Source organism: Nycticebus coucang, chromosome 3, assembly GCF_027406575.1.
Source record: "Nycticebus coucang isolate mNycCou1 chromosome 3, mNycCou1.pri, whole genome shotgun sequence".
Taxonomy (NCBI): Eukaryota; Metazoa; Chordata; class Mammalia; order Primates; family Lorisidae; genus Nycticebus; species Nycticebus coucang.
Window position 1 is genome coordinate 33,038,933 of NC_069782.1, and position 72,089 is coordinate 33,111,021.

Below are 72,089 nucleotides of genomic sequence, written 5' to 3' on the forward strand. Positions count from 1 at the left end.
TCCTTATCTATGCCAGTCCACTGGAATCAGAGACCTATTACGGGCCCTTATGTCCCTGTATGATTCTATTCTGATTGTCTTAGAGAAAACATCGTAGGAAATACTTGTATTTTGCACAGCTACTCTCTGAGTTCACCTTCTTGTCACCTTGGATCTTAAGAACTTCAAGAAACTCATTCACTCATTATTCACATATTTAATGATAATTGGGGCCGAAGATATAATATGAAAACAACACAGTTCTTGGCTTAATGGAAATTTACATTTTAGTTGTGTAGGAAGCCAAGTAAACAAGTAATTCTACTTCATAGTGATCAGGGTCATAGAGTCCTAAGTCGTCCCTCCTGGCTCAAATTTATCTACCAAATTCATAAAACACCAATACTCCATCAACAAGATGCATAGCCTCGGAGTCCCATGTTGCTTAGAAATTTCCTATAGAACAGATACTGAAGTTTTGTTTGTATTCGAGAAAGGCCGTAGTACTCTGTTGTTAAATTGCAGAGAGGTCAGGGCAGTGTGTGTTTGTCTGCTGCAGACTATCAGGGCCACCTGGAGTAAGTGGGAAGATAAAATATATAATTGCTCATATAATCTGACTACTTTGTCTCTGCTTCCTCTTTCAGGATGAAATTGCTAATAAAACATAAAAGATAGGCAAACCTCTGGGCAATCAGAGGAACTGAAATTCTCAAAAGCTTTCAAGTTAAATCTACTTCTGTCTCAATTTATTTTGACTGCTCCCAGGGATTTCTTCTCAAGTTCTGACTCTGTACAACAATCCTTTCTGCTTTCTGTCCCATGTTACCCCTCTTCCCTGTACTGGGCCCGTTGGAGTTAGTCTCCTAGAGCCAAACACTTCTGAAGGTTTATGAAAGGATCACTGGCTATCCCCACATATCCTCTTTTAACAGAAGCACTAGCGCAGCCTCTACCAACCCCCCTTTTCATGTTCCTTAGGAAGGAGCTGGAGAATGTTTTCCATCTTATTTACAGTAGGCATGCAGAGGTGATGGTAGGAATACATCCTTAGAAAACCATTAATATAATTTATCCCAGTTCAGACTTTAGCCAACAGTGTATCCCAACACCATGGTCCACACCATGGGAATTAAAGGCTAAATCAATATATCTAAATGTCAGCATGAGCGTAACCCAGTATGTTCATCTTCCCCACCAACCAGGCAGTACAAGTTCACTAACAAGTCCACTTTCTTAGGAATTAGAGTGCTTTTCAGGAGGACATGATTAAAATATATCAATTATCAAAATACAATCTTAAGTACATTTTTCTAATAAAATAATTTAATTTTATGTACATATATCTATGTAAGATGTGTTATAAGATGTATTTCTACAACTGTATCTACTAATTTATAGGAGGTTTTGATCAGCTTCTTTCTTTTGCCTTTTTAGCCAGAAAGTACCATCACTGTGGAATGGCTGCCACTTTAAAAGAGAAGAGGGACGTCCTAGCTCAGAAAGGCTGGACATCCTCTGTAAAGCAAGAGCTTCAGTTGTGGGTCGTCTTGCAGCTTTCAGCAGAGGCAGACTCCTGCAGCTGCTGCTTCCCGCCCTGCATGGGCCGCCTCTGAGCCCTGGTGCTCCAGCTCGCCTGAGATAGTCTTGCCCCTGTTTGCTTTCAAGTCATCCTCTCTTTTATTTCTCCCTTTTCAGAGCCAGTGTGGGAGTAAGGAATCAGAAAATGCACCCTTTCCCTGGAGGCTTGGGGATGCTTTTGTTTAAACCTAACTAATCTATTCCAAACAGGTGGCCTTAGGCTTTCTCTCCCACATCCCTACCCTGCCCCGTCCTGCTTTGGCTTGTGTTTATTGCCACACATTTTGTCAGCCCCCTTTTTCCTTTGTTCCTCTATTTAAAAAGATATCCTGGACGTGGAAAATTCCTACTGTAGGCATCAAGGATACTGACAAAGTCTTGAATTATCTTCCGATTTGAGACTGACCAAAAAAGAGTGTAATTGTAAACATGGGAGAGATTTGCAACCACAAGAAGAACAAAATTCAGACAGAGGAGTGCGACTGAGCAGAGAAGGGAGACAGAGGCGGGAAGGGAGAAATACAGTGGAGACAAGGAGAGGGGAGACAGATGAGTCTGGGGTTTGCCACGCAAGTTGTTCCTGCTGGCAGGATGGGGGTGGGGGAAGACTGCTTGTTGCTCCGTATTGATTTTCAGGACAAGTCAACAAAAAGGAATAAGGAATGCAATGAAGAAACAAAGGTCAAGGTTGTTCCCCAGAGACAAACCGAGGAGAAAGCCATCCATCCTCTTTATCCTCTTTGGCTATAATCACTTCCAGAAGTTGTTAGTGTCTTTCCCTCCCCCACCCCCACCCCCAACCCCATTTTCCAGTTTTTTTTTTCAAGCTATCTGCAACAAACTAACGTACAGAGGAGATACAATTTCATGGTGTGTCTCCATCTCTGAATATGATTTAGGATAGAGGAAGGGGGAGCATAGGAACCCCACAATCTAGCTTTCTTTGTACAACCAGGGAGTACATTTTCTTTCTTTTTGTGTCACAGGAAAGAAGCACGGTGGCATTTTCTGTTGCTCAGTTTGTAGGCTGTCTGTGCCCAGGAAATGAGAGAGGGAGGCTATGATTTAGAGATGATTTTTGTAACCGTAGTATCTAGGACATGACCTTCCCTTCTGGCTGGGCCCTTCAGGAGAGTTGAGGTGGGAAACCGCCAGCTGGCAGTTACTGCAGCTGGGCCTGGGAATAGTGGGTGCGTCCCAGGAGATTCCCAGAGGAAGGGAGAAATAGTAGCTTTTGCTAAGAGCTACTCCGCTGCTTTTGTTAGTGACAGCTTTATCTTGCTCTCCCCCACACCCTGCATACGACCGCCTCCTTCCCTGGTTACACAGGGTTCATTAAAGGTGCCAGAGGAGAGAGGCAAAGAGCATGTCACTGCCTCACCATATTTAATCCTCACAACTGTTCTGGCTGGGTAGCTAGCATAGCTTTCTCCACATTTATTGATAAGGAAATTAAGCTCTGAGAGTTGAATGCTGGGTGACCTGGGGTAACCCAGGCAGCAGTCCGTAAGTCTCAGTATTCTGACTTCAATTCCAGAAGCTTCCTCTATGTACGGCCTGGCTACTCCAGTTTTCTGCATACTATTTTACTGAGTTTCTTTCCAGTCTAGCCCCCAGTGTGGTGGTTGTTCTTTTGTGCTATTATTTTTCAAATAGCTCCAAGGAAAGTTTCAAAAAAATGAGGACAAATTTAAAAGGGTAAAAGAACTAAAGCCTACTGATTCTCCTGCGTTCATTATGATCATCAAACAGAGCAAACATGGGGCTTGTCATTCATGTGGGTCAAATCACAAACTGGGGCTGAACTTTTTTTTTGTGGAAGACAGAGTCTCTGTTGCCCTGGGTAGAGTGCCATGGCATCATAGCTCCCAGCAACCCCAAACTCTTGGGCTTGAGCAATCCTCTTGCCTTCTTAGTACCTGGGACTTTCAGGTGAGCACTACTATGCCAAGTTAGTTTTTCTATTTTTAGTAGGGACAGGGTCTCACTCTTGCTCAGGCTGGTCTCAAATGCCTGAGCTCAAGCCATCCTCTCTCCTCAGCTTCCTAGAGTTGTAGGATTACAGACATGAGCCACTGTACCTGGCCTGGGGTTACAACTTAAAAAGAAAGGAATGTAACAGAGAAGATACAAGGTGAAAAAAAAAAAAAAAAAGGAATGGGATGGGGTGGGGAGAACATGGAAATTTGGGAGTTCTGGTTCTGGAATCACATTTCTCAGGCTCCAATCCCAGCCTCATTGCTGTCTAGCTGTGTGGACTTCAGCACACATAGCTCACCTCTGCACGCCTCAGTGTCCTCATCTGTAAAATGTGATAATAATTGTCTTTATCTCATGTGCAATAGATGAAATAATTCTCTGTATTAATGGTAGCCATTATTATGACTTCAATATAGAGGTGCAGGCAGGGTCTTGCCCTCTTTTCCATGTGGGATACATTTGGGGTTCTATACTCAAGTTCTAGGGGCTTCCTTTCCAGATTTGGGGAGGAAGTCACAGTGGAAGCAATTTTGTGGCCTTTAATGGAAATAGTTTTAAAAAGGAAGAAACTAGATGGACATATATCTCTGACTTTTCTGTTTCTAAACAGGGGGTGCACCAGGACCTATAAAAAATTGCGGAATGACTAATGGCTGACAGATATGAACAAATGCTCAAAGTCACTAATCTTCAGAGAAATGCAAATTAAAACCACAAGGAGACACCACCTAACCCCTGTGAGAATGGCTTTTATCAAAAAGTTCCAATGCAAATGATGCTAGCGTGGATGTGGAGAGAGAGGAACACTCATTCACTGCTGGTGGGACTGAAAACCAGTACAACTTCCATGGAAAGTAGTACGGAGAGTCCTCAAAAACCAAAAGTAGACCTATCATTTGATCCAGCAATCCTACTGTGAGGTACTTACCAAAGGGGGTGAAAAAGTCATTTTATCAAAACGGTACTTGTGCTAGAATGTTTAGTGTAGTACAAGTCACAATCACAAAAATGTGAAATTAACTCAAGTGCCCATCAATTCATGAGTGGATTAATAAAATGTGGTCTGTGTATACCATGGAGTACTACTCAGCCTTAAAAACAAACGAATTAATACCTTTTGCAACAATCTGGATGGAACTGGAGACCATTCTAAATGAAGCACTGCAAGAATGGAAAACAGACACCACGTGTATAACTATTAAATTAGAACTAACCGAGCAGCACTCATATGCACAGATGGGAGTAAAACTCATCAGAAAGCACGCAGTGGAGGGGGAAGGAGAGAATGGGTGATCACACCTAAGGGGTACAATGCATGCTATCTGGATGATATACTCAAGCAGTACGAAGCTATCTATGTAACCAAACCTTTATATCCCACCCCGGAAATATTTTGAAATTAAAAAAAAAAATCACAGATGCAAAGTTCTTTTGGCATTGCCTCCCAACCCCTCACAGCTACACTTGGAGAAAGGAAACTTCTGGCTGCCGCTGTGACTGGCTGGAACCTCTGGGTCAAGGCAGTTGTAGCAGCCTGTGGAGCCCAGGCTGGCAGCCCTTTGCATATGATTCATTGAGAAGAGTCCTTGCCTCCCATAGCCTCACTTCTGTTCCACTGCTCAGGTATCTGGGGAGGGCAGAGGGTTACACATAACTTCCCTGCACCAGGGTGAGTTGAGTATTGAGAGATAACTCCAGGTTCAGGCTTAATCCAGTGGGGTGACCCACACTTTCCCCGACTTGCTTGCTTCAAGGCACCTCTATCCCAGCCAAACAGCTGTACCCCAGCATTGCAACGTGGGGGAGGGAGACTGAATCAATCACCATGTTACTTTTTCTTGTACTTCAGATCAGCAGAAGGCACCCAAGTAAGCTGATGAATTGATTAATTTAAGTCTAATGGGTCTGTCAGGAGGGAGTGTTGCTGAGATGCAATTAAGTGGTGTTTTAATTTGAGAAATATTTATTGGGGTATAGCCTAAGATGTCCTTCATGTCTTTGTGAACAACTTCTTGATAGAAATAGGGAGAGGAAACCCCAAAGTGGCTTGCAAGAAAAAAAGCTGTCCTCCACCTCTGCTGACCCCTGCCTGGCATCCGAATGCCTAGGATCGATCTTGAGTGAGACCTTTAAGAAACCCTTATTGAGGATTAACTCTGACATAGTAAGCACCTTTTGCACATCTATCATTAGATACACTTCCAACCTAACAGTTCCATCTAAATCTCTTCCACGGGGCATCACACTAGGCCATTATGTTGATAGTATGCTGATTATACCTGGTGAGCATGAAATAGCAATTACTGTAACCACATTCGTTAGACATTTGCCTGCCAGAGATGAGAAACAAATCCCATGAAAATTCAGGGGCCTTCCTTACCGTCTTGTTGAAATTTCTGTGTGTCCAGTGGTCTGAGACATGTTAAGATATTCTAAGGTAAAGGATAAGTTGTTGCACCTGGGCATGCCCACATCCAAAAATGATACTCAACATTCTGGATTTTAAGGAAACATATACCTCATTTCAGTATGCTGCGCCACCAGAGGAAAGAAAGTCCTGCAACAGGTCGGGACTGCTTTGTAAGCCACTCTATCACTCTGTCTGAAACTAGAAAAAAAATTCCATTTTGTCTATCTGTAGCTGTATTCTCAGGGCTTTGAACGTTACCCAGCACAAAGGAAGCACTCAAAAACATATTTGTTGAATGCATGAACACCCTTTGAGATGGCGGTTATTATTATTCCCACTTTAGTGACAGAGAGATGGACATTCGGAGCGGCCGAGTTGCTCAAGATCACATAGGGTGAATGACAGAACCCCGAGCCAAATCCAGGTCAAGTGGGCGGCACAGACTTGTGTACCTCTGATCATTTGGTTTAGTTACCATTTTAGTTTACAGCAAAGAGATGCCCACACATCATTTAGTTTATTTACCCAGCTGAGGTTCCGTGCTCCTGTTTTCTGTGGCTCCCAGAACTGCAGTTTCTTGGATAAAAGGCACCACCTGGGCGGAAATCTGGGATTCCTTCATGAACGATCTTACCTGCAGAGGGCGCTCTAGGAGAAGCTGGGAGGTCGATGACGTCACCCGGGAAATTTAGCTCCTCCCTAGAACTGCCTCCTTTCTTTTATGCCTGGGGCTCCTTTTCTTATGTTACATTGCTTGGTTCTTAACACAGGAGTTTTCTCTGTTGGATGGCTTTTTCAGAATCTGTTAACTTTTATTGAATATTCTTCATGGGCTTGGTACACCACCAGGTGTTTCTCTTGTATTTTCTTATTTAATCCAGGATGGTCCAGATAGGTCCTAGGACCCAATATTGGGGGGACTTGCAGTATTTTCCAAACCATGGTATGATAAGTAGTATTAAACCAGGGCTCTGCTGTGGTGGAAGAATCTGGGTATTAGGGAAACTCATGATAATTCATCCATCTGTCACCTAGACCCAGTTTATAGTCAAATGAAGAGTGAAGACACGATGGTTACTTGCTGGTAAAGGATAACTTTGTCTCAATCTCTCTTACCTTTTGAGTGCCATTTTTTTTATTATAAAACGCAGGTATGTGGCACAGGTACCAGTGGTGATTATTTATGTATACCATCAAGCTCCTTAGAGGGCTTAATTTTCTCCTCATTTTTCCTGTGTGGTTACTGTAATGATCTTGAAATTTTCTAGCTTGTGATAATATAGAGTTGCATTTTAATATTCTTCTTTTTTTTTTTTTTTTAGAGGAGAGGAAATTTCCCTTTATTTAATTTTTCATTTCTTAGACATTCCAATTTGCATTATTCCTAAATGGCTACAGATCAATCCTAAGTGATTAAGAGAGAATTATTTTTCTTTTTTTTTTTTTATTAAATCATAACCCAAATGCCCATCAATCCATGAATGGATTAATAAATTGTGGTATATGTATACCATGGAATACTATGCAGCCTTGAAGAAAGATGGAGACTTTACCTCTTTCATGTTTACATGGATGGAGCTGGAACATATTCTTCTCAGTAAAGTATCTCGAGAATGGAAGAAAAAGTATCCAATGTACTCACCCCTGCTATGAAACTAATTTAGGACCTTCACATGAAAGCTATAACCCAGTTACAACCTAAGAATAGGGGGAAGGGGGAAAGGGTGGGGAGGGAGTGGGGAGGTGGGTAGAGGGAGGGGCATTGAAAGGATCACACCTGTGGTGCATCTTACAAGGGTATATGTGAGGCTTGGTAAATGTGGAATGTAAATGTCTTAGCATTTTAATATTCTTTATGGGAAAGCTCAAAACTTGATTTTCCCTAAAAAAACCTTACCTATTCCTCACAAACAATTTCTTCTGAGCATCACTTAATGCATACATGCTTAACAACAATAAAAATATTAATGAAGAAAGCCCTTATTTAATACCAGGCACCTTTTTAAGTACATTGCACATGCTAAGTTATTCAGTACATTCAGCATCTCTCTTACTGTGGTGCTTATGAGCACTAGGCCATCAAAGAGGAAACCAAGTCAGAGATTAAGCAGCAAAGCCATCCTTTCAGCCCAGATGATCAGGTTCCAAATTCTGAGTTCTTAACATTTCTGCTATAAAATAGCGTTTTTTTCTAAATAGGGAAATATTTATTAACTGCCTACTATATTCTGTGCATGTGAAACTTGGTGAATATAGTAAGGGATTCCATTATTGCTTATTGATACCATATCAGGAGAGAATGATTATTGATGCAGTTCCTATGAGCATTGCAGATATTTTTTATTTCTAATAAATTCTTGTGTATGTGAAAAGTGTTTACATATGTTAGTGCTAATTCTCAACTAGTTAAAGAAAAAGCATGTCTCTACCTATTTGATAGGTGAGTGAACAGACTCAGAGGCCTTTTGTTACTTACCCCAAAGCATTCAGCTATTTATGGGCAGAGGGAGGATGTGCATTCATGTCAGACTGAGTCCAAAGCTTATATTCATTTCATTATACTTTATTGCTGCAGAGCTCCACGTTGGTACAAAGATGAATTTATTGTACACATATGAAAAAAAAGTTGAATGGATTATGGAATTTTTCAAACTTTAATGTCCATCAGAATTATCTGAAGAGTCAGTTAAAAGTTCAGTTATGTTGACTTCGCCTCTAAAAATTCTTCAATATGTTTAAAGTGATTCCTGGACCTCCTAGGTAATTCTCACACATGCTGAAAAACCTTCAGTTCCTAAGAGTTTGTTATGAAATTATTTTTCAAGGACCTGGAGTGTCACTTCCCAGTCCCGATTGATTAGATATGGCTGGATCCATTAATATGGTTAAATACAATACGCTTCTTTCCTCAATTTGTTATAGGAATGGTGAGGGGAGGGGAGATCAAGATACAGAGACTTGGAAGTTTTCTGAGAAGGTGGGATTTTAGACCTGTGTTTTCCTGCTGCTAACAGGTTCTTAACCCCCATGGATCTCTCTTTTCTCTGAAAATCTACACCACAGGTCTTCAAAATGCTTGCAGAACAGCAACTTGAGAATCGCCTAGAAACTTACAAGAAGTAGCAAGTCTCCAACCCTGCCCCAGAAATACTGAATTAGAACTAATAATGGGGCAGCTATCTAGGTTTTCAGAAGCTTCCCAGGTGACTTGAAATCATGCTAAAGATATAGAACCATTGACTTGCATTATTTGCTACCCAGTTACTCATTTGGTACGGTGTAAGTTTTCTAGGAACACACAAGTTGGGTGAAGTAAAAAACAGAATTTTATTGCCTTGCAGTTCTTCATGCTGAAAGTCCAAGATCAAGGTGTTATCCAGGTTGGTGTCTTCTGAGAGCTGTGAGCTTCTCATCTAGCTTCTGGCAGTGTGCCAGGCATTTCTGGCGCTCCTCTCCATCCTCCAGATGTCTGCCTTCATCCTCACTAGGCATTCTCTGTATGTGTGTGTCTGTGTCCCAGTTTCCCCTTTTCGTAAGAACCATCAGGCATATTGTATTACTCGCCTAACCTACTCCAGTAGGATCTTGGCTTAACCTGATTGTTTAAATCTGCAACAATTCTATTTCCAATTAAGGCCCCCTTGAGGTTAGGATTTCACCCTATAAATTTTGAAGGTACACAATTCGACCTGTAACAACCACTTTTATTGATAAACATCATGTTTGATTGACACAACCAGCTATTCTCGCTCCTGGCAAAGGTTTGTAATTTAGGCTTCCTGCTTGAGGCCCCATTGCACTATACCTGAATCATTTATCTTTATAGATTGCTAATTTTCACTGTAAATATGTTGAACCTTTTCAAACTAAATTGTGTTTTGATTATAAAATGTTTCAAAAGCAAATAATTCTAAAATTATTATAGGAGTGAGCCACCACACCCGACCCTGCAGACAGTTTAAAAACGACTACTTTAAGTCTTTACTACTGGTCTGTGAACCAGCTGCACCACCATCATTTGGAATCTTCTTAGGCATGCAGAATCTCAGTGTTAAGGTGGAAAAGATCAGAGATCATGCAGTTGAACAAGAACTCAGAGTGACTAGTATGCACATTAAAGTTCACTCTGAGGTACTATTTAGAACCTTCTTGGAACATATCTACCCAATCCTAAATAATCAAACCTAAGACTTTGACCTCCTAAGTAGGACAAACATGCTCACTAGCTGTCAAACATTGCTGGTGTACCAGTTTTAGAATGTTGGTGACAATGATAATAGATAACCGTATTGAGAGCTTGTTATGATTTAATAGTAAAAATAAGTATATTAAGTGCTTTATGTGCATGATGCCATTTTTTCCTTATAACAATTTTCTGAAGCTATTATATAAACTTATAAATGAGAACACAGAGACTTCAGCCGCACAAATAGCTTGCACAGACTCATACAACTGTCCAAGAGCATTTCTAAGAGACCAAGTTCGTCCATTAACTGTCTAATAACCTCTGCACAACACAGCCCCTGGAGATAGAATAGCAGCATAAAAACTGACCTTTACTATAATGTTCTGTGGCTGAAAAAACTTGTGTGGCTGTGTGATGGCTTGCTTGAGGTAGGTTGACCCTGTGTTGTTAATTGGAGTGTCAAGAGAACAGACTGTCTACCTAGTTAAAAACATAGCTCCTTGGAGGCAATATAACCTCTCATTGATGCAGAATTAAATCTTCAAAAGAGCACCCTAACTGTTGGGGATATGGTAGAACATATTAAATGAGTGACATAGATTGCAAGAGAAATGTCACGGTTCTTTTGTGCCAGTGTAAAAAATTCATTAATACAGCTAAAGACAATCAAAAAATGAGAGACGTTCATGTCAGATTATGCAAGAGATCTACCCTCCTCTAAATTCTATCTCCATCTACCTCTCTGCCTCTGCTTTGATTGACGATTGAGTTAACACAATCCTCTTCTCCACTTCACTAAATGCAGAAACACTTTCATGTTCTCCAGTGAGATTCCAGCAACATTACTCAAGACTCTGATTATGTACTAAAGAGATTTATTTATGAAATTCTTGTCTCTGGGGCTTTCCCCAAGGATGTTTTGGTGAACTTTCCTACAGTTGGGTAAATTTCTGATGCTAGTGAGCATGTTTGTCCCATTTAGGAGGTCAAAGTCTTAGGTTTGATTATTTAGGATTGGGTAGATATGTTCCAAGAAGGTTCTAAATAGTACCTCAGAATGAACTTTAATGTGCATACCAGTCACTCTGAGTTCTTGTTCAACTGCATGATCTCTGATCTTTTCCACCTTAACGCTGAGATTCTGCATGCCTAAGAAGATTCCAAATGATGGTGGTGCAGCTGGTTCACAGACCAGTAGTAAAGACTTAAAGCAGTTGTTTTTAAACTGTCTGCAGGGTCGGGTGTGGTGGCTCACTCCTATAATTCTAGCACTCTGGGACACCAAGGCCAGTGGATTGTTTGAGCTCACAAGTTGGAGACCAGCCTGAGCAAGAGTGAGACCCCTATCTCTAAAAAATAGCTGGGGCGTTGTGGCAGGTGCCTGTAGTCCAAGCTATGTGGGACGCTGAGGCAAGAGGATCGCTTGAGCCCAAGAGTTTGAGGTTGCTGTGAGCTGTGACACCACAGAACTCTACCCAGGGTGACAAAGTGAGATTCCGTCTTGAAGAAAAAAATAAATAAATAAAATATAAACTGTTTTTGTGTCACAATCACCTGAGTAGCTTTTGTTTTTTTGTAATATAAAATTTTTCGTGTGATATAATTCATATACCACACATTTTATTTTTTTACATTGTAGAATTCAGTTAATGTCTTTAGTGCATTCACTGAGTTGTGCAACCATCACCACACCAATTTTGTAATTTTTGACTCACCTCCCCAAAACAAAACCCCTCTTATCTAGTAGTTACAGGAGTAACTACAGGAGTGAGTCACCATACCCGACCCTGCAGACAAGTTTAAAAACGACTGCTTTAAGTCTTTACTACTGGTCTGTGAACCAGCCGCACCACCATCATTTGGAATCTTCTTAGGCATGCAGAATCTCAGTGTTAAGGTGGGAAAGATCAGAGATCATGCAGTTGAACAAGAACTCAGAGTGACTGGTATGCACATTAAAGTTCACTCTGAGGTACTATTTAGAACCTTCTTGGAGCATATCTACCCAATCCTAAAATCCACACAAGTACATTTGTCCACTCCTCCAGCCTCTCTCTCTCCCCTTCCCACCAGCGAGTTTTGGTAAGCACTAATCTACTTTCTGTCTTCATAGATTCACCCAATCTGATCACTTTATGAGAATGAAATCATACACTATATGCTGACTGGCTTTTTTCACTCAGCACAAACGATGTTTTCAAGGTTTATCTGTTTCAGTATGCAGCAGTATTCTGTTGCTTTTTATGGGCAAATGCTATTTTATTATAAGTATTGACCACATTTTATTTATCCATTTATCGGCTGATGAACATTTGCATTGTTTCTACTTTTTAGCTATTGTGAATAATGTTACTAACAATATCGGTAAACGAGATTTTTCCTGGATATATGTTTGTAATTTTCTTGTGTATATGCCTGGGACAGATGGTGACAAGGTCTTACTATGTTGCCCTCGGTAGAGTGCTGTGGCATCACAGCTCAGCGCAACCTCAAACTCTTGGGCTTAAGCGATTCTCTTGCCTCAGCCTCCTGAGTAGCTGGGACTACAGGCGCTTGCCACCACACCTGGCTATTTTTGGTTGCAGTTGTCATTGTTGGTTAGCTGGCCTGGGCCAGGTTCGAACCCACCAACTTCAGTGTATATGTCTGGAGCCATAACCACTGTGCTACAGGTGCCAAGCCCAGATGGTAACTTTTTGTGTAACCTTTTGAGGAACTGAAAGATTGTTCTCCAAAGCTGCTGTACCATTTTACATTCCAGTTTAACAGTGTACGAGAATTCAAGTTTCTCCACATCCTTGCCAACACTTGCATTTTTGATCACAGCTATTTTAGTGGGTGTGATTCTGTAGCTCATTGTGACTTTGATTTGCAATTCCCTGGTTGGTAACAGACAGCTCTTTAAAGATATTTATTTTTAGACTTTGCCCTGGACCTGCTGGATTAGAATCTCTGAGAATTCAGTGATAGGGAAATGAGTACATTTACTAAACTCTTCAGGTGCTTTTAATAATTAGCCATCAAAGCTGCTTCCCCGGTCTAGCAATTACCTTGAAGGCATCATTTTAGCTTTAAGGAGAGGGGATCTCTGTGTTGCAAATTGCAGAATTCCTTATGTTCTGTGACTCAACGGAATAGATTAGAGAGGATACTCTTTTAAGACACACATATTAACAGATTATAGATTTCTCACATGAAAGTAGCTCTTAAGGCCAGCCTGACAATTTTCCTACTAGCAATAGATTTCCCAGTGTTCTTAGCAGAAATTTGATCTAGTTGTCTTCTGAACCAAATGACATGACCTTCTAGTTTATTCATTTGAATGGCTAGTCTGAAGCAGCTGTGGTTTGGATGCCTACAGAATCCAGGAGAAATCAATCGGGTAGCAGTTTTAAAATCACATGCTATCCAAGACACTGGGTGATTTAGTAGATGTGTGCAGGGCACTGGGAAATGAGAATTCTTGTCTGGACTCTTAATTTATCTTGACTATTAAGCAAGTCACTTTCTCTTTTGTCTGACTTGCTTCACCGAGTGAGATAGAAATAAATTACAGAAAATAAAATGTTGACTTGAATAATTGTTTGTGGCTAGGTGCTCAATCTTAGAAGCTACCATTAAAACAGGTACCATTTATTTATTGAGAGTTTTCTATTTGCCAGACATTATGTTAAATGCTTCCTACGTTTTTTGTTTAATCTTTATACTTCCCTCCAAGATAAATATTATTACACACACATTATAGACAAGGAAATGGATACTCTTAGCAGCTAAGAAATTTGCTCAAGGATATATAATCATGGTATAGGGCTGGAATTAGGGCACAGATTATCTCTAGACCTGGCTTTAGATTCCTCAATTTTCCTCATAGAAAACAAAACAAAACAAAAAGCCCCAATAACCTAACAAAAATAGTTTCCAAAAATGTGTAAAGAAAAAAAAAATCTGTAGAATCCACCATCCAGAGAGGAGTGATGTTCACTTCTGGTTCCCTTTTTTTTGGTCTCTTGCAAGCCTATGTTGTTGAAAGACAAACTTCAGTGCTAATTTACATTTAGCAGCCATTAGGCAAGTGGAAAAAGTTGTAACTAAATGGAGATAGTGTACCATGGAGTCCCAATGGCCGACGTTTGACACCTGGCTCAGCATGTAATTTTGGGTAAATTCACTTCTTGTGGTTCATTTTCCTCATCTGTTAAATACTGCTCAAAATACTTAAAGACTTATCTAAATAATGGCTAAAACCCTTGTTGGAATAGCCATTATTATGTTGTATGTAGACACAACATAAAGTATTTGATAATTGAAAGATAATGTTTATCAACTGGATGTAATGGAAACATTGGTCCATCTGGGTCACATGACATTCAGTTACTTAGATAAAAAATCTGGGTGTTATTCTTAATGATTCTCCTTCTCTTATAAACTGTGTTCAATCCATTATCAAAAACTGCTGACACTACCCTGCAATCCCACTACTAGCATCAACCCAGAAGAAAAAGAAATCGTTTTATCATAAGGACATAGATTGTTTATCACAGCTCAATTTACAACTGCCAAGACAGTTGGAAACAACCTAAAGGCCCATCAACTCAGGAATATCGGATTAACAAATTGAGGTAAATGCACACCATGGAGTACTACTCAGCCGTAAAAAGATGGTGACTTCACATCTTTTGTAATACCCTGGGTGGAGTTGAAACATATTCTTCTTAGTAAAGTATCACAAGAATGGAAAAGCAATTATCCAATGTTAAATAAAACCCTTGTTATGGATTGATACTTATTGTGCTTGATACTAATATGAAGCCAGTAGATGATCTGATGCATGCCCACATAGGAGAAAAACTCATTTCAATTCATGTTGGGAGGAGGGATATTGAGAAAAGGGGGGTTTGGGTGTTCTCACTAAATGGGCATGGGGTGGGGGTATTGGCACACCTTTTGTGTGAGAGACATAACCACAAGAGGGACTCTATCTAACATAATCAAACTTTTTAACCTGATTGTTTATACCCTCACATTAACCTGAAATAAATTTACTTTAAAAAAAAATTGCTGACACTACCTACCATCAGGATATGTCTCCAGTTTGAGCACGTCTTCTCATCTTCCCAGCTATCTCTGTAGGAAAGCCTGTATCATGTTCAGCTGCAATCCTAACAGGTCAACTTCAGGCCTTTGGTCTTACCTTTCTACAGTCTTTTCTCTGCACTGCAAATGGGGAGATTTTTGAAAACCATAAACCAGCTATGTCACTTCTTATACTGAAGTCCTCCAAAGGTTTCCTACTGCACTTGGAAACCCAACTCCTCATCCTGCCGGCATGGATCCATGTCATCTCCCACAGCCCCTCTATCTCCTCATCCTCTCTGTCCTGAATCTGCTTTCTTATTTGGTCTTGAAACACCAGCTGGTCTCCTCTTGGGCCTCTTTCACTGGCCGTCTGGAATTTTCCGCATCCCCCCTTCTTAGCCTTTTGTGTGGCTGGCTGGATTGTTTTGTTCATTTCAAACATACTGTCCTCACAGATGTCTGTCCTGATCATCCATCCAAAATTTCACCCTTATCCTGTCTTCCTTCAACCATTAATATGTTTTGTGTTTTTCATACCACACATAGTATAGTTAAATTTGTTTACATATATTTGGGAAAACAATTACGTGTTTAGTACTGATAACTAGGAAGAAGAGCTTGAAGAGCCAATTGATTAGATGCAAGAGAGAGTACAATAGACTTCAGAGTAGTGGTTCTCAACCTACGGGTCGTGACCCACAGGAACTGTATTAAAGGGCCGCAGCATTAGGAAGGTTGAGAACCACTGCTTTAGAGGAAAGAGAACCCAGTGGTCTGAATTCCCAAGTGCATAAGGAGCCAAGTTCTTCACACGGATTAGATGCTCAATGGTCAGCGTAGGGAGACAGACCAAGAAAAGCCAGTGTGAGGGGCAATACTTTGATGTTGAATAATGGGGCAAGAAGCTGCTTGACACAACTTGAGAGGAGCAAGGTGGGTGTGAAGCCTAGAAAGGCAGATGGAGGCAGATGGTGGAGAGTCTCAAATGCTACTCGGAGGCATTTATGAGCATTCCAGTAGCAAAGGACCTTTATGTTCTCTATTTTCAGAGCTGGCTTCAGTTTTGTCATACTGAGCTTCTAACATGAAATCCCATAGGAGAACCTGTTGATTTAGAACTGCTTAAATGCCAGTGGTTTGCATTGATGATTTTTACCTTTGGTTAAATATGTGTTCCAACTGTCGGATAAAGATGAAGCTAGGTTGGGCTTCTCTCAGTTAGAAAATAACAAAAACAACTGAAAGGAAAAACCACAGGTGTGCTTGTCATGTTTGCTTTGGGACAGGCAGTGCCGTTCTGCAATTTAAGAAAGAGGAACTTCTCAGTCAGCTAAGGAGATTTGCAAACACACTTCACAAACACACTTCCATTAGTAACACGATTATCATGAAGAAGGCAAGAAGAAAGCTTTCTCTTTTCAGCAGTAAGCCAACTGTACTTTGCTATAGATTGCTCTGATTATTGGGGGATTATTTGTGGTGACAGGAAAATGTGAACATTTATAAATTCTTCCCTGGCTTTTTCTTTTTCTTTGGGGAGAGAAGTTTATCCTATCATGTCTCCTGGTGTCTTGTGGAATCAAACAAACTGTATGGAAATCAACATGTCATGGATGCAGTTTTTCAACCTTCATAGGCCAATTGCCCTTGGGCATGGAAGGAACTGCCTGCCACCCAGGTGGCCCTCCCCTTTGGTCCTGGGCCAGCAGGTGGGTCCTACTCTGTTCAGGGTATTCTAAGGGCATTTGGAAGCAGAAACAGATGTCTAACCAGAAGTGTTTCCTCCCATTGCGGGGAAGAATAAGGGAACAACGTGGGTTGTTGGACTTACGTATTTGGAGATGGAAGGATGTCAGGAGCCACTGCCAAGTCACTCCTTTCCTCGGGCACCTGTCTATAGCTGGCTGGATCAGCTTTGCATCCTGGCCTTTCAAGTCAAGGTTGTTTTGGCAACAACCACCCATCCAGCTGGAAACTTGCTTTGTGTTTTAATTTTCATTCTTTTGAGTTTTCTGGTTATGTTCTGACACTGTGAAATCAGAATCAATATGTGTTGGGAGGAGGGGAGGGCAATATTTTATATATAATATAAATACAGAAATAATAAATATGCAAATAAATATATAAAGTACATACATACCCCAAACACATAGTACTCGCATGTACATACACATATATGCATATACAGATATGTCCATGTGTGTAAGTATGTGTATATATATAGTATGTAAATATACATATTTATTATGCATATATCTGTATTACTGTATATGTGTGTGTACGTATATATATGTATATATATATGTATATAGTGTGTGTGTGTGTGTGTATAAAGGATCTTACACAACCCTTCTGTAGTTTTCCTTTTTCTCCTGTTTTCCTGCCAGCTCTGCCGAGGTTGTTTAAGTGGGAATTCTCTGACTCTTCCTTCTGACAGGATGAGGGGAAGAGATGACTGAGCCGTGGCTATTCTCATGGTAGCAGGAGACGCTGCGACCTACAGGAAGCTTCCTTGCTGGAGAAACACAACAAAGCTCTGTCTGAGGCACTTCCCAAGGGTGGGCTGACTGCCCACGAGGCTGGGAATGGCGGCTTTGGCTTGGCTTGAGTTCATGGACATTTTCCCCTGGTCACCTAGGGAAATTCTGCTTCCAGCTCAAATTTGTAAGTGAACTCCTCCCACTCTTATCCCAAACTCAAGAGGATGTAGTAGGTGGGGACTCCACATTTGGCCCCTCATTCACTCTCTTTACTTGTCTTCTTTACGCCTGGGCACTGACTGTCTCAGTTCATGGTACAGGCTGAAGGGAGAAAGGATCAATTCAAGCAAAGTATCTTCTTCCAGTAAAAGAAAAATTATTTAGGAGAGGAGGAGGAGACAGTGGAAATTGTTAGCTAAATTCAGCATTTGGGTTTTACGTGGATTACACATTGCCAGATGAACAACTAGTTGAAAGTTGCCTGAATTTCAAATCCAACTTCAGCTATTGATTTGCAAGTTAGGAATGACTGAAATAGGCAATAAGAATGACCTGTGGAAGAGCAGAAAAAAATCAACTTTTGATATCTCCATTAATTAGAAATTTATTTTTCCTGCATAGCTGAATATTCAGATGTTGGGCAACTCTCCTTGATAATGAATGTTTTCCCTACAGCTGGTTACATCCTCACAGCGTGTGTTGGCTTGTGGTCCCTGGTGATGTAAGAGTCGTGGAAAGGTCATTAGCTGTGTCAGTTGAGGACCACAGATGTTCCTTGTCGCCAGTGCACTGATTTTTCAAATGTAAATCTCAGTGTTTGGGGAGGCCTGGTAGGAAGTTTGGGGAGATAATTGTGGGATAAAAGAAGTTTTAAACAATGCCCATTGCAGACACAAGGACCCTGTAAATAAACCATGTCTCCCGTGTACTTCCCTTTCAGCCATAAATACATCTTTTCCTCTTCTGGGTCTTACTGGTTCCCTCTTACAGGGCGTCTAGCCCACAGTGTCCTTGGCTGACTTACCTTACTGCCAAGCTTTGTCTAGTCTTTCCTTAATCAGTTTCATAGTATACACTCTTTCCTACAATGTCTTGAGGAACCAACATACAGCCTTCTTTAACCACTCTTGGCACAAGAGCAGACAGTAATGTAGCAACCCCCAGGACAGTGTCTTTCCATGCCAGGGAAGAGTTGTTCTCAATCCTTTCATGGTTGACAAGAGTCTTTCAGATGATACCCAGGTTTGTCTCGTAGTATTCACCTGTGCTGTGTTATATTTCATAGAAGAAATAGAAGCCCTTAGAAGGAAACTCTTCCAACTACCCCAACCAAACATAGCAATAGACATAGACACCTCTCCCTTGCTCCCCTCCTTTACAGTTGTTAGAGCAAAGTAGTGCTCCTCAAAGCAGGCCCTGGGGCACCTGTGTCAGAATCACCCAGGCTGTGTGTTGAAAAGGCTAAAACTTTTGGTTCAGAAAGCCAGGGGGTGGGTAGTGTGTGGGAATATGAATTTTAGCGAGTACACTTTCTGATTCTCATGTGGTCTTGTATTTAAAAGGACTACCACCTTCACCTATTGCTTATGCTGTACTTTCTCTAATGTATTTATTCCCTTCTCTGTAAGAGATAGAGGAAGGATTTCACATTGGTTAAGGTCAATGGCCATTGAACTCTGATACTTTACTAGCTTGGCAAGTTACTTAAAATCTCTGCTTCTATTTCTTCATCTGTAAAATGAGGACACTAAGAGCACTTATTTCCCTAAAGCTTATAAAGAAGATTAAATGAATAAATATGTGTAAAGCATATGCATATATTTGTATAAGGAATGTATGACCAAGAACATATGTACTGGCTATTATTACTGAATCCTTACTACCAACATTTAAATACATGCAAGATTTTCCTACATTTTAAAAATCCTCCATAGATTCTTCATCTCTCTCTTTCTGTAGCTTCAATAATTACCCCTTCTCTTTTTATTATTTCCTTCAATGAGTCTCATTTTTCCTCCCTGACCCACAGGGCTTTACTACAAGATGAAACGCAGTTCTCCACAATACCCTTTATTTATTTAATTTCTACTCATTCTGCTATTGTCAATTCACTGGCCCTTTCTGTAGGGAACCCCGAGATTTCTCAAATACCCCTGTTATCTTCTTTCAAATCCTGCATAGTATTTACCAGAGTTGTAATTTCACATTTATTGATACACTCATTTGATTAATGCCTGTCACCTCCACTACACTGAAAACTCCAAAAGGGCTGAGAGCCTGCTATTTTTTGTCCATGAGTATTTCCTCAACTCTGAGCACTGGGACTGGCACATGGTAAGTCCTCATAAGTCTTTGTTGCATGAGTGAGTTGGTGAACAAAACAATTATCCGTGAAAACCCTAAGGAGAGAGCCCAGGGCCAGGGCTGCTGGGAGAACTTCCTCACTGTATGAGAGTCCAGCGTTCATAGCACCCATTATTCACAATAGCCAAAAGGTGGAAACAATCCAGACGTCTGTCACCAGATGAACAGAGAAACAAAACATAGTATATCCATAGAATGGAATGTTACTCAGTCCTAAAAAGGAATGCAATTCTGATTCAGGCTACAATATGATGAATCTGAAAAACATCATTCTAACTGAAATAAGCCACACACAAAAGAACACATATTGTCTGATTCTACCTGTATGAGGGACTTGCTGTAGCCTAATTCATAGAGAAAGGAGACACCAGGGGCTGCAGGGATGGGGGTTACTGCTTAGTGAGTTTCTATATGGGATGATGTAAAAGTTCTAGAAATGAGTAGAGATGATGATTGTATAACACAGAGAACCACTGAATTGTACATTTTAAATGTACAATTGCATTTGAAACTGCAAATTGTATGTTTTGTATATTTTAGCATAATAAAAAAAGATCAGACCCGTATAGCTAGGGCAGTTCTTAGTAATAAAAATAAAGCTGGGGGCATCAGCATAAAAAAAAAAAAAAAAAAAGATCAGGTTGTTTTCACAGGGGTGGGTTGGGGGGAGAAAAGTCCAACATTGGAGTAAGACAGAACCAGGGACCAGTCCTTAGTCTGCCAAGGGCCAGCTGTGTGATCTTAGGCAAGATCCACAATCTTCTAAGATGCTCCTTTTCCTTGTCTGTAAAAAGCTATACCCGACTCTAGGGAAGTAGAGTATCTCCCATATGGAAATGTTATTAGAATGAGAGAGACAGTGTACAAGAGGGCCTTAGCACAATCAATGAGTCAGTTTATTAAGCTACAAATGCCAGTGACCTTCGTCTTGTTAACAAAACTCCCTGAAAGTTCCCAGTCTCTTGGGGGCTTATTTCAATAGCACCATATTGCTAGGGATAGTGAGAAGGACAAGAGGTGTAGTCAACTTCAGGGGACTGGGAGCAGCCATTGCACAACCTCTGTTTTAACTTGAGAATGTGAGGTTTTCTCCACTGCACAGCACCCTTTCCCCAGAGAGAGGCTAAGTTTCTCTCAAGAGCAAAGTTTTCTTTCCTTTTGCAAAGTAGCCTTGCCCTGGCCCAAGGGCATTTGCATATCACTCAAGGCCATTGAGATATGCCCTGAGCAGTTTTAATTTGCTGAAAGGCCCCACTTTGTGCAACAATTTTTATGCCATATTTATGATTTTGACACTAGGGAACATTTTGCTCTTCTCCACCCTTGTTGCCTTGTCAGCAACAGCAATCTCACTCTTCTGTCTTTCATTTCACTGTGCTATTTTTCTTTTTTGCAGTAGCCATGGAAGTACATAGGAAAGGTTGATTATATGATCTTTTGCCTCCAGAAGGTGGCCTCGAGAAAGTTTGAAAATCATAATCTAAAGAACACACCAGGGAGGAACATTCATTCTTGCCAGACCTCCTGTGAGGAATAAACAGATATGTAAGCAGCCAAATGATCAGAGTTCTAACTAAGCTCTGTTAATCTCTTCTCAAGGTAAAGTATGTACATTTACTTTTTTTCACGATGCTTTTCTGACTTTTCTTTCAAGAACAAAAGATTTCCAGTCTGAGCAGCTGGATCGCTTCCGCCCACTATTCTGTTCTGGGAGACATTTGGCCCATTAAAGGGAGCCCACGGATTCCATTTCAACAGACGCATCTCACATTTATTCAGGATATAAGTGATAGGGTGACTCATTGTGCTGCTAATACAATTACAGTCTTTGTTGTTTAAGAATTGGATCTTGATTCCATATAGGCAAAGGGATTTCAAAGAACAATGTATATGTGCTAATGTCAGAGAAACTAGATTGTTCCCACTAAGAAATAAAATTCAGTCTGTCATTTAACTCATAGAATGTAAGGCTTTCTGAAATTCAGAAAATAAGTCATGGATTCCCAAGTTTTTGATACCAAAAAAAATCCATCATGCTAAAAAAGAGGGAAATGAAGTCTTAGTAACTTTCTGGTATATTTTGCAATAATTCTGACAGTAAAAGATTTTGAGACCTATAGCATTTGAATTTACTTGTGATTATGTTTAGATCAAGGCATATATAAATGTTAAAGGAGTTTAGTACGCTCTTCCTGTTTTTCCTTCTTCTTCCAGAATGCTTGACCTCTCACATTACCCCACACCCCTACTTTTTGCCCCTAATTACTACATGGGGTATTAAGAGAGCAGAAAGAATGAGTGGGCTGGAGAGAGCTGCCTTTTCTTCCTTCAACTCCTTTTCTGGGACTCAAAAGTCTATATGGGTGGATATAGGAAAGAAGGTACTTACCTCAGTGGGAATCTTGTCATTGATAAGTAGGAAAAGTATCCATGTAATTTTTCTTTAAGGCCTGAATTTATAAACAATTTAAGAAGATACGGGTTTGAGTTCCAGCTCAGCTACTTAACTTGTTTGGTGACCCAGAGCAAATTATTCTCTTAATGAGAGACAATTTCCATAAAATGGAAATTTGATAGTACCTACCCTGTGAGATTATCAAAGAATTGTGAAATATTGTCATTTTATGCAATATAATTAGTACTCATTATATGTTAGCTATTCTTATAATTATCATACACATATGATCAGGCTTGATTTGTAGCTAAATGCAAAAGAGTTACAGAATATTTTAAAGTCAACCTCAGTTAACTGAGGAAGGAGGGGATATAGATTTTGACATATTCTTTCATTTCTGGTGGCCCAGTGATCTCCATTATGAAGAATTATATACCAATCATAAATTTGGGTGTTTTTAAAGGTCATATTGATCACAATGTGATTTAATAATGAGCAGAGAAAAAGAGCATGCCATAAGAAAAATAAATTAAGAGAGAGTAAGAATTCTTACTCTTTCTGATTTGAGATGGGCAAAATCTTGATTTTTTTTTCTTTTAACAGAAATCCAATCATGATGGAAATAGAATTGGGTTCAAATCCCAGTTCTTGGAGCTATTAGATGTGCAAATTGTGGGGGGATGTTTTCATTTTTTTTCTTTTGTTTAGCACGTCATGTTCCTACCCTGGAGGACTGGAAAGATTAAATGGAATGAGACTATATATTATAAAACTCCCATAAGTGAACACAGGGAGAAGGCTCCTTGACATTAGCCTTAGCAATGATTTTTTTTTTGTTTAATATCACACCAAAGCAAAACTAAATACACTACGTAAAACTAAAATGTTTTCACATAGCAAAGGAAACAATCAACAAAACAAAAAGAAAGCCTGTGAACTGGGAAAAGTATTTTCAAACCACATATCTGATAAGGAATTAAATTCCAAAATACATAAAGACCTCTTACAATTCAATAGCAGAAAAACAAATAACCAGACTAAAAATTGGGAAAAGGATCTAAACAGACGTTTCTGCAAAGAATACGTAAGAATGACTATCAGATATATGAAAAAGTGTGAAAGCTTAGCAATCACCTGGGAAATGCAAATTAAAAGCATGAAATATCCCCATATGAAATATCTCCCTATGAAATATCCCCATAGCCATTAGCATGGCTTATTATAAAAAGACAAGAGATAGCAAATGTTGGCAATGGTGCAGAGAAAAGGGATCCCTAGTACATTGTTCGTGGAAGGTAGATTGGTATAGCCATTATAGAAAACAGTATGGTGGTTTCTAAAGAAATTAAAAATAGAACTACTACAATCAGACCCAGTAATCCATCTTCTAGGCATATATCCAAAGGAGATGAAATCACCTCCTCATAAAAATATCTGCACTTCTAGTGTTATTCACAATGGCCAAGAACTAGAAACAACCTATATGTCCACTGATAGTCAAATGAATAAAGAAAACACGGTATCTGTCTATCTAAGGAGATAGATAGATAAATAGATTACAAGGTAATATTATTTGGCCTTTAAAAAGGACAGTTTGTCATTTTACACATGCAGATTAACCTGAAGGAAATTATGCTAAGTGAAATAAACAAGACACAGAAAGAAAAAATATTGCATAATCTCACTTATATGTCTAATCTAAAAAAAATTAAAGATCACATATACAGAGATAGAGAACAAAACAATGTTTGCCATGAGGAGGGAAGTAGAGAGAGGAAATGGAGATTATATAGATCAAAGGATACAAAGTAGCAGTTATGTAGGATGGACAGGTCTGGGGATCTGAGGTACAACGTAAGAACTATGTTAATGAAATTGTATTAAGGAATTTTGTTAAGTGAATTTTAGCTTCTCTTACCACAGTAAAGTAACTATGTGAAATGATAGATAAGTTAATCACCTTCACTATAGCAAGCAACCATTGTATTTCCTACATGGATCTCATGAACCTCTGACCTCAAGTGGTCCTCCTGCCTTGGCTTCTCAAAGGGTTGGAATTACAGGTAAGAGTCCACACCCAGCCTCAGGTGACTTTTTATGCTCTAGGGAAAGACTCAGCAAATTACAGCCCACAGGCCTGCTGCCTGCTTTAAAAATAATATTTTTTTGGAAGATAGCCACACCCATTCACTGATGTGAATGGCTGCTTTTACGCTACAAAGTCACACTGCTCAGAAATGTGTAGTTGACTGAGACTAACATAAGTCACATGAAGTCAACAGGATTTACTACTTAACTTTTCACAAGAAAACTTTGGTGGGCCCTGTTCTAAAGAATTTGAAATATATCTGTATGTTGACCTATGCTTGGGTTCTCTTTAGATGGAGCCTGGGATATAGGGCCAGTGGTTTCCAGAACAGCACACATAGGCCTGTGTCAAATTTCTGTTGAGTTAAATGTCTACAAAGCATTGGTGTTGAGGTATGCAAATCTTAGCATAACGTGAAAAAACCTTTTGCTCTTCTCTGGCTGTTTAACGTGTTTGCCCTGAACATAGAAGAGTGATCTGTATTTATTTCAGATGAAATAAAAAATGAACACTCTCACAAATCCACTGGGGACTAGGGAGGGATGAAAACTTCATAACTAGAGATGGCCCAGTTCCCCCCAATGGACTGGTGTATTCCCACGGTGTCAGGACACTCCAAGGCATTTCTCATGAATGGAAGGCCATTTTTTATTGTTCCTGCTGGTCATACTTCAAAATGAAGCTGCCCTGTCCTTCTTTTATCCAAATATCCCCAGGGTGAGCATGACTCTGCCCAGTCCCTTTCACAATATTGTGGCAAAGAAATGGAAAAACCATTCAAGTTGAAAAATTTTACCAACTGGTATAATTTAGTTAGGTCAGTGCACTTAAAATGTCAGACATTTGCAGCTTCACTGAATGACGTTATTTATTTAGAAGGAGCTCCAGCCTCTGGCCTAATGGCAGCTTTCCTGGCTAAGTCTATCCAGCAAGAGCTGCCTAAGTGACTCTTTGTGTGCAGTTGAACTCTAGACCCTCTCCTGAGTCTGGGAGTGTGGGAACCAGTACCTGACTGGAGCTGAGTCTAGACCACCCACTCATTTCACATGTCCATTAAACGGTTATCATGTGATACTTAATGTGACTCCTTCTGTTGACCTTGTCCTGAATGGCTGTGTGTTGAATTACTAATTATCCCTACAGCTCTGCTATGTAAATGCCATTTAATTTCCACCTCCACTTTTGGAAACTATGCTGCTCAGAAAGAGCCTCTGTAATAACCCCAGGAGTGAGTTGTCTCTTGTGTGCTGTGCAGTGGGATGACGATCCCACCACCGCCAAGAAATGTTGCCTTAAGTAAACAATAATTACTTTAAAACTGATTTTAAAAAACCAGAATGACAAGAAAGAATAGGAATACCTCATTTATTCTGGAAGGTGTACCTCTCTAGACCATTCTCATGCTTCCGTTTCTTCACTGATTGACACTGTACAGTTTTCTTGCCATATGGGACCCACAAGGCACCATCTGGGGGTTTCATCATCTTACTCTGAGGCAACAGTGTCTCTAAAGATTTTCCTTTGCCTACTTGGTGAGGAAATCCTGCCTTAGCCTCAGTGATTAAGAAATGTAGGGAGTGATTTCCTTCTAACCAGACTTTGAAGATGAGCTGAAATAAACATAGGAATTCCCTTGGAAACCTCCCTAGCTGCAGGCCATGATTTACCTTATGTGGCTATAATGTACATGCTAGAATATTGCTAGAGATTTTGCAAATGTTTAAACTTCAAATAACCCATTACTGTGGGCTTACAGAATGCTGAAAATGTGATCATATTTGAAACTTCAGGAAGATGACCTTGGAGCAGAGTAGTAGATCAGATGTGAGTAAGGAGTGGTGGTGCGGTGGATGGACAATTGGGGAGGTGGGTAATCATTATTTTGATTTAGCCATAGGATTCTGTATGTGTTATTTGTAGCCATCAGAAATAAGTAAAGACACAGACCTCTTAAATATGGCTGAATTCTGATCTGAAAATAAAAACTCAGTTTTACTTGAATCTCATGAATCTCAAGGCCATGACTAATGTTTGTGTGTGTGTATGTATGTTTGTGTTTAAATAAGACTTTTCTTTGTGAATTATCTGGTTGTCTTTCAAATATATTTTTGAATAGATATATATTTACCCAAAGACATATATTTACCAAAAACCAAGAAATAAGTACAAAAAAGGCACTCATTTTTATGAATATGAAGAACAATACTGCTGCATTTATTTCCTCTTTAATCATGTACTGAACACTTGCTATGTACCAGGCACCATGCTAGGCTTTTAGAATACAATGGTGAGAAAAAATAGGTACAGTGTTTTTACTTCATGAGGTTCTAGTACCTCCTGAGAATAGACACATATCCTCACATCTAAAAAATAACAAATTGATTACTTCACGGTGATATGTACACACATCATTTACTCTGCCCTTCAACTGTAATTTCTCTGCTTTATTACAATTCAGCTTTATTTTTTTTCCTGTCAGCTTCCTTTTGAATTAGGAAAATAATTCTGAATTTTGGAGAAACTGAAATCCTTTGAAATATTTTCTGTTTGAAAATAAATTTCCCCATATTAATTTTTATCTCGAAATCTCTCTCTGATGACTCAAGTCATGCCTTCTCCTTAGCTCCTTTTCGAAGCCTTGACTTTCACTACTCCCTGACTCTGGTCAATGTTTTAATCAAGCCAAGCAACTTCTCTCTTACCAACCTTGCTCCTTCTCTCTGTTTTTGTTCTTCGTGTCTTAAGCTGAGATACCCTTTCCTCAACGTCTCCATCTACCATGTCCCACTTACATTCCTTCCAAGGGCCAGCTTTGACGCTACATCTTACGTAGTGTTTACTGCAGCTGAATTCTTTTCTTCCCTGAATAACCACAATGCTTTTAATTCTCCTTTGATTCAAAGCAATAATGCAGGGCAGATTATAATATTTGTGTATATTTCTCTTGTGCTAGAGTATCCGCTTATGCTGATGTTCCGTGAAGACATGGCACAAATCTTTCTTGAGAACTTTCTATGTGTCAGGTGCTGGGCACAGCTTTTCAGGGACATAGACATACTCACTTCCTGTCCTTGTGGGGGACATTAAACACAGGGATATTATAAATACGGTATTTGTGAGACAGTAGATTAATTCTTAAGCACCCTTCCAATTTGGCACAATTATTTAACTTTTATGTGGATTGGAAGTTCTAGGGGCAGTGGGGAACAAATTATTTTAGGGGTATATGTTGTCTAACAGTGCTTCTTTTGGGTGGTGTCTGACTCCTTCTATATTTTGCATCATGAAAAATTTGGTCAGGTCAGCACTGGACTACCAAGGGGGAAGAGCTGGACAGCTCTTTAAGTTAGCAGTTGCCTTTGAAAATAACCACGCTCAAAGGTGCAACTTTTACTATTTCCCATGGTTCCTTGCTTCCTTCTTCAGCCAGGCAGTGGAGCCGTAAGTGGGAACAGTATAGTGGGCTTTGGCATAGCTTCACCTATTATTATAGGAGAAGCCTTGGGAATATCAGTTAACCTCATCTGAAAATATGAATAACAATACCCTCTTCAGTGAAAATTAAATGATAAAACATATGAAATCTACAACAATGTCCTACAGGCCAAATCTGGCCTGCGGTTTGTTTTGTAAATAAAGTTTTATTAAGACACAGAGACATTCATTATGCATTGTCTGTGTCTGCTTTTGGTTATGTCAGCAGAACTGAGTAGTCATGATCAAGACCATATGGCTCACATAGCCTAAAATAAGTACTATCTGGCCATTTATAGACTAAGTTTGCTGATTTTGCAAAACCCGGGTCTTCACCTAGAAGATGTTTAGTACAAACTAATTATCGAAATTATCCTCTGTCTTCAATGGACCTAATCTGTGAGATTAGGAAAGGACAAAGAGGGATTAGCAGAAGAGGGCTGAAGGTACTGATTGTCTCTAAGTATTAGACACTTAATCTAGAGTTGAACTTGAACCTATGGCTGAAATTTAATAGAGACCTGAAGATATAAATTTTCCCTTTTTTCCCCTAATTGAAAACTTTCACTGGTCCAGGAACTTTTTTTCCCCCCTCCTGGAAAGTGCTGTGAGTCACTTATTGGAGTGAATCATTCATTCCTGATAAGGGTCGTCACTAGTAGAGACCATGAAAATATTCCAACAGAGCGTAGAGCTGCCATTCCAGGCAGTTCTGCTTATGTTGGTATTAATTTCAATTAAAACAAGTTATCTGAATCACTGGACTTCCTGTTGGCTGCACTCGCTGCCCAGTGATGCAAATGGAAAGCTTATTTCAAACCTATGATATCTGATTACTTACAACAAGTCCCAGCCAGCTGAAGTCTAAACAAAACCCAAGTACCAATCGATGTAGAAGGAAATGATTTTCATTCACTCTGCATGATGTCACCCACCTTGGTCCTGACAATCTTCCAACAATTATTGACTCGGAGGGCAGGCAAATCCTATGAATTCATCTTATTCCTTATCAGGGCAGGTAGTCAAGCATATCCCAAAACACTTGATTTGGTTCAATTCCTTACATACATATCCTTTCCCTCTTCTTTTTTTCTCCCCTTCCCCACTGTTGTGCCATCCCTTTGGGGAGGAGTCTATATGTTTACACAGAGTGTAGAATGATGGGGTGCTGGGTCTGGGTGTTACTCCGTGTGTGTTTAGCATTTGAATGGCTATTCTTTTTAACCTGTTAGCTCAATTCATCATCAGTTTAAGGAGCATAATTCATTGATCAGACTTCTCAGTTTCACAGAGCCATTTAGCAAATTTGTATCAGAACAGGTACTTTATAATAGCAAATGAGGACCTAATGACTGGTACATAGCCCATGAGGCCAAATGTACCGAATATGTTGTAATTTGTGATTTTGTAAATTCACATATTTGAGTCATTGGCCTTTAGATTGTTTTTTTAATTTCGTTTTTTTAAAGCTTCAGATTAAAATGAGGATATACATGATTAGGTTACATTGTTCACTTGTGTAAGGTTAAAGTCAGAGTTGTAGGTGTGTCCTTCACCGGAAGTGCACCATATGCCTGTGCAGTGTACCATTGGGAGGGAACTTACCCAACCCCTTTCTACTCCCCTTACTTGAATTTCCTTGAGCTTTTCTCTCATGTGAGCACATAGTTGTTAATCTACTAGTTTCAATTTAGTACTAACTACAGTGATGCTTATTTTCCCATGCCTGTGAACTTCATTTAGGAGAATGTTCTCCAAATCCATCCAGGTTGTTGCAAAAGCCACAAAATCTCTCTCATTTTATGACTGAATATTATTCCTTAATATACACATACTACATCTACTTTGGTTACACCAGCAGAACTGAGTAGCATGATCTAGGCCCTCAACTCACGTGGCCTAAAATACATCTTACCTGGCTCTTTATTAATCCATCCATGTGTTGGAGGGCATGTAGGTTGTTTCTACATCTTTGCAATTGTGAATTGTGGTGCTATAAACATTCATGTGCAAATATCCTTACGGTAAAATGTCTTTGGTCTTAAGGTTTATATACTGGACCAAATCACCTAGCTAGAAAGTGAGCCTAGGTCACTGTGGTGTAGGTTGGCCAGTTGTTTCCCAAACTGCCTTCCTTTTGATGCACAGCTGGGCAATGTTTTCCAGCCTCCTTACGGTTAGGTGCAGGCTTGTGTCTGAGTTGTGGTCAACGAACCTGATGAAAGGGATATATCCCTCTTCCAGGCCAAGGTGACAAAATCTTCTTTCTCTTCTTTCTTCTTACTGTGCAGAAAGGACTCCAATGACACAGAGGAGGTTGGAATGGCAAGGTGGAAGAAGCCTGGACTTCTGAATGAGTATGTGGAGCAGAACGTCCAGCCCTTCCCTCCTGCCACTACTAACCTACAGAGGACTATGATGAGATCAAGAAGTTGACTGGATTGTGTTAAGTCACTGAGATTTGGGGCTATTTGTTAGAACAGCTATTCTAATCTGATTCATATACTGGCTGGGCTACCATTCCCCTATGTGGCACGAATTGCTATGTTTTACTCATCATCCTTGATGACATTATACTTTTTGTGTTTTATGGAATACATGATAAGCTATAAGGGTGTTTAGAAATGTGAGGATTTGGGAAGATGTGTAGCCATATTGACTGAGTCTATGAAAGCTCATAAGTATTTTCCTGCCACAGCATTCTTGGATATTGGATATTGTCCAATATCAGGGTAACAATGAGCTCTGGATGCCTTAGTTCAATTTTATAAGCATGATTTTTTTTTTTAGTAGAAAACCTTATCTTCTCTGTGTATGTCTGAAACTGTATATTTATTGTGACAACTTATATATGAAGTATCAAACTTAGTTATTGGGGCTGAAGATGAATGATTCTGTGGTTCTGTCAGAAGGAACATTTGTATTTGGAGGTGGGGGCAATAAGCATGGCATTAAAGGGGAAAGCGTACAAAAGTTAGTTTGCAGACGAAGAATGTGAGTGTAGTTGTCAACATAATTTCTGCCTCTCCTTCTCAGTCCTGCGTCTTTGCTTTCATAAATAAAATGTAAGTGAAAGTGAGATATGACATTTCCAAGCAAAAGCTTTAAAATAGCACTGCATTCTTTCCCTCTGCTGCTGTCTGGCATGATCCAGATAGGGGTTGCACATTTAACCTTGGGGATGACATGAGGAGGTTGCCGAGCATGGACTCAGACCTGTGGTGGACTAAACACGAGCCAGAAATACACTTTCACTGTTAAACCTGTGACGATATGGGGACTTTTGTTTCTGCCACTTAGCCTAAGCCGACTGGTACACTGGGGCTCAGAGAGTAACTTGCTAACTAGCTAGCTTAGATAACTTGCCTAAGACCATGAGGTCAATCAGTTGTGGAGGCAGCATCTGAATCCAGGAAGTCTAATTCCAGAGCCTGTGCTTATAACCAGTCTTGTGTGGGAGGAAGAATTTCCGGGCCTTTGTGTGTAGGATAGACTGGAACAGGGAGAGACTAGAGAAGTGGAGATGATTTCAGAGCACTTGAAAGATGAGGTTATGAGAACCTGGGAGTGAAGGCTTATTTAGGAACTGTGATTTGTACAGAGTAGGTGCCTCATAAATAACATGGAAGGGTGAATGGATGAGTTTTTCTGACTACAGGTGCCAGTAAGGACTGCTATTCCCACCACATTCTGGGCAGTCATTTTCTTTACTGTAATTCTTTGCTTTGCCCACGTATCAGTGTTGGCAGAATCACTGAGTCACAGACAGCTTCTGCAAGGATAGCTTCCACAGGAATGGCTCAGCCTGTGTTATCCAGGCAGATGGAGGGCACCCCGCCTTTTTGCTAGGTCCTCAGTTGGCATCGTCATGGCTCTGTCCTTTGTGGATCCGGCACTATACATTTAATTGACTCTTCTATCATACTGCCTATAATGTCCCAGCAGAAATCTCCCTGCCCTTTCCCCTTTCCTTTACCTTTTCTTCCTGCTTTTGGCACCTGAGGATGACATGGAGGTTCTTACAAGATAAAGAGAGTTTGTTAGATTTGTCAGTCATTCCCCAACATAGACATAGAGCAAACTATCGTGTTGTACACCATAAATATAAGACAATTTTTATTTTCCAGTTATAAAAGATAAAGTCTCTCAGTTGTTTTACAAATGCAATTCTTTTCAGATTTGGTGTCATTTAGAATGTGGGGAATATAATACCACGTTTCAAGACTATATCCCCTGCTGCTAAAATTCTCATGCTAGAAAAGGAGTCAGCAAAATGGGTATGATTACTCTAATTAGGTCTAAGCAAGTCCTATATTTCACTAGCGACTGGAAACAGAGGGGAAATAGATAAAATGAAGGAAAGAAAAATGGTAGGTTAAGAGAGACGTGGCTCAAAGGACTAGGGCGCTGGCCCCATATGCTGTAGGTGGCGGGTTCAAACCCAGCCCTGGCCAAAAACAAACAAACAACAACAACAAAAAAGAGAGACTGGATGAAGAAGAAAGGGAAGAGTTATGACAAGTAAAATTTATTAATTTTGTGCTCAAAGCATGCATTCTTATATTTAAAAACTTAATACCAGTTTTTAATTATATAATTGAATCTGATATCCCTTTCTGTGGGGTAGAATTGGTATGATATGCTTGAATGTAATTATTACAGGAATTAATAATTTTGTAAAATATCTGATGCAGGCTTGCATAACCAACCTAATTTTTTTTAAAAGGATGGCTCAAAGTGAAAAATCTATTTCTGGTAGGTATTATGCCTCTCATAATGTGTTCATCTTATAAATATTAACAATAATTGACCTGGAAAGAATGTTCAGGAAGGCTAAGTGAAGTCTATGAAATCATGAAGACCCTCGTTCCACAATGAACAACAGCTTAGTACCAGAGATGTTTACTGAGGTGTTACTGGAGTTCAACCCATTCAGAGTAGAGAAATGAAAGACTCACACCATAAATCATGCAGAACAGAGGTGGTGCTGGGAATAGCTCCTGGATGATGTGGAGAATGTAATGAGTCTCGTCTGAGTGGCATTTTGTCCTCAGAAGAAAACTTTGCCTATAGAAGCAAGGAAGGCCTCTGAGCAACTAGGAAGTATTCAGAATTTTTGGACTTTCAGATGTGAAGCAACGAGCCGTGGGTAACCAGAGTAGAGGAGTGAAACAGGAATCTTCTGGCACCTTTACAGTTAGGATATTTCAGGATTACAGTATTCCATGCAAAGACACACATTCAGGAAGATTTCAGATAAAACCCTATAAAAAATTCATGGTGCACCTGATCAGCATATCTGAGAGTATATTTGATGACACTGTCAGCATCTGGTATTTCTTATATTCTTTTTTTTTTTATTGTTGGGAATTCATTGAGGGTACAATAAGCCAGGTTACACTGATTTATTTCTTATATTCTTACATGCAAATGCTATGAGTCTCACTCATTTAAATAATTGCTCAATAGCCAGTGTACATGCAATATTTCCATGTTAGAAAATCCAAGAGAAGTATCAGAGCAGTATGTATTTCAGTATTAAATGCAGGACACAGAGACATTCGCCTATGAATTCAAAGGAAGGAGACAACCTTCGTAGGGCGAGGTACATCCAAAGAACAGCATAGATTCATCGGGTCCCATCACCAGAAGGTCGGTGGCCATTATTTTCTTATTAATTAATCCGTATGGAAGCCTTTTCAAAACTCAGAAAAATCTGTCTTTTCTTCTTCTTCTACTTTTGTTTGTATTATTTCGGTAGGATCTACTGGTTTCTTTGTCTTTCCTCACTTTCCTTTACTAGGTAATTAATTTTGATTCCTCTTGTTTGGAATTCAGTTTGACACAATTCAGGCTCCAGTAGAGTTCAGTCTAGTTGGAAAGAGACACAATTGCATTTCTTTATTTATTCTATCATTTGTCCTTTAATTCAGATATCTTTCACACTGAATTAGTGAGTCTGTATTTCAGCTCCTGAAATGACTTTGTCCTTTTTAACATGGCAATTTCCATGGCAACCAGTCATCACGGCAAGTGCAGCTGTAAGACTGAGTTTCCCACTGGAAGCATAGGGCTGGTTGGGGCCCCAATATTAGTATCTACCCTTGTTACCACTGGCAGCTGTCCAGGCACAAAATATGCCGCTGCTGTTTCTCCTCTTCTATATTTAACAGATGGGCTTACTAAACTTTGGTAAGTGCTTGGTAGCTAGGGAGCAGGAAGAAGAATATGATAGGTCTGGGGGTGAATCATAAAGGCTATTCTAAGGATGCACGACTCTTCCCTGTTTTTCCTTTGCTCAAACCCAACCAGTAACTTTGTTGGGGGAAAATCACAAAGCCAAGATGACTGATTCAGAATTCAGAAACCTCAAGCGGGCACTCAGCCGTGCTCAGGAATCCTATTAGGCTTCTTCATCCCCATGAGATGACTGTACCATATCATCTCCTTTTTCCTCAAGCCTCCCACGCATCCTCCTCCTACTGATGACCCAGACTCATACTTCATTGAGAAAATAGAAGTCATTGGAAATGAACTCACTCATCTTCCCACAAACCTGCCAAGTCCGTGCATCTGTGTCCAAATTCTTCTTCCATAATGAGTGAAGTGTTCCTCCCCCGAGAAGGGATGTGTCTCCACTTCTGCTCTTGGCTCATCAGATATTGGTTCCTTCAATTATTCCTGCTTTCACTCGGGAGAAATATCACAGTGTTATCATACAATTGAGCTCTGGTATTTCACATAATTTAAGAATTTTTTTTTGCATAATTGTATGTACTGTTTAAGACCCTGCCATATTTTTCTATTTTTCTTTATAGCCAAATTCCAGACTATCTATCCAAACAAACTGTCTAGGCTTCCTCATCATCCCTCTGCTCTTCATTCATTCCAAATGTGCTTCTGCACCTTTACTAACCGGAACTCCCTTTGTTAAAGTCAACAGCAACCTTCATGTTGCCAAATCCCATGGACTTCTTCCCTGCCCCTCCTACCTGACTTCTCAGCCGTGTTGCTCAAAGCTGACGGTTACCTGCCTGAAGTATGCTGAGCTCTTCCAGGATTGTCTTCTTAATTTCCTTCTGCTTCTCGTTCTTTTTTGTTGGGTTCTCTTCTTAAATGTTGCTATTTCTCAAAGCTTGTCTTTTTTCCTCATCTTTTGTCTAAAACTTTTCCTTACTTATATCATCTAATTTTACTTTTTATTCATTTGTGCTTTAAGTTCTGAGGGCTCCTCTGAGCACCCCCACACATGAAAGTTATTTTATGCATCTTCGCTTGTACACATTATGAACATCCCACAATCAAATAATCAAAACAGAACACCAAGCTTTTTGTGCTCTTCTGATTTGAAATAGTCTTTATCCAGTTGATCAAGACAAAAATCTAAGATGCATTATTTTTTAAAAAGGAATTTATTAAGATGAAATTCACATTATATAAAATGAACCATTTTATTTTATTTTTTAAAATAGATTTAAGGGGTATGAGTTGAATTTTGTTACATGTATTTTTTTTTTTCTTTTAGTTGTAGAGTCTGGACTTTTTAATGTGTCTATCATCTGAGGAATTTACATGGTACCTACCCTACAGGTAAAGTGAAAAATTCAGTAGGATTTTGTACAATGATAACATTGGTTCTCTGTGCAGTACCAAACACATTTTATATCACTCCAAAAGGAAATCCTATGCCCATTAAGCATTTACTGCTCATCTTTCCCTCTCCCCAGACTGTGGAAACTGTCTTTATAGTCTCTGTCTTGATTTACTTTTTCTGAATATTTCGAATAAATGGAATCATACAAAATGTGATCTTTTGTGCCTGGCTTCTTTTCCTAAGCATCATGTTTGGAGATTGAGCCACACTGAAGCATGTATTAGTATTTCATTCCTTTTTTTGTGACTGAATAATATTTTATTGCGTGTTTATTTGGTACTGCAATTTGTGTATTCATTCATCCATTGATGGGCATTTGGGTTGTTTCCAGCCTTAGGATATTTGAGTAGGCTAAGTGCTATTCTTGATCACCTTTTCCTTTCTTTCATATCCAATGCATCAGGAGATGCAATTTATTTATGTCCAGAATTTATATAGCTCCACCTCCTTCCCACTATCCTCACTGCCACCTTTTTATTCTAGGCCTACAATGTTTCCATCTTATCTTGTTAAATGTACTTTCCCGAAGTGTCTTCCCGCGTCCACATTTTCGTGTGTGCAATTCTTTCTCCATGTGGCATCATGAACAATAATTTTAAAATAATAAAAATCATTATATATATTAGCTATGTATCTACGTAAACATAAAAATACGTAGTTTATATAGATATACGTTTATACATATAAACAAGTTTTATTGAGTACTTGTTATGTCTTAGCCTTAGTTCTATGGCCTTCCCATGAAATCATTCACTTAACTCTAAAAACAAGGTGATAGGTGCTGTCATTGTTGTTCTTTGCAGATAAGGAAACACAAGGTCACCCAGGTACATGTGGCTGTGCCAAAATTTGAGCCTCAGTAATCTGTCTCAAGAAGCTACCCTCTGATTGTTACGTTGAATTGTCTAAATCATACCATGTCTTTCTTCTTCTAAAAGCTGTTCGATGACTTCTTATTCTACTAATACTATGAGTCACAACCTGAAGGTGCCGTATGAGCTGGCCCTTGACTATTTTTCCACTCTCGTCTTGCCACTCTCCCCATTACTCACTCTGCTTTAGTAACTTCTTCCCTCAGGCCCTTTATTACACTAAGTTTCCTCCTGCCTTCAGGTCCTGCCCATCCTCTTCCTCCAGCCTGGAACATTTATCCTTCCTTCCATCCATTAAATCTCAGTTTAAATGACAATTCCTATCCTATCGGTACCTTTTTCTAAAATAAGTACACTTCCTTTGTGATTCTCCCCCCCTCTCTTTTTAAAAGCTCAAAGCCCTTGTATTTCATACTTTTCAATTATGTTATTATTATTTGCTGTTTTCTGACTCATTAAATCTTTGGACTATGAGCCTCTTAAGGTCAAGGACCATGTTTATATGTTTTTCCTGGTCATATATACATCTGCTGAAATTTGCATAGTTCTTAACACAGGTTGTGTTAGTTGAATGAATGGTTCAATTCTCTGTAGGGAAAAAATAAATTGAACTACTTGGATTTTTCATTTGGTCTTTCTGTAGCTCTATATCCCTCCTCTCTGCCTTTCACTGGCCACTCTTTGTAGAAAAGAAAATGAACTAAGTTCCAAATGTTGCTAGGTAATTGTCAACTTTACTGCCTTGGTTGAATTCCTCACTTGATCTCAGGGAAGATTAAGTAGAACTTGTCCAAATAAAATACTTGTCCAAATAAAATAAAATCTAGCAACATCTGGTCTCTTCATGGTATGGTTTGAAGAGCTTACTGGCTGGTGGCTCCTTGTTTTCCCTCCACTTCTCTATTTGTTTTTTTAAAAAGTAATAACACTTGGCGTTATTAGAGCGGACACCTGGCTCATTGGTCAGGCTGTGCAGCTTTGCATTGTAATCAGCCCGTCAGAGAGATGAAAATAACACCGTGCCATGGTGTGGCAACTGTAAGATTGCAGGCAGTGAGACAATACCCATCCGGTGATGACAGCCCACATTCTGCCAATACTTCAGAGCATGAGTCCACAAATTGCCCCCCACCCAAGTTCTCCCACATGAGTCTGTTCCCAGAGATACACTTGCCTCTTCCTTCTGAAGGAATGCCACGGGGGAGGTGAAAAGGCAGTGTTCCCTATATAGTGTCCGGATGTGTATTCTGCCATAGGTTTATCTTAAAATTACATACATCATCCCTCAGGATAATGAGAGAGACTAGAGGACTCATAAATCATGACATCTGTCATTTATTGACTGCCAAGGAATGTGTGTGCAATTACAGCCATTTGCAAAGTAGGAATTACCTTCTTGTGTCACAAGTAAGGACACTGATGCTCCTAGACATTAACCAACTTGTCCTCCGCTATTTAACTAGTAAGAGAAAAGCTATGATTCTGACTTATGTCTGAATGACTACATGGCTATGGTGATCTCTGTATGCCAAATTGCTTTCAAAATTAAGGATCATTAATTATAAGTCTTAAATACTCAATATATGCAAGTATTTATAAAAGTTAAACCTCAAATCTTGATACATTGAGTATCATTAACTTCGTCCATTGCATCTTTAAAACATATTTAAATTCTTGGCCAAGTATTTCAATCATGATGTGAACAGCACAAAAAAGATTTATTGAGGGTTTTCTCCATCCCAGGTGCTGTACTGCCTGTATTATCTTTTTTTGTCTTTATAAAAATTATTTGAGATAGATACAATTATTATTTTCATCCATTAGAACAGAAAACCAAGGTTAAAGAGGTTAGTAGACAGGGGTCCTCAAACTGCGGCCCACGGGCCACATGAGGTGGTGATTGTATTTGTTCCCGTTTTGTTTTTTTACTTCAAAATATGTGGAATTTGAACAAATAGGAATTTGTTCATAGTTTTTTTTTTTTTTTAAACTATAGTCCGGCCCTCCAATGGTCTGAGGGATAGTGAACTGGCCCCCTGTTTATAAAGTTTGAGGACCCCTGATAGTAGCAGGGGATGGGCTGTTGGATTTCCAAAAGCATCTCATAGCCACTGGGTTAACTGTTCTTTTGTGTATTAACTGTGATAATGAAGCTTTCCACCTGCTTCTAGAATTTGAGAAGATACCTGGAGATTTTGGCAGAGTTAATACCTAATGGTTTTGTGATTTCCTGAAGGGATACCAAAAACTAATTATGTCTCTTTCCATAGAACCCTTTCAATGGCATGGACAAGCTGAAGGCAACAAGACTGTAGATAATTAACTATCAAAATGAAGTGGAGGGAGGCATTGCACAGAGAGAAGCTCTCTGGCAAATAAACAAAATGCGGGAAACATACTTGAGCAGTTTTATGAGAAAAAAATTGTAAAGCATAGAAAACCTGGTGAATAATTCAATAGCAGGAACCTAATTCCAAAGGAATATCATATTGGTTCAGTGTGCAAGGGTCTGTTGAGTGCAAAATAGGAATTAGCCAGGAACTGGCACATGACTTTTCATCAGGTATCTGACAACTGGATGTAGTATGATACAGATTTTTAGAGAGGGAAGAAAAGTTGAAAAGGAAGTATAATTAAGAGCACAGTGGCAGGATGCAGCAACCTGGTTGGCAAGTGACCAGCGTGATGAGAACAAGAAACTGTGATAGAGTCAGCAGGAGCAAGAGAAAAGAGAGCAGGTTTTTGGACCAGCTGGCATGACCTGTGAGTGTGTAGAGAGTCTCTGTTCTTTATTTATTTTATTTTTTTATTAAATCATAGCTGTATACATAAATGCATTTATGTGGTGATTTTATATACAATTTGGAATGCTTACATCAAACTGGTTAACATAGCCTTCACCTCACTTAATTATTGTGTTAAAACATTTATGCTCTACTCATAATAGATTTGACACGTACCCTTGCAATATACATCATAAGTGAAGTCCCACCAATTGCCCTCCCTCCATCCACCTTCTCCCCTCCCCTCCTCTTCTCTCTTTCATCCTGGACTATAGTTGTGTTTTATCTTTCATATGAAAATGTAGGTAATTATAAGTTGGTTTCATAATAGTACTGAGTACATTGGATACTTTTTCTTCCATTCTTGAGATAGTTTACTAAGAAGAATATGTTCCAGCTCCATCCAGGTAAACATAAAAGAGGTAAAGTCTCCATCTTTTTAAGGCTGCATAATATTCCATGGTGTACATGTACCACAATTTGTTAATCCATTCATGGGTCAATGGGCACCTGGGCTGCTTCCGTGACTTGGCAATTATGAACTGGGTTGCAATAAATATTCTGGTGCAAATATCTTTGTTGTAAAGTGATTTTTAGTCTTCTGATTATATACCTAGTAGAGGAATTGCAGGATCAAACAGCATGTCTATTTTTAGTTCCTTAAGTGTTCTCCAAACTTCTTTCCAAAAGGAAAGTATTAGCTTGTATTCCCACCAACAGTGCAGAAGTGATCCCTTTTCTCCACATCCATGCCAACACTTTTGGTTTTGGGATTTTATTATGTGAGCTAATCTTACTGAAGTTAGATGTTATCTCAAAGTGGTTTTGATTTGCATTTTTCTGTTGATTAAAGAAGATGAGCATTTTGTTGTGTGTCTGTAGGCCATGTGCCTGTCTTCTTCAGAGAAGCTTCTATTCAAGTCTTTTGCCCCCAATGAAATGGGATTACTTGTTCTTTTCTTATTACTAAGTTTGAGTTCTCTATGGATTCTGGTTATCAAACCTTTGTCAGAAACACAATCTGCAAATATCTTCTCCCATTCTGAGGGCTGTCTGCTTGCTTTACTCACTGTATTCTTGGCTGTGCAGAAGCTTTTTAGTTTGATCAGATCCCAGTAAAATATTTTTGGTGTTGCTTCAATTGCCCAGGGGGTCCTCCTCATAAAGTATTCTCCCAGGCCAATTTCTTCAAGTATTTCCCTGCACTCTCTCCAAGTATCTTTATAGTATCATGTCTTAACTTTAAATCTTTTATCCAGTGAGAATCAATTTTTGTTAATGGTGAAAGGTGTGAGAGTCTCTGTTCTTTAAATGACCTCAGACACTGTTTAGATCTTGTTCGTCACTGCCTGTCTTGATGTCACTCTTTGGGCCTTCTAAACACACAAATCATCTTAATTATGAAGCTGTTTTCTTCACTGGTCTCATACACTGTCTTATACTTAATCTACAGCCTTCATTGCCAGCCACTAAATATCTTCTAGGTAGGCCATTCCAGGTTCAAAAGCCTATGCATAAGAATTGCTATGTTTTCCATTTGTGGAGATATCATTGAGTATCAACCAAACTTTGTTCATCAAAGTTTTAATCATCAACAAACCTTTATTGAGTTCCCTGATGTTCAGGGCCTGGGTCTAGCAACTGTTACTAAAAATTATGCATTTTATAAAAATCACTTATAATGATTCATAATTTTATTTTTCTTTCATTTAAAAAGATCTGTGTGAAATCTTTGAGCTTTGTTAAAAATGATAGAATTTGGAACTTTTCAGACAGACAGTGAGTGTGGGTGTTAAGTGGGTTTTCAATGATATTTGATTCACCAAATTTGTCTTGCTATTATCCTGAGTTTTTATTTTTGTTTTTAAAAGTGGAATATTTGGAATGGGGGAACATTTCCTTTATTTTTCAAAATGTTTTCAGTTTTCTGAAAACAGAAATAGTGAAGGAGCAAAAAAAAAAAAAAAATCAAACACACACACAAAAAGACAATGCTTTGGGTAAGTCAAAGCATGACTACTTTATAATGCCAAAGCAGCTAAATGTATTTGTTCTCAAAGTACATATGGGGGACATTAAGCCCAGAAAGCACGCATGATATTTTCACATTCAAATTTAGCTTTGTGAACTATTGTTGTAGCAAGTGGTTCATTCTTAAACTTCCCCAAACCTCAGGCAACTGGCCCATATTAACTTGTGAAGTGATTAAAACCAAAGCTTCTGCCTGGGTTTACTTCCTAGCTCTGACACGCCCTAGAATACTTCATAGGGTGGTTATGAGAATTAAAGAGAAACAATATGCATAAAAGCCGCACTGTGTAAGCTCTGTGGACATGTTAGCTGATAATAATCATTAACATAAAATAATTAGGCAAAGTGAACTTGTTACTCAGCCCTGTAATTATAATACCAACATTGTCCTTATAATAATAATGCTGAGTTTTTTTGAGATGAAAGTTATAATTTTTCAAGCATTGTGTACATATTACATCTCATTTAATCCTCCCAGTGAAGAAATTCACCATTGTTGTCATTACTGTTAGCTTTATTTTACAGCTGGGGTCCTGCAGCTTGCCTAGGGTCACAAGGGTGGGCAGGGATAGGCGGTGTGATCTCATGACCTTACCTTTAGTCACTCCACTGTGCTTTTTGCATAATTGTTCCTAATGGTGGAACCAGTTCCTAAAGCCCAGTTAGTCATCCTTATGACTTTCTATCTTTTCTAGGTAGCCTTAGAACCTTGGACAATCAACTCTTCTATAGGGTACATACATGTTTTTGATAGGCTGGGATTATTTGGTTGGCTTTTGGTGGAAATTCCAAAGATGAGATACCTTTTGCTGGTGATTAAAATTAAATATGTATTGTACTTCCATAATATTCTAAAACTTTCACATGTAGTTCTATGTGGTAGGTACCATTATACTCATTTTATAGATGAAAATCTGAGGCTCAGAAAAACTGAATAACTTTCCTAGAGTTTGGTAACTGGTATGCATCAGACGTCTCTGAATTTATGGTCCAGTTTTCTCTCCATTACGGTGTCTCTGAGCTAGAGTCAAGTTTTCTCTCCCCGTGTTATTAAACATCATCTGGGGTGTCTGGACTGTCCTTATTTTATGGCAACACTTAATTATAAAGATGAACTTTGAATCAGTAATTCTCTGGATTCATTTAGAAAGGAAAGGCCACGCTCCACTTCTATTTTGCTGTGTGTCTATGACTGGGAGTGAAATAGTTGACTACACGAGCTCTGACTATATGTCTGTGACATTTACATGCGTGCTGTGAAATGACCTTTGAGTTCATGTTCCTGGGCTGTGTTTCCCACCTATTTGCAGTGTGATGAAACTAGACAGCTGCTTCCTGGGGGAAAGGTGAAAACGTGGATAATATGCAGCCCCTTCTAACCACTGGAGGGGGTTTGTACAATAGGATTAAAAGACCCCTTCAGCAGCTCTGCTCTGCTGATGGCTTCTCAATGATCTGTTTGCACATTCTTTTCCTGCTTGGTAATTAGCACCAGCTGTCTCAACTTAAAAGGAAGGAATCCCTTTGAAATCCTCCCTATCTTCCATGAAATGTGCTACTGAAACGTGCTAATTAGTAACTGGACTTAGGACAACACAGACATGTGTTTCCTGTGAGTACCGTAGAAGGAAGAGGAGGAGGGGAGGGATATGAACATCTGCTTAGTTGCAAATGCATGTGTATGCTTTTCTAATTTTCAGAATGACATTTTAAATTAAAAAAAATATATCTTCCCAAATGTGATCAGTAGCTCGCGGCAAGGGCCCAGACACCCCATGCATTGACTTCCCACCCTCCATCTGCACTCCCCGCCCAAGCATCTCAGTATCCTGTGTACAGAGGAAGGGCCAGCAAGGCCTTCCCTCTCTGCCTCAGCAAATTGACTTTCTTGTCGGCATTTCCTCCCCCTTCACCATAATATCCGGAATCACACGGCTCCAGGGAAATTAAGAAAAGAAAAACAACTCGTCTTCCTTGGGAGACCCCTGTTCCAAAGTAGCTGATAGCCAACAGGTCTGTGACAATTAGCACACCCTGGAATTTAAGAAGAGAGCAATAGAGGCATAATGCTGCATTGTGTTAAATTCACTTAGCTAAAAATGGAGGAGCCGCTGTTTCCAAGTTTAAACTGTGATTATGTGAAAATCTGCATTTTCATAAATAATCTGAGCAGCCATTTCAGGGTTTCAAACCAACTTCCTGGCTGGGGGCCTGAACAACTCATGACATAGAAGGGCAGGTGGTTGGGTGTACGGGAGGATTTGGGAATTTATTGACAGAATGAGGGACCTCATAGGAGGCCAGAGGTCTATGCTTGAAAAAAGGGTGGAGGGCATCATCTACCTCTAAGGTCACCCTCCCAGGGCTGTGTGATCAAGCTCTACCTGGCATTTCTGCCACCATCGCAGCCGTGTTCCTTTATACCCCAGAGTTGGCTGCTGTGATAACACCGCACCCCAGTGGTTCTCGTGTTCTTGCCTCACTGGATCACAGTTTAAAGTGCTCGTGGGAGTGTTTGATATGTTATTAGGGCACACAACTCCCACCTGGCTGTAAGGTGGGATGGGGAAACTAATCAAAAGATCTGTCCTGTGGATGGAAAGCACAGTTGGAGATGGTTGCTGTTTTACCCAAATGATACATACAGTAGCGAAAGGGTCATTCCCTTTGAGGAAATCAGGTTATTTTTGGCAAGAAAATGTGATTGATACCTATTACAGACACCTACTGAAGGAGGGTTCTGTTTGTCTAGTATCGGCTGATGATGGTCAGATGCAGCCTCACATGACCTATGTGAGGGAAACCCACTCTCAAAATCCAAATGCTCACCCTGCTGGCCTTGCTCTGGGATCCATTGCCAGGCAATGACCAAGAGGCTCTGCAGCACCGAAGAAGGTTACGAGGCTAGGAAGAGAAAGAGGCCTTGTTTCAAGGACTCTGCATCCCTGGTGCATTGTACCAGTCTTAGCACTGGGATCACTAGGACTCTGCATCCCTGGTGCATTTTACCAGTCTTAGCACTGGGATCACTAGGACTCTGCGTCCCTGGTGCATTGTACCAGTCTTAGCACTGGGATCACTAATCTGACTCCCATCCATTCTCTTGTCCTGTCCTTGACGTCAGTGTACACTTGAGCTCTGGCTTGGCTGCCGGACTCCTCTCGGTCTGTGATTTTGGGCTCTCTCCAGCTGAGTAGGCCAGATAAGAACACGAGGGCTGCTGTGTTTTTCTCTCACATGTTTGTTCTTCTAACTGAATCGGGCTTCGCTGTTCGGACTCCCACAGCTGTAAGAGACATCACCATGCCTTCTCTTTCCTGCTTCTAGATAGAGGCAAAAGAAGAAGAGAGAATAAAAATATCAGGTGTTTCTCTGGGCAAGGAAATAGATTCATTCACGGATGTGAATAAGCCAGGGCTGGCTTATTCTTCAGCTAAAAAAAATCCTTAGTAATCTTTAACTCTCTCCTCAGTGTTCAGTTCAAACTACTAGGTAGGCAAGAGCTTCCTGGAGCCCTGCCTGCCTGCTCTTTGTTTTATGTTTTAGGCCTGGGCACCGCTGATCTACTTTTAGTTTCCCAAACAAGCTGTGCTTTGGATCCTCGAGCCTTGCACACAGCAGGGCCGCCTCTGCCATCGCAGGGCTGCAGGCATCAGTACAAATAGAGGCCACAGGCCACACTTTTACATTCTTAAAATATATGTATTAAGCTAACACACCGTTACATAAAGTATCTTCTCTCCCCTCTCTTTGGCTAAAATACTTTTATAATCATCTGGAAAGTGAGATTTATATTTTGAATTCGGGTCTTTTGCATTCCACACAGAATGTCGCCATCACGGGCGAGTGCTCTGAGCACTCTGCTCACAGCCTTCTGATCTGTCCCGTACCACAAAAGGCTTTGAATGTGGATGTATGGACCCCAATCTTCACATCAGGGAACCATCTACACCCCATGAAAACAACCATCCTCTGACAGTGGCGTGCAGCATCTGGGCTCCCCCGGGGGAGGCTGGATCTGGAAAAGAAGCCTTTAGAGGTCCTTCAAGAGAGACTGGGGGCACTGTGGCTGGGACTTCAGGGGTGCTGGCTTCCAGAGCATGGTCTAGAATGAACAGAGTTGTGGTGGGCTCTGGGTGGGCATGACCTCTTGGCCCCATGGACTCTATAACCATAGGGAAGGCCATGGCTGGGGCAGCTGTCTTGCTGGGTCCAGGAGTCACCACCCAGGATGCCCCTCATCCTATCCTATCTAGCTGATTTACATTCATCTATCAAGTAGCAGCTCATATTCTTCTTCCTTCCTCTAGGAAGTCTCTTAATCATCCTGGGATAGATTACATGTTTCCCCTTAAGTTGTTTACAACACTGTGTGACTCCAAACGATTTAACCTTTCAGTACCTCAGTTTACTTTCAAGATTGTTAGAAAATTGAAAGAGTTAATACATGTACAATTTTAGAACAGTACATGATATCAAAGAAATGTCAATAATTAAAATTATTATTACATACTCACATAGTGCTCTGCACTTACTTCTGTAGAAATGCCTCCATGATTCTGTAATGATATATTTTTTCACATTTCTCTCGTCCCTAGACAATGTGCTTTTTAAAAGCAAAGATTTAATTTTATTTAATTTTGCATTCCTAACACAAAACCCGTATATATTACTTAGTAAATGCTCAATAAATAAATAAATAAATAAATATATATATATATCTATAGAGAGAGAGTAGATTAACTGTTTCTTGGGGAGTTAGAATTTACCCCTGGAAATGTTTGTATGCTGTAGCCTGTGACTATATGTAAGGAAAAACCCTGGGAGACTGAACTCAACTGATCAGATCCTCCTAGCTCTAAGCTCTTAGGAGAGGAGATGGAGATTCAAGCCAGAACCATGTCACAGGGTGGCACAGAGAAGAAACATTATTCAAAAGGGATTCCTACCTAAGGAATTAGACATGCTTGCATAAGACACCAACTCTATATCTTAGTAAAGGTTTATAATCCAAAACATTCCATTATGTAATGTTGTATTTCTTTTCATTTGAGCCAAAGAGTCTGTCAGAGATTCTTATAAGGGCCTTGAGACCACATGTTTCTCAACATCCATCGCCTGGGGAGTATGTGCTACTGTTTTTCTTGATCGGACCTATTTATTCTTGCAGATGACTTTGCAGATAGTCAGAGCTCAGGAAATATGGCCAGGAGAAAGGCTCTAATGATGTTGGCTTGATTATGATTATGAAACCGCTCTGCGGAGTCTTTCCATCATTTACTCAAGCGGTTGCTAAGTAATTTTCAGTTCAGTCCCATGATGAGAATGAATGGGTCCAGCTGCTGATTGGTCAGAAAATCGTTCTGTTCATCATTCATTCATTCATTAGGGCTTGTCATGAACTGTGATTGGATGTAGCAAAATGCTCTGCACAGAGACTAAGAAATAAAAATGAAGGAACAGAAAATCTTCCTACATGAGTTCACTTTCCTATTCATCTAACCTTCTGATCTCTCATTTGACCATTTCCTGTTTAAAAAAGTGCAATTTCTTACCACTCAAAGCACTACAAACAGGCTTTTTCAAATTAATTTAAGTAAGAGCTAAACTTCTAAAGATAATATCAAACCTTTTCTCTCTCATCAAATAATTAAACCTATAATGAAATGAATAGTTTTATTATAGCAAACATCTATGGAGACAGTGCTTATGATGTTTAGGCACTAAGAGGTTTTTGTATATTCATTTAATTCTCACAAGGATCCTATGAAATAGGGACTATTATTGTCCATATTTTACAAATGTGAAAAGGGAGGCATAGAGAACTAGGAATTTCAAGTTATATAGACTTAGCAAGGTGAGGATTCAAATCCAATTCATTTCAAAAGCCTGTTCATTCATTTTACAACTATACCCTATGAGGTAAAGAAACATTCGCATGTGAGAAAAATTTTAAGAGAAGTAAATATATGCAAATAATGTTCGCACAAACTTTGTACCTATTTTGATTTCATACATGTTTTAATTTTTCATCTCTGAAAAACTTGGTTTTGCCATCATGAAAAAAACACTGATGTGATATAAGACCAATAGTGACATGGGTTAGTGATTTTCACTAATGGAATTACACTTAAAATATTGAGCATCTGACATTTTCGCCCTTTTAGGATTTAAGGCTGACCTGTCAAAATGAGGATTTTTCTGAATGAAATGCAGTTGATCGAAGTTGAATGAAATATAAAGTAAGACTTGCTTCATGCCTCTGAAGCCCATGTCACCCTGACACAAAGGTCTTGTTCCTATGGCAACAGATCAAGACATTCACTGTTGCAAGGTGATATGATGACAAGGTTTTGATTCTCAATTTGCTCTACATTATTCCGGTCCTTGGAGTCCCACTTCCTCTTGCATCTGATTTTATTACAAGTTAATGATAACCAGTCATTGCAGGAAGAAAAGAAAAAATTCATGGTCTATTGAAATTTTCTAGATAAAAGGAGAAAAAAAATGTTATTCACATGAGCTCACTTGACCTTTCCAAAGGTTGCCTCATGATGGTTTTAAGAGGCTTTTTTTTTCTGTGGTATGTTACGATTATTGTCATGTTTGGCTTAAGTGTTGGTGGTTAAATGGAAAAAGAAAAAAGAATGATGACTTCACTCCCTTTCTTATTTGCACCTGGTACTTACATTAAAAAAACAACAAAAAAAAGAAGAGGTGGAGTGGGCACATGCCGAAGTGGAAAAGAAAAGAAAAGAAAAATGTGAGGGCTGCCTCTGCTGGGATGACCATGATGTGATGGTTAGGAAAATAATTTTTAATATTTCTCAAGTTTCATAAAGTCCAATATGTTCTATCTGTTGCTATTTGTGAAGAATAAAATGATTTGGGTGTGTGTCAGAAAGAAGGGAAATGCCAAACAGAAAGTAAAAGAGGGCTAGATATGATCTCTTGGTTTGTCTATAAGGAAATGATAATTATTACAGAAAACACTTATATAGAGTTAATATGTGCCAAGTGCTATTCTAAGTGCTATGTATACGGTGACATGCAGAGCTATTTTACAGCTGAGTTACAGAGATGTAAAATACTTTCCCAGAGCTTCAAAATTATTAACTCATGGAGGGAATTTTCAATCCTGGATCCTCAGATATCAGACTTAGGTAGTTAAGCACCAATCTACACCATCTCCTGCAATCTAGTGCGCTTTAGTGTGATCCTTAAACGTTTCTGAGATGCTGATTTCTACTCTCATCTGCAATTTGACAGCATCCCTCAGTCTGTCAGCTCCATGTCAAAATACTTATGCAGCTTTTTTGTTTATTTGTGTTTATGCATGTGTGTGTAAGTTGAAGAAAGTGAAATGATTTTTTGAACAGAATTTTGCAATCTCTTTGGCAATAATTATGGATAACTTGGAATATCACAAGAATAAGCTTAGTAATCACTTATGCAATGTTCATATCCAAGCTGCTGCTAATTTTTAATCAAAAGGGAACACTACCGGACACTCTGTCCTTTAAAATAATTCTTTAATATTTTTCCTCCAAGTTTTCCTTTAAATTTCTCTCAATGCCTCTGTTCCAAATGTGAACGTTTGGATTTGAGATAATAGCTCAATCCTTAGTGATGACACTGTAATTCTTTTATAGTCATTCAGGTTCATCCTAATGCAATACTTTCAAAACAATAAGCTTTGATACTTTAGAGTTTTTTTTTTATTATTCAGGGTTTAGCAAAAAGATGCTATCTACTCCCATTTTGGAGTTCATTTTTAGGTTTTAATTCATGGTCTATTTTTGCTTAATTCTTTGTGGGGAAGAGAATTTACATTGATTTGATAAGATTTAACTCACAGTGTAATTATATATTAATCAAATATGTAGCCACAAAATATTTAATATCATAATAGTGTCATAATAGTCATAATATTGTCAATGGCCACTTATTAGGTCTCCATTTAACATAAGACACTGGGTTAAATTACCCCCATATTTTACAGTTTGAAGGTGACAGACAGGGTAAAATACTTGAATTAGCCTTTTCAATTGTATACGTACAGAGGTGTTTAACAGAACTGTCCCGGCCAACTTTTATTTTAGGGGTCAGGAATAACTTAGCATTTTATTACAATTTATGTTCCTAAAACTACATCAGACGCCCAATGCTGAGTGATTGATAGTGTCTCTCTGCCCTCTAGTGGTCTGCTTCAGAACTGACATGGCCAACACTAGACTCTTCAAGGACAATTGTCTGGGAATGCTGAGATCCGTTGGCGTCAAAGCCAATGGAAAGAAGAGATTTTAGGCCAGATCTTCAGAGTGGGATTAAGACTAATGTAGATTTTCATCTTTAAGTTTATTTTAAGGCATGATAGAGTAGCGGTAGTTTTCTTTTCTTTCTTTTTTTTAAGTTTCCTTTTAGCTGTCTTCTTTATACTAGCAGGGGTGTCCAACCTGTGGCCTGTGGGCTGCATGCAGATTATTTGAGGACTGTTTTGCTTATCTATGGTGTCGATATCACAAAAAGTATACACAGCCTTTTTTTTTTTGCTGATGCGTGGCCTAAGATAATTCTTCTTTCATTGTGTGGCAGAAAAGAAAAAACATTGGATACCTTTTTGCAATATCTTGAAACAAATGATCTGTATCTGGCTTTCTCATAGGGACATTATTGACATTTTGGGCTTGAGGATTCTTTGTTCTGAAGAGCCCCCTTTTGCACTGTGGGATATTCAACAGCATCTCTGATTTTGGGTTACAGCCCACTACACGCCAGTAGGACCTCCAAGACCATCCCTAGTTGTGACCAGCAAAATATCTCTAGCATTGCCGAGTATCTCCTTTGGAGAAAGAATTTCCTCTGGGTGAGAAGTATCTTGTTCTTAATGGTTCCTATTAGGTAAATTGGAAATAGTTTGCCAATAAAAATATTTTATCTAATATTTAGCACACCAGGCTCTGTATTATTTAATTTAATCCTTGTAAGAATCCTTAGAGGTAAGTCCTAACACTATTATTACCCCAGTCTTACAGAGGGGGAAACCAGGACTCAGAGGAGTTGAATAACTTTCATGATGTCACATAGGAAAGCAGCAGAGTCAGCATTGAAACCCAGGTAATCTGGCTCTAGATTCTGCATTTGGAAACAGTCTACTACAAGAGTATCATCCCTTACTAATCTTCCAAATGGAGCAAAAAAAAAACAAATTACCAATTTATGTAATTTTCTGAATCAAAACTAAAACAGAAGGAAAAGATAGACTAACATTGACAGAGAATAATGCATTCATCTTTTTTCACTTATTTAACAAGTGTCTACTAAGTGTACAGATACAGAAATGTCTAAAACAAGGTTTCTACCTTCCAAAGCTTACTCATAGCAAGTAATGAGATACAAAGTCACATACAATATTTCATATAACCATATGCTATGGAGAAAATAAAATATGTTAGAGCAAATAGGGCATGAAATGGATGGAGCGTAGTGCTAATATTTTAAACGGGGTGGTCAGGGAGAGCCTCTCAGCTATGGTGCCAGTGGAGCTGACAATAAAGGAGTGGTAGAATGAACCAAGTGGGGACGTGGTGAGGAAGTGTTCCAGTTAGTGAGATCAGCAAGTGTAAATGCTCCAAGATAGGGGCATATTTAAAGTGGGAGCACGCTTGCTCGCATGGTGAGAGAAAGTCAGGGAGTCAGTGGAATTGCAGCAGAGTGAGTGAAGAGCTGTGGAGGAAGAGAAGAGGTAGTGCCTGGGGGGCAGAAGGGAAACTGCAGAGTATGTAAGTCTCAGGAAGCCATGGGAAGAACAGATTTTACTCTGGGTGAGATGAAGATCTCTTAGAAAGACAAGTGCCATGTTCTGACGTGATTTTTAAGGGACTATGCCGATCCTCTTCTCTATTTTAGGAAGTAGTTTATCATGATGGCTGAGATAAATTCCTGAATCATACTGCTGTAATTTTAAATGATATCTTTAAGAAATTACCTTCCGTGGCCTTCAGGACAAATCATTTGATTTACTTGAGCCTCTGTTTTCTCATAGGAGGAAAAGATGTAGTGATACCCTAACTAATTGAACCTAAGCGTCATCAGATGGGAGATGTACCACTATTTCAGGTACCAGTAAGAGGAAGCAAAACATGACACTACTAATCACGTCTGAGTCAGTCACATCAGGCTCTCAAGTTTGGAGATGTCAGTAATCTATTCCTGGGGGTTGGCCACTTGCCCTACCTTTGTTTGCATTACATGGCATGTAACAGGCAATTATTTTGCATACATATATCTCAGAAACAAAAAGAAACACAAGTTCGTTCATTTGTTGGTGGTTTCCCTTCCTAAAGCCCCATAAAGCGTTTGGTTTTTGCTTTATGTCAAAGGGAATAGAGAGAGTCTGAGATGGATGGAGTGTTTGCTTTACTAATACCAAATTTATACTCACTTCCTTGCTCAGTTTTTATGCTTGTCCAATAACCTTCAGTTTAAATACCAAGTCATAGTGTAAAAGATTTTCAAACAGCAATTAAACACAGCATATGCAGCGCCAGTGATGTGCATAACTCAAGTGAAGTGACAGTAATATGAGTTTACACATTCATAGACAATGACAGAGTCACGTCACGTCTGCCCTTTGGCCCATGGTGACTGGAAAGTGACATCAATCCTGTGTTTAAATGATATAAATACATCAAAACAAGACACACACACACACACACACGTATAAATCTGTGAGTGTGTGTGCATTTATCTCTAAATTGATAGAATATGTGCTGGTATCTGGACTGTAGAATAGAACTAACTGAAAGTTCTTGGCACATAGGAGACCCTCAGTAAATGTTAGTTATCACGCTCATCTCTATGGAAACTTATTTCACATGCCTTCATCTCTGTCTAGAAGATTTCCTTAGATTAATTCCATTTCCTCTTTTTGCCTCTAACCCCAATCTTCTAATACTAATTAGTAAGGTCTCTTCGCCTTCTGCATTTTTTACTCCCAGAAGGAAATAAAATTACGAATCTCTAACTCCCTAAACATCCCCTTATCTCAAATCATTAATCAATGGCTCCTATTATGAAAAAAATTGCCCCCATTCTCTGGGGACCCTTTCCAGGGTCTAGTCGATTTTCCACTGTTTCTTATCCCATGGGTAGCTTTCAACTCAGGAGAGAGATGCGCCTGTTCTTTTATTTCCACAGTGGTTTGAAAAGCTGGTGAACACTATCACTTCGTCTCATTTCTTTGTTTATTAGCATGTTGTACGAAAATGTTGGAGAGTTCTGTGGAGAGCGCGGGGAGACACAGGGCCAGGCTGGTTCTTGCGTGGCCCTTGGGGCTCCCGGCCTGGGTCTCCTGGACCAGCCCCACCCGGCCCCCGGGGGAGCCCCAGCCAAGCCTCCCGCAAGCAGCGCCCTTGGTGGCAACGGGTGTGGCGGAGAAAGAAGGACGGCCGCCCCAACGCCGCGGAGGCCCTGAGGGTTTGCAGGGTCGGAGAAGGCCGGTCTGTGACCGCCAGTTGGGTCGCCTCCTTGGCCCGTGGAGCGGCGCAGACCCGGATCCTGGTGTGACTGCTCTTTCCCTATTGAGCGAGCCCTGCTGCGTCCTGACCAGGACAGACAAAGGCCTTAACCGGCCTGGACGGTGAGCCGAGGCCTGGACACTACGGGCGATTGGTCTTCATTCTACCACCAGACCATGACTTCAGAAGAAACAGCACACCACATCTGGAAACGCCCTCCACCCTTTGGGAAGATTTACTGGCGGGTTACTGAGGACCTGTGTACATTATATGAAAAAGCTGCTCCCAACTTTTCCCCCAATCTTTTATTTTTATTTATTTATTTATTTTTATTTATTGTGTTAAGACATTTATATTCTACACCTAGTAAATTTCCCATGTACCCTTGTAAGATGCACCATAGGCGTGGTCCCGCCAATGAGGGGTCCCTCATCCCCTCCCCTCATTCTCCCCTTTCCCCTTGGTGGGCTATAATTGGGTTATAGCTTTCATAAGAAAGCTATAAATTGGTTTTATAGTAAGACTGAGTACATTGGATACTTTTTTTTCCATTCTTTTTTTTTTTTTTTTGTAGAGACAAGAGTCTCACTTTATGGCCCTCCGTAGAGTGCCGTGGCCTCACACAGCTCACAGCAACCTCCAACTCCTGGGCTTAAGGCGATTCTCTTGCCTCAGCCTCCCGAGCGGCTGGGACTACAGGCACCCGCCACAACGCCCAGCTATTTTTTGGTTGCAGTTTGGCCGGGGCCGGGTTTGAACCCGCCACCCTGGGTATATGGGGCCGGCGCCTTACCGACTGAGCCATAGGCGCCGCCCCTTTTTTTTCCATTCTTGAGATATTTTGCTGAGAAGATATGTTCTAGCTCCATCCATGTAAACATGTAAGAGGTAAAGTCTCCATCTTTCTTTAAGGCTGCATAATATTCCATGGTGTACATAGACCACAATTTATTGATCCATTCATGGGTTGATGGGCACTTGAAGAGAAACTTCTCTAAAGAAGATAGGTGCATGGCCTACAGACATGTGAAAAAATGCTCATCATCCTTAATCATCAGAGAAATGCAAATCAAAACTACTTTGAGATATCATCTAACTCCAGTAAGATTAGCCCACATCACAAAACCCCAAAACCAGAAATGTTGGCATGGATGTGGAGAAAAGGGAATACTTCTACATTGCTGGTGGGAATGCAAACTAATATGTTCCTTTTGGAAAGATGTTTGGAGAACATTTAGAGATCTAAAAATAGACCTGCCATTTGATCCTACAATTCCTCTAGTAGGTGTATATCTAGAAGACCAAAAATCACATTATAACAAAGATGTATGTACCAGAATGTTTATTCCCCCAATCTTTTAAAAGAAAACATTTGCTACATTTGGCCTTCCTAGACGTAAAGAGGTTGCCGACACATGATAAAGTAGAGTTAGAAAATGACATGTCTTCTAAATACCCACTTATTTTGTAAGAATCATAGAAAAAAATGTCTTCTGGAAATGACTTTGAAATGGAATTGTTAGACAGACTCAGCGAGGCTTGTCCATTCTTGTCGTGTGGGTTAGAGGACAGGGAGCCGAAGACCTGGAGAGGGAGGAGAAGGTTCCACGCCAGAGGGGTCATACTTCACAGACGTTCCATATTGCAACCATCGTTTTGTGCGTGCATTCTATTCCTCACTGCTATGTACATAGTTGACAAAATTTAAGTACTTTTTTGGAATATCTAGTCTTCCTAGATGTTCTGAAGTGCCTGATATATGTTAAAAGTAGAAGTAATAGAACCTTTTGTAAATACCTGTTTTTAAAATTCATATGAGATTTTTCTGGGGAGTGTCTAAACCACCTCTTGAGTAGAGCACATCGTGTTTGTGCCAGTGTTCAGGAAAAAGGGAGAAGGAAGAGCTTTATGCCAGTGCGTGTGTGGTGGGGCAAGATTAACCCTTGTTCCTATGTCTGCGTAGTTTGTCTTCCCTACTTGTGTATATAAAAGACAAAGTCCTAATTTACATATAGTATGTCTAGATGTTTAAAGAGGTTTCCAGTGTGTGACAAAAGTAGAATTAGTAAACTGATGTATTTTGCACATTTTTGTTATAAAACTCCTAGGAAAGTTTGTCTTCTGAAAATTTGAACTTTATAGCCCATTGGGTTGGTGGAAGAGGGAAGGGTTCTAGGCCAGCATGTTCACATTTCAAAGACACTTTCAAAGTATACCTATTTTTACACAGGTGTGCAGTTTATTTCAGACTGCTGTGTATATAGCGAACAAATTAAATCCTTGCCTGAAACACATAGTCCACCTAGATGTTTAGAAGTGCCCAAATGTGTGTTAAATGTAGAGGTAGTAAAATATCGCTTTGTAAATATTTTTGCTAAAACTCACAGGAAATACTGTGTTTTAGAAATACAATTGTCAAACCACCTCTATGAGCACTATAGTACTGTCTGTACTTGTTCAGTGGTTTGTAGGAGGCGGGAGGGAAAGAATTGCAAAAGGTAATATGCTCGTGTGTTCATGCTTGGACATTTTCAGATACCATTTTGTTTTACTATGTATATAGTGTATATAATGGACAGATGAGTCTTAGGTTTGCAATATCTACCTCCAGATGTTAAAGTGTTTGCTGTGTATGACAAAGTACTTAGCAAAATGAGCACATCTCGTACACTTTGTGTGGAAATTCATAGGAAAGCTTGTTCTCTGCAAATGACTTTGGATATGAATTTGTTCAACCATTTCTATGCATTACACATGCCTGTACTTGTCACTCGGCAGAGAGAAGAAAGTAAGGAGGGAATGGTTCAAAGCCAAAATGGTCATATTCCTCAGATTATAACCATTACTGTGTGTGCAATTTTATTTAACAGTGCTGTGTACATAGTGGACAAGTTCTTAAATGAAATACCTAGTCTTTCTAGATATTTAGAAGTGCTTTATGTAGTTGAAGGAGTAGTAATAGAATCACACTTTGTAAATCGTTTTTAAAAACTGTTGGGAAATATTGTGTTTGGAAGTAGAGTTGTTAAACCAGCTCTGTGAGCAGTATACTCTCTGCACTCGTTCACCACTCACTGGAGGTGGGAGGGAAGAAATTGCAAAAGGTGTTTTGCTCTCGCACGTACTAGATAATTGCAGCTATTCCTTTGCCCTGTATTTATGTGGATTTCATGTAGCTTTGCCATATAGTATATACTGTATAGATACTGGAGAAATGAGTCCCAATTTTATAATATCTAGGTGGTAGATATTAAAAAATTTGCCAGTGTATGACACAAGTAGAGTTAGCAAGCTAACATTTTGTACACTTTGTGCTAAAATTCATAGGAAGACTGTCTTCTGAAAAGAATGTTTAGAAGTGAAATGATAACATCTAAGTGACATGTGCTTATAGCCACTGGATTGGGGGTGGAGAGGATTCGGAAGAAATGATAGATTCTAGACCAGAATGTTTCTTTTTAGAAGACACTTTCAGATATAACCATTGTTACATGTGTGTGGTTTATTCAACACTACTGTGTATATAGTGGACAAAATTAAGTCCTTATTTGAAACATCTAGTCCTTCTAGATGTTTAGAAGTGCACAAGGTATGTTAAAAGTAGAGGTAGTAAAGAACACATTTTGTAGATACCCTTTTGTTAAAATTTATATGAAATACTGTCTTGGAAATTGAATGATCAGACCACTTGTCTGAGAAGTACACATTATTTGTGCTGGTTCAGGGCGGAAAGAAAAGAAAAGTGCGAAGAGCTTTGTACCAATGTGGTTAGAGTTGAGGCAAGACTGACTGTTGTTATGTCTGTGCATTTGATTTTACTTTGCTGTGTATATAGTGTATATAAAGGAGAAATGAGTCCAAAATTACAACATCTAATCTTTTTAGATGATAAAAGGGTTGCCAGTGTATGACAAAAGTAGCGTTCGTAAAGTAATACATTGAGTAGACTTTGAGTTAAAGTACATAGGAAAGACTGTTTTTTTTTTTTTTTTTTAAATTGTGAAAGTGAGATTACTAAATCCCCTCTAAGCATTACAGGTATGCTTAGACCTGTCTACTGGGTTGGTAGAGGTGGGAAGGGGGAGTGTTTTAGGCCAGAATGTTCCTACTTAAAGGACACTTTGAAATTATAGCTTTTGTTTTGAGTGTGCACCATTGATTCAATTCTACTGTGTATAGTGGGAAAAAACTTAAGTCCTGTTTGAAACATCTAGTCTTTCTAGAAGTTAAAACTGCACAACATATGTTAAAAGTAGAGGGCTACAGTGACACCCTATAAGGGTTTCTGTTATTTCATAGGAGTGGTTGCATTTGGGGAATGAAATTGTTAAACTTGATGTCTTGGACAGTATGCTGTCACTGGGTGGTGTGGGAAGGGAGGAGGAAGTATGCAGAGAAGGGTTCTGCGCCAGTGAATTAGACTTGTTCAGATTGCTTAGCTATTGTTCTTTATGAGGATTTTAGTTAATATCGATGTGTATTAGAGAATAAGCAAATCTTAATGCTCAAAGTATGTCAAAATAGAGTAATAAAATAATCCCTTTATATATATCCTTTTGTTAGTTAGGAGTGACCCCTGTTAATCCACTTCTTGGAGCTGGACTATTCCTGTATTTAGTCCCTGAAGCAAGGGAAGAAGAAGAGGAAAGGTGAAGGGAAGGGCTCTTGGTAGTATATGAAATGAGAAAAGACTTCAAATAGCCAATACATTACTCAGAAATAAAAACAAATTAGGAAGTATCACATTACCATACTTCAGGCTATACTACAAATTTATAGTGATCAAAACAGTATGGTACTGACACAAAAACAGAGATAGATTTATGGAACAGAATAAAGAACCAAGAGATGAACCCAGCTACTTATTGTCATTTGATCATTGATAAGCATATCAAAAGTATTCAGTCGGGGAGACTGCCTATTTAACAAATGGTGCTGGGTGAACTGGCTGGTGACCTGTGGAAGACTGAAAATGGACCCACACCTTTCGCCATTAACAAAAATTGATTCTCACTGGATAAAAGATTTAAAGTTAAGACATGAAACTATAAAAATACTAGAAGAGCATGTAGGGAAAACACTTCAAGAAATTGGGCCTGGGAGAATATTTTATGAGGAGAACACCTTGGGCAATTGAAGCAACACCAAAAATACATTACTGGGATCTGATCAAACTAAAAAGCTTTTGCATAGCCAAGAGCATAGTAAATAAAGCAAATGGACAACCTTCAGAATAGGAGAAGATTTTTGCAGGTTATGCTTCTGACAAAGGTTTGATAACTAGAATCCACAGAGAACTCAAACTAATAAATAAGAAAAGGACAAATTACCCTATTTCTATGTGGACAGGAGATTTGAACAGAAACTTCTCTAAAGAAGACAGGTGCATGGCTTACAAACACATGAAAAGATGCTCATCATCTTTAATAATCAGAGAAATGCAATTTAAAACCACTTTGAGATATCATCTAACTCCAGTAAGATTAGCCCACATAACAGAATCCCAAAACTACAGATGTTGGCTTGGATGCAAAGAGAATGGAACACTTCTACACTGCTGATGGGAATGCAAGTTAATGCAACCTTTTTTGGAAAGAAATTTAGACAATACTCAAGGTACTAAAAATAGACCTACCATTCGATCCTGCAATTTGTCTACGAGGTATATACCCAGATGACCAAAAATCATTTTACAACAAAGACATTTGAACCAGAATGTTTATTGCAGCTCAATTCATAATAGCCAAGACATGGAAACAGCCCAAGTGTCCATGGGCCCATGAATGGATTGACAAATTGTGGTATGTGTACTGTAGAGGACGCCAAGAGCCAGATGACCTCTGAGCAAGATGAGTTGCAGCTGGTGGACAGACCCTCGGGTGATTCGTCCTCAGGTGTTCCTTGTGGAGAAGGAGCCCGAGCCCATGGCGATCCTTAGGCACGTAGTCATTATCTAATACTCCCTTCACCTGTCTTGTGCTGTCTCAATAAAAGGCTACTGCGGAGGTTGCTTGGGGCTGTCCTGCAATCAAGGTTAGCTTGCCTCCTGCAAGCTTATACTTCTAATCCACGTCACACCTGGTTCTTTCCTGCGGCGATTGAGACAGGGGCCATAGGGACCATAGGGACTGTGACAGTGTACACCATGGAATACTATGCAGCCATAAAAGATGGAGACTTAACATCTTTTATCTTCACCTGGATGGAGCTGGAACATATTCTTCTTAATAAAGTATCTCAAGAATGGGGAAAAAAGTATTCAATGTATTTAATACTACTATGAAATCAATATATAATCACCTGCACATTCATATGAATGGTAAAACACAACTATAGTCCAGAAAGAAGATGGGAAGAGGAGAGAGAGAGGGGAGGGGAGGGGGGAAGATGGGAGGAGGGAGAGTATTTGGGGGGACCTCACCTAATGTGCATGATGCAAAGGTACATTTCAAAACTATTAAGAAATGAATATAATTGTGATGGATGCATTAATCAGTTCAATGTAAGCATTTCACATTGTATATCAAATCAGTACACTGAACCCCATAAATGTATTAACATACACAGTTATGATATTAAAAAAACAAAAAACAAAAATAAAATAAAATGTTGGATGGTCCACTCTTCTCCGAGAATGACAGGTAACTGATAAACTGTCTCCAAAGCTCAGCATCGTGGTTTAACGTTGTTGTCATCATGTCAGCTGAGATCATCTAGAGAAAGGCTGAGAGTAGCAACATTGCTGATTGTTATTTACCCCATGCTTCTTACAACTTCTTGGAATGATGTGTTTCTGGAACACCTGCCTCATCAAATTAAAACAAGGATGAGAACAGATAGGATGAGGAGCCAATAGCTCAGAAGAAGGAAGGAAGGGAGGAAGCTCTCGTGGGGATCCCTTGCTCTGTGTTCTATTTGCAAACTGGAAATGTCCTGGGTGCTCAGCTGTGCTGGAATCTCAGGCAAGGCAAAGAAGTCACTGTCTATCAGTCCCAGGTGATTAACAATATTGTAAATCTTCAGACGAAATTGCTGTTAGGTCTTTTAGAGCAAGTGGTCTGTTCAGAACTACAGTGTGTGTTAGTGTTGCAGAGGGTGGAGAGTGTTCACTGGGGAGGGTGGGCTGCAGCTGACGAGTCCTGCATGGTTTAGTTGACCCTGTTCTCCTAATCTGGGCAGAATGTTATAAAGCTGATTCCTTTAAAAAATTGACCATAATTTAAGGTAATCTAGCTACACATTATTGATCATTGAAAGTACACTAAGCAATTTACTTGCTACTGACATCTAGATTGGAATTCATAAAGCAGTTAGTAGCCAGATATGTGATTCAAAGGCCATTTAACTTCTCATTAATTGTCCCTGGAATTTTGAGACACCTGCCATGTTGATTCTTCAGCTCTTTTGACAGCTCCCAGCTGAGTCTCTCTTTTAAGTGTGTTTTTGTTAGCATATTGATATTTCTTGGTTTTACTTTCCAAGTTCATATGAAAATGAACACCAAGGTATTTTAAGAGCTCATTCTCATTTGGAATGTCTGAAGTTCTGCTTTTTCTTAAAAAAAATTATAAAAAGATTTAAAAACCCGTAGGCTGGGAGTGGTGTCTCACACTTATAATCGCAGCAATTCAGGAGGCTGAGGTGGGAGGATTGCTTGAGACTGCAACTTTAAGACCAGCTTAGGAAACATAGCAGGACCACCATCTCTGCAAAAAATAAAAATAAAATTAAAAAAAAAATTCACCAGACATGGTGGTGCATGTTTATAGAGCTGGCTACTTGAGAGGCTGAGAGGGGAGGATGACGTGAGCTCAGGAACTGAAGTTTACAGTGCCTGTGATAATGCCACTGCACTCCAGCCTGGCAAGGTAAGACTCTAGCCCTTAAAACAAAATAAAGAACAGATATTTAAAAGTCTAAACACTTGTGGGCTTTACTCGACTTCTTCTTTGACATATTTGAGATAAAGAAAATGGTTGCACATTAAGAAAAATCATTCTTTGTGATAGATTCATGTGCACTGATCATGTGCAGTAAGGGCCATTTTCAGAGGAGCAATGTTCAGGCTAGATGGGAAGAGGAAAATGGAAACAGCAGTCAGATGAGCTCCCTGTGGCGCTATGGATTTAACCTCTATGGACAACTACCCGCTGTGCATCTTGACATTTGAAAAGAATTAGGAAATCTGAGGGGGCTAAATAAATATTCATGATCACATATGAGCAGATGACTAAAAGTCAAACAACCCGTCCTTGGTAGAGGTTTGTTAGAAGCAAAATGTTCTCCATAGAAGGAGAGGAGGTCAATGTTAGCAGTTCTTATTGGTCTTAGGGAGACTCATCTTATTCTAACTTCTGTCCAATGAAGTTAGAATTCAGTTTGAAAAAGTCTTAAGCTTCTTTAAGAATCTATGGTAGTTACCTGCTGGATGCTACAACCCCTTCCCTCATCTTTAATGCCTTTTTATTTGAGGAAGATATTCTAGGAAATTTTCTGTTGGAGCGTTTGGGAGGATCTGATGTTGTGTGACCAACTTAAGACCAGTCCATCCCAAATAATTTTGACCACCTAGTGCTTGCCTGTTTTCCTGGTTGCTGAGATGACAGTATTAAAAAGCAGACAGCAACATTGGCCTTGAGTCTTCACCCATCTCGGTTCCCTACTCCTTGCTGACTTTGAAGTTCATCCCACTAACAAAGTAGAGTTGAGTGGCCAGTTGGTCATGGGCTTACTGTGGAAATTTGTGCATTCTGAGAAGCCCCTCAGTCGCAGGCCACTTGGAATGGTTGGTCACCTTTAGTGAAGTGTATTTCTACTTCTTTATTTTGGACTCGGTAGTGTGACATATTTGGCTAATAGAATGAGGTTAGGAATTGCGGTGGATCAGTTGTGAGCATAGGCCTTAATCCACTTTGCTTATTTGTGATGTCTCTGCTTCTGCTGTCACTGTGAGAACAATGTGTCCTGATTATCCCACTGGTCCAAGGAGGATGCAGGTGTGTGGAATGGGGTCAAACTCAGCAGAGCAGCCCCGCTGAGCCCAGTTTATATCAGTTGACTGCTAGCAAAATTATTGTTACGTGAATGACAATAAATGATCATTGTTTTAAACCACTGTTTTTTGGCATGCCTTACTACACACCAATAATTAGCCCTTACAAGTACATTTTGTTAGTATCAGACACTGGCCTAAAGGTTTTATCATCTGCTAACAGACCATTAAGTATTATTATTATTCTTTTACATTTGGAGAAATTGATACATAGAAAGATGGAGTAAAATGCCCAAGGTAAACAACGAAGCTGATTTCCAACTTGTTTTCAAAGTCATCCAATAACTTAACATTTAAGAAGTTATCAAGTAGTATGTGCTCATTGTGAAGGTTTTAAGCAGATCAGAAATATAAATTGGAAAAAGTAAAATCTTTTTCGAGAGTTTTGGAAAGCTTTACCCACCACCCTAAAAGTCCCCTCTTGAAGCTTTACCCGCTATCATAAAAGTCCCCTGAACTGCAGGTGTCTGCTGCTTAAGCAACAAGTCAGGAGTGAATTTCTTCAGGGAAAACATTTGACTAATTAGAGAGTGAAATGATTGCATGCACTATGGACCCATTTTAAGGTGGGCTTGGTCACTGTTTCTGTTTAGAATGTTAATAAAGGGTCTCATCTGACTCTCAGGATTCTGTCAGGTAGAGGTTTCCTTGGCTGGAAGGAAAGACGGGAGGAAGAGAGAAAGGAAAAAAAGAGGAGAGGAGAAAGGGAAGTATGGGATTAACATGTATTACAGGCCTTTTATCCGTCAGAAATTCTTCCTTTGATTCAGAGTTAGTGAGCATGCTTCCCAGGCCATATGGGATGCTGAACACTGGGGAGATAGAATGAAAGAAGTCTGTGCCCTCAAGTAGCTGATGGCACACCGGGGAAGACACCTGTGGAAGCTGACCATGACTATGAGGTCACAAAGAAAGGGCGCAAATCCTGCCCCTGTAGATACCCAGGCATGAGTGGTTCATATGCTGAGTTGGGGTGGGAGTCACTGAGTGTGTAACTGCTGTCTTGAGACACCAAGTATAAATCCTAAGTGCACACTTTGGCGAATTCCATGAATTGACCATGTTTGTGTAACTATAGTCCAGATCAAGAAATAGAGCATTGCCAGCACCCTAGAAGCATCCCCCCACTTCCCCATAGTTAATCTCCATTCTAACATCTGTCACTGTGAATTAATTTTGCCTATTTTTGAACTTCATATAAATGGAATTGTATGGCATGTGCTCTTTCATGTATGACTTCTTTGGTCAGACATTAAATCTATAACATCTCAAGATTGTATTTCTGAGCTTTATCTACATTGCTGTGGCATACATTAGCAGTTCATTGTTTCTTTTCTTTTTCTTTCTTTCTTTTTTTTTTTTTTGCAGTTTTTGGCCGGGACTGGGTTTGAACCCGCCACCACCAGCACATGGGGCCAGCGCTCTACTCCTTTGAGCCACAGGTGCCACCCCCACCCCCCACCTTTTTTTGAGACAGAGTCTCACTCTGTTGCCCAGGCTAGAGTGCTGTGAAGTCACAGCAACCTCAAACTCCTAGGTTCAAGTGATGCTCCTGCCTCAGCCTCCTGGGTAGCTGGGACCACAGGTGAATACCTTAATGCCTGGCTAATTTTTGTATTTTTAGTAGAGACGGAGTCTCACTTTTGCTCAGGCTGGTCTTAAACTCCTGAGGTCAAGCTACCTCTTGCCTCAGCCTCCCAGAGTGCTAGGATTACAGGTGTGAGCCACTGTACCCAGCCAGTTCATTCATTTTCATTGCTGCCAGTATTCTATTTGCTTAATTATATTGCAATTTATTTTCACACTCTGATGTTGAAAAATATCTGGATTGTTTCTAGTTTTTGGCTGTACTGAATAGTGGTCCATTCTAACAACATACATGTGGCGTGCAGTGTGTTACATGTGTATAAAAAGGACGTTTATTTTTGTTGATTTATATACCTAGTGAAATTGCTGGGTTGTGGGGTATATTTATAGTCAGCTTCACTAATACTGCCAAACCTTGTTCCTAGTGATTGTGCCGGTTCACCTCAGTGACACCAGGGAGTCAGCCACCCCTTACCCCCTAGTCATTGCACTGGGTATGTCTTGCATCGCAGCCAGCCTGCTGTGCACGTGCAGGCTCTGTCCATACGAGCACTTTTTAGCTACCATTTGGATCAAGACTTACACCCAATAGCAGTGTGGTCTGCCTGATAAAAACGGGCTTAAGGAAGAGGCCTATGTAGGTATGAAATTGTGGAGTCCTAGGCCATGGTCCAGTGGAGGAAGGGCCTGGGTTCTGAGTGGGCCCTTTTGTTGAGCTTCACAGACTCCTCACTCCACGGGGTAAAGCGGGACGGGGCCAGAATGGGCCCTCTTGCCTGGGTCTGAGGATACTGTTGTGCTCATTGAGAGTGCAGGGGAGTCTCAGCTGCTCCTCTTCTTCACCAAGATGTGTTCATCTTCATTTTAATTATTCTGCTGAGTATGCGGTAGTATTTCCCTGTGCACTGAACTGGAGATAAATAAAGTGGAACAGTTTTCCTTTTATTTATTTTTATTTTAATGTTTTGCAATTCTTGTGAAGTGTCTGTTCAGCTGCTTCCCACCATTTCCTTATTACAGCGCTGGTCACCGTTATTATTTCCATTCTACAATAGGATATCTGAAGCACAGAGAAGATAAATAATTTGTCTAAGGCACCGTACTAGAGAGTAGAAATAGACCTGGGATTTGAATCCAGAATGTCTGACTTACATCCCATTCTGATAGTGTACCCAAATGGTCAGACAGGAGACCCAAATTACATATATACATCTGCTATGACTCATTGATATATAGTTTAGGCTCTTCCTTGCTAAGAAAAAGAGTTGCCTATACTCTGGGTGCTCAAGTGGAGGCTAGATAAAATAGATTGAGGGGAGGAGCTACCTTCTGGAGACCAGTCACAGAACAGATAATATCACCCCAAAGCATAAAAATAATCACTGCCTTGATTTGTGATTATAACAACAAATCTTTATTGCATATCTAATATGTGCAGAGTACCATACTAAATTCTACACATTATCTTTAATCTTCACAGCAACCTTATGAAGACTCCAATTGATGGATGAGAAAATTGAGGAAGCCGAGGTAAGAGGTGGAGCCAGGATCCAAAATCCGGTCTCCCTCTGGCTCCAGAGTTAGTTTTTCGTGTTCTACTACACTGTCCTCATTGGGAAGGAAGGTGATGCGGGCCAGTAATTCCAGGTGGGATTCAGGAACCAGGGCTGGATATGGGAATGGGGCTGCTTGGGTCAGGGGATGTGAGGCACGGGGCCAATAGAAAACCTAAAGACAGTGTCCCAACATAGAGCCAGGGAAAAAAACCCTTCTCATGAAACATCAGTTAGAAGGAGCTGAGCAGGGAGAGAAAAGCAGGATGTGAGTCAATGGGACAGACGCCAAGGTCACCAGAAAAAGTTTAGCAGGGCAGTCAGCAGAGGAGCTGGGAAAGATTTTTCTGACACGTGAGGTAGATAAAGGAAATGTTTTAGGGGGTACAGATTATCCTGTAACTGAGAAGGTGCTCTTTGGGGTGTGGAGCCTGTTTTGCCCCTTCCTTGCCCATCCTTTGGTCTCTGCCACATCGTCCACTGACTGGCCGTGTGCGGGCGGCTCTGCTCCCTGCTCTCTCCGTCTGCTTAGCTGCAGCTCTCTGTGGCTTGGTCCCTGTGACAGGTTCCTATGGCTGCTTTAGCAATCTACCACAAACATGGTAGCTTAAAACAGCACACTGGATTGTCCTGCAGTTCTGGAGGTTATCTGTCCAAAATGGGTTTCAATAGGCTGCAGCCAAGGTGTTTGCAGGACCACACCCTTCTACCCCACTCATTGCCTGCAGAGGCTCTGGGATGAATCCCTTTCATCCCAGAATGCTCCTCACAGAGCAGCATTCCTTGATCACAGCCCCTCATTTCCTCTTCAAGACTAGAATCTTCAAATCTCTCTCTACCTCTTCTTACCACTGCTATGTTCAAGTCTCCCTCCGCCTCCCTGTTATGAGGACAATTGTGATTGCATTTAAGGATAATCCAGGACTCTCCCCACCTCAAGAACCTGAATTTAATTACATCTTCAAATATGCATTTTCTATATGCCATTCTTTTGCAGGATCCAGAATTAGATCTTGGATATCGTGGGGGATCATGATCAGCCTGCCATCCCCCATCATTCTGATTCAGTATTCAATGTGTATGTTTCATGTTTTCTCTGTGAGGTCTTTGACTTGGAAATGAACTGGTTAATTGCCTGATTACCCTGCATATCCATCAAACCATTCAGAAGAGTTCTGTTCAGAAATGTCTCTTTTTGTGGTTCCCCTGACCCATTTACTTCTTTGGGATTTGTTTAAGTATTCCAGAAAGCAAAAAGAATGCTTAGCATGTATGTTTTGCCTCAGATATAAATTCTTTTGATGATTTGTGAGGTTTCCTACTGTGAAATCACCTTTCTCAGAAGCTTCTTTTGCTAGGAACCTGATATACTTTCTGATTTTCTATTGAAAAAAGTGCCTTTCTGTGCCCCTTCTGTTATGCACATCTAGCGAATCCCTGTCAACAGTGAAAGGACGGTCACTTCCGTGTGAGGGCTGGCTGGCCCCAGGGCACCTGCTGTGAACATGAGATGGCAGGCATGTGCTGCCCCTTGCCCCATGCGGCCAGGTGCAAGGCTCAGCTGCTCCTCAGACCCACTGTCCTCACGGCCTTCTTTAGATGGCTGGGGTTCCCTCTGAGCTTGCTTTTCAACTCCCATAGGATTCACACTGTGTGAGGCTTTAACCGAGTCCCTGGATCACATTTTTATTCAGTAGCCATTTGTTGTCGGTTCATTCCACATGTGTCTGTCAAGTGCCTACTACGGACCCGGCATTTTGCTGCATGTTGGGGATTGAAGTATAAGTCAGCCACAGATCCTGGCCTCCGGCATCAAATTGTTTAGTCCACATATGACAGTCCTGCATTTTAGGACAGAACCCAAATTCATACTGACCTGAGCATTAATTTGTGTAATGGGGTTGTCCAGGTATGGTCTTGTGTATCTGTGAGGGTCTAATCAGAGGAGGGCTGTACCAATCAATCAAAGGTACATGTAGACACACGCACACACTTACACACACACGAAGGGGTTTATTACAGGAATTTGACCTATGCAATTATGAACGCCAGGTAGCCTGTCTCTATAGAGCTATTGTCTTTGTTGCTGATGTTGGAGCTTGAGAACATCAGAGCTAGCTGTTTGGTAGGAAATGTGGGTATAACGTGGTGAGAGGAAGGATAACTTGGTACCATGAGCATGAGTTGGAACCCATAGAGTGGATTGGAACCCAATTCTGTTTCCCACCACACCTAGACCATGATGACTTCTTCCTGCACAAGAGAAGCTAAACATATTCTTGGTCCAGGAGTTGATAAAACTGTAAGAGGATCTGAGAGAAAATGGAGTAGATGTAAACCTGCCTGCTGCTCCACAACAACGAAAACAATCCAATGGATAACCGACAATGTGGGTGTGTGCCACACAGGACCTGGTGCCCTTGCCGGGCCCTCTTGTGTGTAGAAACAATATGGCTGCCTTCATGTCCACTTTATGAATCCCCTGCCAAATTTATTTTGTGTTCTACTCTAATCAGACCTGCACAGTGAAGGGGATTCTGGAAGACGGAGTGTAACTTAGCAAGTGAATGCATCACAAAGCCGCCTCATACTGGCATATGGAATATCTGGTTGGAGCTGTTCAAACAACGTCCTCCAAAATCTCCCAAATCTGTGTTTCTCTCTTTTGACTTTTTTCTCAAAGGCCTTCTTCTTTCAGTTCATCTTCATAGCCCACTGGAAAGAGAGCTTTTCTTTCTCAAGACCTGGGCTGACTCCTAATGTCTTGGATTCATCCAAGGCAAAATTGCCACTCTCATTGGGCACTGCTGGGTCTTGTCTTATCCTGGAGTTGGGGTATGGAACCAGATCTGTTTTAATTATGGGCATCCCAGATAACATTAGAGATAGTTTCTGAAGGGAAGACCAAGGTATTAAAAAAAAAAAAGAGCAAACCAGGTCAAAAATAAAAGTTCACTAATGAAGATAGAAAATTTGGGGAAAGGCATTGCTGTGGGAAATGATTGTGTCAAGTAGGAAAGAGCTGGATGCAGAAAGTAATGTCGAGGCTGGAGTGTGGAATCTGGAGGCCAGGGTTTCTGCCTTTATTGGCTCTTTATTATCCAGCCGTTTGGCCTTGAACAACTTGCTTAACCTCTGTGAAGCTAATTTGACCAGGGAAAAAGTTAGATTACATTCATTTATTCATCCAGAAAGTAATTAGTGAACTTATGATTTAATGAGGGCGACAGGAAAGTAAACCTATAATGTATACTGGATGCTGCACAGGGAGGGAAAAGAGTGCCTTTCTGAAGCATAGCAGGGAGGGACATCTGAAGGTAGTCTGTTCGAGAGCAAGGAGAACTTTATTGGCAAATAGTCGGGGAGCTAATTTAGCAGGTAGGGACAAGTAGATGCACAGCTGCGGAGCTGTTCAAGTCACATTTGTGATGGACGCTCAAGAGTTCAGAATGGCCAAATGCAGGGTGCTTGTGCCCAACCAGCAAAAGATAAGGTGTCTGCTGAAGAGCCAAGCAAGCCAGGTATTGATAGTTTATTCCAGGCTAAGGTGTGTGGTCTTCATCCTGTATAGGATGAAGTGCAACAGGACAGTTATAAGCTCAGGAGTCTCCTGAGAGAAATTTAAGAAACTAGGAGTCAATGAGGAAGAAGGAAGTGAGAACAGAGGAAGGGAAATTATTTCAAATATCCAGGTGATGGGTGACAGCAAGGTTAAGAAATCATTCAAGCATCCAGGTGACAGAGGTTGCATGCCTGGACCTAGGTGGTGGTGTACTGTCTAAATGAAGGGATTTCTGGGGGTGTCTTGTCAGGATGTAGAGCTGATTGTGAGGAGAGAGAGGAAAGTACATGACAATTCCTGGCCTCACAAGCAGATTGAAGAGATGGGGCTGCTGCCATTCAGAATGTAAAAACCAGAGAAGACGGGGTCAGAGAGAGGTAGAGGGTGATGCTGAGTTCAGTTTGGGGCATGTTGAGTTAAAATAGCTTTTCAGATACCCAAGTGGAGGAGTTCAAGGAGGCTGAATTTTCTTTTTAACTTTGAGACTCTTTGATTTTCTGTTGGTTTCATTACAGTCTTGCAGCTTTTTTTTTTTTCCATAAGCTTTTATCTTTACTCAACAGGATATAAGGATAGTATGAGCATACTCTGAGAATACAGGGCTTGAGGAGTGTTTGGTTTGTATAGATATGATCATTTTCTCTACTTTAAGTTCATATTCTCAGTGTTTTTTGGGAAGGAGAAGCATTAGGTGGCTTTAATGGTCTGCATACCTGAGGAACTAAAATATCCCATATCTTCCAAATTTTTCTTTAATTTCCACCCCAAAGGAAAATCATGGAATAAGAAAGAGGAATCTTTTAGACAGTTCTTTGTAAAATACTTTCTCCACTTCTCATCGTCTGAAATGACAGTCTCTGTGAGAAATTATTTTTGCTAAAGAAATGTGTATTCTTTTCAAAATTGCTCAAGTGAGATTATATTACCCTATCTTCATTATAAAAATGAAATGCAAAAGATACCCCAATAACCATAATTTTATACTAAAATACAATGTACAGTAAATAAGCTAATTAAATAAGCTAATTTTCTTTAAAATATTTTTTTAATTTATGTACTATTATATTTAACAAGAAAGAAAAGGTTTCTGCTGAGCCACAGATGTTCCTTTTAGAATTATTCCAAACGCTACTCTGTTTTTAAATGATTGTACAAATGGATTTGCCCAGATTTTTAGGGGATTGCTATTCAATTTGGGGGCTCTGTGCTCCTACCGATTTTGATAAGAGCCACACAAACAGAACAGATTTGAACATGATTGCAATTCCTCTCAAGAAGTTTTGCTGAGGTTAAGGCCCATTTTTTTGTGTGTGGGTGTCTCTAGTAGAAGCCCAGAAGGCTAAATTCTTCACAATCATGTAAGTTTTCTTTTGAAGTTCAGGAAGGCAAAGGAACCACTTCAGATTAATTCATCCATAGTAGTGAAGGGAACATCTTGATTTCCCCTTAACTTTTTCTTGAATTGGGAGAAATTATTGGTTTGATTAGAGTCAAAATTCAGTGACTTTTGAGTAATTAAAAATGTGATTCTGTTTGTCTATGAGGACAGACAGAAAGCATTCATGAAATCAATTTTATATACTGACATGAGAGGCCAGCATGAGCATAGATGCCAAGGACTGCATTTAAATGCGATGGTTATGATCTTGTTGAAAGTTGAACCAATCCTCTGAACAATTGTGTGAAGTAGGTTTTACTATTTATAGTTTTCTCAAATTAGCAAACTGAGATTCAAGGAGATTAACCAACTTGTTATAAATCAATACTATCATAAATCAAATTCATTTTCATGTAAATGCTATGTTCTCCCTTCTTTTAAAAATCATGCATGTTTCCTACCTAAGTGTATATACTACATCACATAGGTGGCAGTACAAGTCCAAAAGAGCATTAGATTACAAGTGAAAAATGAGGAGTCCTGGCTTCCAGGACTGCTGATCACCTAACTCTTCTGTCACAAGAGAATAAAGAGAATCCATAGAATAAAGACGAGGTGTCTGCATCTGCACTCTCTGAACACTTGGTATAAGGGTCACAGGAAATACTGACCTATTAGACAGGGTCAGTGTCACGGAAAAGAGATCGGAAGAGTCAAAGGACAGGAAGTGACACCTTTGTCTAATCACTCGTTTACCGGTTCTGAGGCTTTGCGTATGGAACTTTATAAACTAAGCTCAGTTTCCTCATCTGTTAAATGGAAACATTCACCCATAAGCTGCTGATTTTACGTGACTAAACACTATTCCACTGAAACATGTAATCAGAAAAATTTAAAAAGCTGTTTATACATACATAATTTATACATAATTTTGTAGGGTATTAGTCCTCTGGGCAGAATTTGTTCTGCAGACCAGAATATAAGTAAAAATACATATATTTAATCTATCATTGGTTTTCTAATGCTAGTATAATTGATTCCAACAAAGTAGTGGATTGAATAATAGATATTTATTGTCTTATAGTGTCAGTAGAGCAGAAGCTCAACACAGGTGTCAGTGGGCTAAAATTAGAGCATCCGTGGGGCTGTGTTCATTCATGAAGAGTCTGAGGGAAAATCTGCTTCTTTGTCTTTTCCAACTCCTAGAAGCCGCCATGTTTCTTGGCTCACGATCCCTTTCCTATATGTTCAAACTCAACTCTATTGCATCTCTCTGACCCTTCTTCAGTTGTTCAACCTCTCTCAGACTACAGCTGGGAAAGAGTCTCTGATTCTAATCCAATTCTAATGATTTATAAGATTAGATTGGGCCTGCATCAATAATCTGAGATACTTTCCCCATGACAAAGCCATAACCTTAATCACATATGCAAGTCCCTTTTGCCATCTAAAATAACATATTCAATAAAAGTAAAATAACCTATTCACAGATTCTGGGAATTAGAGGTGGTCATTTTGGTGGGGGGAGGGGCATTATTCTGCCTACCACAATGTACAATGGAAATACTGGTTATGGAGTTACTAAAAATGATTTTTTTTTTACCTAAATTGTCTGGTAGTTTTGGTCTCCGATTGAAATAGAATCCAACATTAAGCTTCATTACATTTAACTTACTGCAGAAATGGTTTGCATGAGACTCATCATCTCACTACTTCAGTCATCAATTTCTACTACTTTCAATCTCTTTCAAAAGAGATTTCCGCACTGCAGGATGGAGATTCTCAGTAGTGCTGGCAGAAGCATCAATTATAAAAAAGGAAGTAATTTCATCAAAAAGACACATGCATTCAAATATTTATCACAGCACAATTCACAATCACAAAGATACGGAATCGATTCACTTACAAACATATATGTAAGTGGTCCTTCCTAATTTCTCCTAGAAACTTTCCCTGTAAGGTAAAGGTTCATACTTTATTTTTCTGTGTGTAGTTTATGCTTTCTGTGTTTTGCTAGGCTTAAGGAAAGTGCAAACCTTACTACTTTTTCTAAAAAAAATGCTATAAAGCACATATTTTTTCTA